General features: G+C 53.3%; 2 protein-coding genes across 2 annotated transcripts; both read right to left on the bottom strand.

Annotated features, from left to right (window-relative positions):
* Positions 1 to 15184: 15184 nt before the first annotated feature.
* On the bottom strand, positions 15185 to 16916 carry HOXC12 (homeobox C12). The gene is made up of 2 exons (XM_029074093.2): positions 16295 to 16916; positions 15185 to 15423 (listed from the first exon to the last, which is right to left on the bottom strand). The coding sequence occupies exons 1-2, from the start codon at positions 16914 to 16916 to the stop codon at positions 15185 to 15187; spliced, it is 861 nt and encodes a 286-aa protein (XP_028929926.1).
* Positions 16917 to 28613: 11697 nt separating this feature from the next.
* On the bottom strand, positions 28614 to 33871 carry HOXC13 (homeobox C13). Its single transcript, XM_029074303.1, has 2 exons — positions 33115 to 33871; positions 28614 to 28975 (listed from the first exon to the last, which is right to left on the bottom strand). Exons 1-2 carry the CDS (start codon positions 33869 to 33871, stop codon positions 28719 to 28721), a joined length of 1014 nt encoding a protein of 337 aa, XP_028930136.1. The 3' UTR covers positions 28614 to 28718.
* Positions 33872 to 70705: the final 36834 nt, after the last annotated feature.

Here is a 70705-nt window from a genome sequence, read left to right as displayed (position 1 = left end):
GACTCATTCACACACAGACCCACAAACCCACGGAGAAAAACTCGTACACACTGACATCTTCTCACACTCACACTAGCATCCACAAACATATAATCAGAGACACAGCCACATCCTTCAGAGATACCCAGAATCACAATTACAAACCCAGACATTGCCGGATCCATTCATTCAAAAGCACTCGAACAGTAACACACGTACACGGACACAGAAACACGTCCGCAAAGGCATTCGAACATACACTCACAGAGCCTCTCATAGTATCTATGGAAATATGTACAGCTTTATATAGATATATACAGATGAGCACCCACAGAAATGCAGTAACACACTCACACCCAGACACAGCCATCAGAAACAAATCAACATATTCACACACACACAGAGTTCTCTCACATAGCGATTTGTGGTTATAAAAGGAATATACACAGACGTAAATAAACACATACACAGACACGCTCCCACAGAAATTCACTCACGCGTTCGTAGACATACACACTCCTAGACACCCTCACGTAGATACCCTCACACACATATGAGCACCCACACATAGTTTATCGATCCCACCTTGGCTTCTTCTGAGATTTAAGAAGAAACATAGAGAGAGCAGGGAGGGAAACGAGGTGGCCAGGGATACTCGGACAGAGAGTGGACGGCTTCGAAGGGTCCCCAGCCAGATGCCCACTCTGAACCGAATCAATCAGCCAATCATTGGTATATACTGAGCTCTTACTGCGTGCAGAGCACTGTATTAAACCCTTGGAAGAGAACAATACAACAAAGTTAGCAGATATGTTCCCTGTCCACAATCCTGCTCGCCTTTCCCCGGATCCATCAGGATGGATGTTAGGGAAGTGCGACTCATTCCTCCCCTTCCCCGTCCCGAAAAGCCCCCTCTTTTCCACCCTCAAAGCGGGGGTTCACATGAGAAGGGGAGAATCCTCGATGGCGCTCAGTCACCTTCCCCAAATATGCCTCCTTTCAGGGCTCTGCTTTTTAGGGGAGCCGAGACCAGAGACTCGAAGCCGAAAATCAAAGCAATCCGTAGGGTCTCCACGAGGCTTAGCCTCGCCCCTGCTCCCCCCAACTCGGAATCGGGGTGTGTGTGTGTGTGTGCACCGTTGCTCTGCGGAAGATGGGGCGGGTCCCCCTACCGCTCTGGGGAGGGCGGGCTTGGGACCCCTGGCCTCCTCCATGAGAGCGAGAAAATCCGCATTCCTGGAACTGTTTCATTTTCTCCGTTTCTCCGCCCGCTCCGGGCCTCTGGGCCTTGCATGTTAGCAAAGAGGCATCCCCACCCCAATGTGCACCGTCTGCAGATAGCCCCTCTTCCCCTTTCATCAAGCCCCTCCATCCCCGCCCCAACCCCCTTTGGGGGGCAGGACCTGGTTGCGGCGGAGGTCTAGGGCACGATCTCACCTGATCAGCCTCAAATGAAGGAGACAAAGTTCCCGGGAGAAGAACCCGAAAAGACTACTCCGAAAACAATTGGAAGCCAGAAGAGTCACTTTAGATCTACCCTCATCTCCGGGTCACCAGAGTGGTTTCAAGAGAGGTGGAAACGGGGGGTGGGGGGGGGGGGGGCGAGCAGCGAATCGGACCGGACAGGCTCGGGAGCCTGGGAGCCAGGTTCAGCTCTAATCTACCGGGCCTGGCTCGACTCGGTTCTCTACGACTCGGCTTGGCCCGGCATGGCTTGGGGCGGGGGAATTTCCTTGCTAACAGTTTCATTTCTGTTCTCCTCCTAAGGCCCTTCTTTGTTCGATTTCACCTTCGTCCCGCTGTCTTTTCCTAGACCGGCCCTTGCCCGGACAAGGCCCAAAGCGGGATCCCTTGCCCTTGAACCCCTCCCAGGTCCTGGTTCCGGATTTCCCGACTCCCTCACTCCCAAATCCTCTTGGCCGGTTTGAGTCCATGAGGAGGAAGAACCCAAGAAACGGGTTATCCCACTCCCAGCTGGACAAACTCCTTCCCCCACCTTCTGTCTTCGGCCGTTCTCCCATCCCCATTTCCCTCCACCTTCAACGTTTCTTTTCCGGTAGGAGGAGGCGGACATCGTTCCCCGCCTTTAGAACTGTTTTCGGTCCGAACCCCATCCCCAACCCCCTCGTCCCTATCACACCTATGTACTCGCCAAGAGACTCTCGAAAATAAGGTATATTGTGTATCCCCTTTCTATTCCCGGCCCACGCGGAATGTCTGTAAAAGCATGGATGTAGGCTATACAGTTTGGGGTACCCCGAAATCGGGGGGACCCACTGAGCATTGCATTCCTCTCCTCCCAGAGAAGAACCAACAGACATGAGTAGGGAAATGTGTGCGGGTGGGCGCACACCACACACACACACACACACACACTCACACACTACCATCATCATCTGCTCCCAATTAGACGAATCTCCCTTTATTTCGCAAGCTTTTCTCCCACCCTGTTACTGTCTTGAATCCAGAAACTGCGCTGCAGAAAGAGGCAAAATTGTCTTCCCGTCTCTAAAGGCTTGGGGCTAATGTTTTTGGTTGCTTTTTTTTCTAAATCACTCCTCAGGATTTGGGCTCGGATGAGATAAGGTCAGACACTGACTGGGGCGAGAAGACTCAGAGAGAGAGAAAGAGAGAGAGACAGGCTGAGAGACAGAGAGAGGGAGAGCACGCGCTGTGTAGGCTCGGGAATCTATTAGAGATCTGAGTTTCCTAGGGAATTTGGCCCTAGGAGTGTATATAAGAAAGGTTTTGAGCTGTGTGTGTGTGTGTGTGTCTGTGTGTGTGCGCGCGCGTATAAGCTCCGGAATTTGTTGGAGGCTTGAATGGATTTGGACCTGAGAGTGAATTTATGAAATTAAATATATTTGTGTTTGTGTGAGAGAGAAAGCGCCCGCGCTCGCAATGGAGAGAATTCAATGTGCATCTGGGCACACGCGTTTACGTGCATTCTCAACGGGGTGGGTGTTCGTGTGTTTATCGGGTGTGTGCGTGAGAACGCTATGCCTGTGCTTCATCCGGGCAAAGAGCTTAGGGAACCCATTTTGGGGCCCCATTGACGGCACCCTTGTGTCGGTGAGTTTGTCCGGGGAAGGAGGACTTGGTGTCTGCATCTCTGGGTGAATTGGGTCTTTCCGGAGTTGTGAAATGGGGCGCATTCGTGTCTGGGCGGTGGTGTCAGTGTGCGTGCCTGCGTGCTATCTGTTGGTGTGAACGAGGGATTGTTTGTTCAAAGTGGTGTTTATTGTTCTTCTCCTCGCCTCTCCCCACCAGGTGCGTGAGGACAGCCTCGTAGGCTGCAGGGAGGTGGGAGACGGACCCCCAAATGGGCGGGAAGACAGAGGGATTCTAACTCTCCAAGCTGCCTTCCTCCACGAGGCGTCAAACCCGGAGGAGGAGTCTGAAGGTCTGGGAAGAGAGGGGCTTGGGAAGGGGCGGTGCCTTAGGGAAAAAGTAGGGGTCCCCGGGCCTGCTACACCCCTAGATCCCAGAGCCAGGGGTCAGGGAGAAATCGGTCTCCTCTCTCTTTCTGGAAAAAAAATGTATGGCACACGCAGTATCCGCCCCCACAGGATTCAAATATCGGAGAGGCCGAAGGTTGGTAAAATAAAACCACGTCTTCCCCGCTCTCTGTCCCCCTCCCCCATTATCCTGGGCTTCTGGATCCGCCGTTTACTCTCTTGAGCGTTGGATATGAGTGGGGGCGTGGGGGTCTGTTGGGGGAGATTTAAAAACTCAGGTTTCTGAGTGGGAGGGGGAGGCACAGATGTGCCAGATGTTGGCAGCTTCCTCTCTCTGTCCCCACCTTTCTGCTCCGGGAGCGCATTTCGGGGAGTCGTGGGGAGGGTGTCCTTTTTAACTACGTTTCGCTCTGTCCATCCTTCCCTCCCTTTAGAGAGGGACCCGCACACTCCCCCCTCCCACAAAAAAAGAGGGGCGAATGCCAGGAACCAGTTAGGGGGAAGATCGGGAAATCACCCCCTCCCCTCTCCCGCCCGGCTCTCCCCCTCCCGGAGCTACATCGGGGGCGGGACACGATTCGGCTCTCCCTCTTGTACCTTAAGGACGCGTCTCGGCTCGCCTATGCCCTCGCAGCCAGCCCCCGCGGAGCCGAATCCGGGTCTGACAATGGTGTCCGAGCCTCAGCGTCTCTGAGTCTCTGCGCCTGCGCCTCCGCGTCTGTCTCTGGGTCTCTGAGCCTCTCTCTGGGTCTCTGTTTCTGTCTGCGCCTCTGGGTCTCTGCCTGTCTCTCTCTCCCCCTTTGCTGCCCAGATTCAGTGTCTCTGGCTCCGTATCTCCAACTCTCGTTACCTTGAAGGCGACTGTCGGTCTGTCTGTCCGTTCCCCCTCCCCCGCCCCCCCCAACACACCCCCTTTGCTAACTGAACCCTCGGCTTCTTTCCCGTTTTTTTCACCTTCCCGAGGGAAAGATGAACAATTCTCTCCCTCCCTACCCTCCCGCCCATTCCACTTTCTTCTTCCTTCTCCTTACCGAATCCCATTGCAGTTTGCGGGGAGGGGACTCGGGGGAGGGGGACCCGGCCCTCGGCACTCTGAGTTGAAACCTGGCTTTTCTTTACGTTTAATTTCCTTGGTGTCTCGCCCAGTCTCCCCTCGTCGGCTCGGGGAGAGACGTGTTTGGCGTCAGCACAGAGGAGGCGGGAGGCGGGGGGAGTGGGGATGGGGGTAGGGGGACGCGGAGGGACAGAAACAGAGGGAGATGGAGAGAGACAGAAAGATGGAGAAGGGAGGGAGAGACAGAGGGCGAGACGGAGGGAGGGAGAGGGCAAGAGGGAGCAGAGAGAGCAAAGAGAGAAATTCCATCTTCATTAACTTCTCTGTTTTACGCTGGACATCAGTGACTGCAGGAGAGTAGTTCCTTTCCCCCTCCTCCCCCCGCCCAATAACGGGGGAGGTTAAGGGAGTTAAAAAAGGAAAAGCGCCCGTCGTCCAGGTTTTCAGAGATCCGAAACCACCGACATATCCCTGGCGACCGGGTAGAGAAATGGAGGACGGCTCTTTCCATATAAGGTACGATGCTAACTTGACCTTCACTTTGTAATGGCGCCCCCCGAGCCGGCCCCCGACCCAGCCCCGCCTCCCGGCCTCCGTCCCGCCTTCCGCCCTCCCAGACAGACAGACAAAAGTTACCGAACACAAAAACAAGAGACAAGAATCGGGAGGCGCCTTTAAGACCCTCAATTGTTCCTTTCCCTCGGGGTTCCCCCGGCTCCCCGTGCCCACTGTTCCCCCAACCCTCCCCTAAAGGCCGACCCTTCCCCCCACCTCACCGAGTCCACGAGAGCTCCCTCCTTGCCCTAGGCCAGAGCGACTCCTCCCTGAGAGTCCCTCGTCCTCTGTGCTACATCGGAGGAGGAGAAGCCATCGTGGTTGGGTTGGTGGTGGTGAGGGGGGCGAAGAGGGAGGGTCCCAGGGACGTCCGTGTTTCTCCGTTCCCCCGCCATCCTCACAAGACCTCTGAGGTCGGGGGCGGCCTTGAGATGACCGTATTTCTAAAGGAAAAACCATGCGGCCCGAAAGATGAAACGCAGCACGCGGGATAGGCCTCTCCTGGGGGTCCAGTCTACTTCTGAATTGTCTCAGAGCGCTTTCTTGGCCGCAGTCGGCGGGGTCCCGGGGGACCTCGTCGGTGGCTAGGATGTTTGGACGATCCTGCCCCTGGAACCATCGCCAGCCCCGACCCGGGTTTGGGTCCCGGCCTGGAGGTGACCCCGATCGTTCTTCAACTCTCGGCTAACTCTTCTCGATCTCCTCGCACCCCGCGGCGTGACACATGGTCCCCGAAGCTTGGCCACTGCGGGCGGGACATGCGGCCGAACCACGCGCGCGGGTCATTGTCTCACCCAGAGAATTCAACTTCCCCCTTCCAATTTTTGCCTCCCGAGAAGATCTCGGGGCCTGAACGATCAGGAAAATTACGTTATACTTCACTCTGCCCGCGTAGACACAGCCTTCGACCAGAGATCTAAATGTGTAAATCGAAATTTAAAGGCGACGTCGTCCTCCCCACAGGCCCGCTCCCTATCCATTCATCCTCTTTTCTCCCTCGTCCCTAACACCTCCTCACACACTTTCACAGTCATTCACTTGTCAAACATTCGGGTACTTACGAATCCTCAAAAACCTTCTGCTTAATAATTACCATCTCCCCCACTCGCCCACGGATGGTTATGTACTCTCAGGGCTACAAACACAAATGTACCCAAACACTGTTCTCTCATCCACCATTCCACTAGAAGAGAACCCACTCATACACAGGCAGATACAGCCAAAGACACACAAGAGACAAACACAAAGACTCACACACACACCGAGGTATAATCAGTCGCAAAGAAAGACACACAGAAACATCCATGTAAAAACACTGCACTCACAAACCCACATACGAACACGGATACAAATACACAAGAACACAAAACAGACACATACACCCATTTCCCCAGGAAGTGCAAGCGACACTGCTTCGACCTGGCCGGCGAAGAGTTTGGACAAGGTCGAACCGCTCAGACTATGCAGCCTCGTCTAGAGTTTCACAACTTCTCCAAACCGAGAGAGTTCAGGCCCTTTCCTCTCCCTCCCACCTCTCCTCCAACCGTTCGGCCCTCTTGCCTCCCTCCTTCTCTTCCTCCACGCGCCCAATCCCACCCTGGGCCGTTTCGCCCTCCCACTCCCTACTTCTTTTAGTCTATTTTCCAAATCTCCGATCATGTCTTAATCATACCAGAGTCTAGAAAAGCGAGCTGAGTCTCTCCCTCCACCCGCACTCAAAGTAATGTCTCCCCGCCAAGCAGGCCACCGGTGGCATAAACGGGAATTAACTCCTGTAACCAGACCCAAGTCTGACCCCTAGTTCGGCCTGGTTTCCCGGACCGGGAGAAGTTGGGCGTGAGAATCGGGGCCTAGTGGCGGCCCAGGCCAGCTTCTGCCTCCGAAAGAAACTGCAACATGTAACAGAGAAGGCTGAGGGGCGAGGGACAGAGACAGATGGAGATGGGGAGAGAAAGAGACAGGAGAAAAACAGAGAAAACAGAGAGAGAGATGAAGATGGAAATAGGGAGGGAGAGACAGGAGAGAAGCAGCGTGGCCTAGTGGATAGAACATGGACATAGGGGTCAGAAGGTTCTAAACCCGGCTCTGTCACTTGTCTGCTATGTGACCTTGGGCAAGTCACTTAACTTCTCTGGGCCTCAATTACTTCATGGGTAAAATGGGGATTAAGATTGGGAGCCCCATGTGGGACATGGACTGTGTCCAACTGATTAGCTTTGTATTTACTTTAGCGCTTAGCAGTGCCTGGCGCATAGTAAGCGCTTAATAAATATCATCAAAAGGAAGAGAGAGAGAGAGACGATGAAAGAGTTAGGGTAAGAGAGAGACAGGAAACAGGCAGAGACGGAGATAGAAGGAAAGTGGTCTACACATAGTAAGTGCTTAATAAATGCCCCTGATTAATTGAAAGGGAGACAGAAGGGAAACAAGAGATAGATTCAGAGATAGAGAGAGATTGACACTGAAACAGAGGGAGAATTGGGGATTATCTTTCAGGACAAAGTGATGGAAGCGAGACAGGGAAACCGAAATTTTATTCAGGATTGGGGAAGAGGGTTGAATCAGCTTCTCAAAACAATGGCGGGGTTGGGGGGGGGAAACATGCCGCCCCTTTAAATGCTTCCTCCCTCTCCCCTCCTGGCTTCCATTCCTCCCCCCCCCCCCTCCCCAGTAAGAGTTACCATCCATCAGAGTTCCCCCGCCCCTGCCCCCGCCGGCCATGTCGCCTCCCTTAGCCCACCCATCCTGTCCATCTTCACGATGTGGTTTGAAAAGCCGCCGCTCCGCGCCGAAAGCTGCCGGGAGCTTTCAGCCAGGGCCGAGCCGGCCGCGGGGACCCCCCGAAACCCTCACTCATACATTCCCAGCCACAGGAAATTATGGAGGGTCGACACGGGCCTGCCAACCCACAAAAAATACACCTCATCCTCTCTTCCCTCTCTCTCCCAAATCCCGTCCCTTTCTCTTCGCCTTCAGGTCTTGCATCTGACACTGAGAGGGAGAGCAGAGGATAATCGCCAGACCGAGCGAGAGGCAAGAGTCGAATCATTCAGGTTTTAAAATGAGGAAGCAGACAGACCGTTGAAGCTGTGAAAGCCGCGGAGGAGGAAAATAAGGGCTGAATTTTTTGAATAATTTCCCGCGTCGTTCTACTTGGGTGGACGAGATCTCGGCGTCAGGGGTGAGAGATGAGTTTCTCCTCACTGCAATTTCAAGGAGCAGAAAAGCGGAAGGCTCCTGGGGCTAGGGCGGGGGGGGGGGGGGAAATATCCGGATGTCTCGGAGCTTCCACGGCCTTCTGGTTGCCAGGCGCCGGGCTCTGGGGTTAGATCTCCAGCAGATGGGCGTTAGCTCTCAGTCTGCTGACAGGCCGTCAGTATGCCTGTCTCAGATTCCGTATAAGTCTCTGTCTCACTTTCTGTCTCTCTGCCTCTTTCTGTATCTGGGTCTCTCGGATGGAGGCCAGAGACGCAGTAGAGATGGAAAGACAGGGCCAGAAGCAGAGACCCAGAGAGAAAGATAGAGGGAGGAACACAAGGAGAAAGGGAGAGACAGGGACAGAGGAGGAGAGAGAAGAAAATCAATCCCAGGGAGACGGAGACCGGCAAACAGAAATAGAGCTACAGCTTCTACCAGAGGAGATAATGGAACGATACTGTCTTTCTCCGGCCGGGAGGGTCCTGGTGACGGCCCGGCAGCGGCGGGGAAAGCCCGGGGGTGAGGGCTGCCGGTTGCCAGTTACAGCCTCTCCCGGTTCCGGGAAGCCGGATTCCCGGCTCAGAGGCGCAGCTCGGAGAGGCACAGGAGCTGAGACTCAGGGTCAAGAGATCGGCAGAGTCAGGACCTGCCTCGCCGGTTGGCCGTCCCTTCCGCCCCGGCTACCTGGAGGTGAGGGCAACGAGGGAAGTAGGGAGAGCCAGTCCCCCCACCCCTCAACCCTCGACATCAACTCGTCCTTCTCCCGCCCAAGAGTAGGCTAGGAATCTCGCTCAACTCTCAAAATTCCTTGACAAAAGAAGCCATAGTCTCTTTCGCATCTTGTGTCTTGTATGTTAACTCACCCTACAGAACCTGGCGGGTTACTATCTTATACTGCATTATACTGTATTCTATCGTGTCATATTGTGTTTGGTGACACCTATTATACTGTATCTTATTATGCTATATTGCGTTACGTTGTATTTTATTATATTCGGGTTACTATCTTATACTGCATTATACTGTATTCTATCGTGTCATATTGTGTTTGGTGACACCTATTATACTGTATCTTATTATGCTATATTGCGTTACGTTGTATTTTATTATATTAAATTGTGTAGCTCCCAAGCCCTCAAAGACTCTTATGTTCCTGCACAGTGTTTGCTGTTACTATATTTTGCTGGAGGCATGTTATATAACATTAGAGAGTAGATCATATAGCATTACCCTATATAGAGTGGATTTTATTATATTCTATTGTATTTTATGGCAGCAGATTATTATTCTCAGCACCATCAACAACATTTATTGAGCTTTCACGGGCGCAGAGTGCTGTTTATTATGTGCTTGCTACTTTAGGCTGTTACTTATAACCTGCATTGTAGTGTACGGTATGATACTGTCATAGATTATATTTATATATAGCTGTCCATCACCATTAACAACATTTATTGAGCGCCCACGGGTGCAGAGCGCTGTTTATTATATGCTTGTTTCTTTATGCTGTTCTATTAGAGCATATTATATACGTAAAGCGGTATTTATGATATTGTGGCAGATTATATTATCATCATTAACACCGTTTATTGAGAGCCTACAGGGTGCGGAGCCCCGTTTATTGCAGTGGCCCGATGTTCCGTTTCATTGCGTCTAGCTCTGCTCTGGTGCGGGCACCCAACGGCGGTGTGCACTATACAGTGTGCGGTATGTTGGGTTACTTTGAATTGCGACATGTTCCACCAGTCACGCGCTGCTTTAATTATATTTCAGAGCCCGGCCCGGCCCGGGGGGAGGGGGGGGCGGGGGGATATATATGTGTGTGTGTGTGGGGGGGGATGTGTGTGGGGAAGAAGATATGTGAAGTCGACTGCATGCCCCTAACGAGGACGTAAAGAAATGCCAGCTCAATGGAATTTCCTCTCCATTTCGGAGGGCAACCGCTGGCTGAATTTACCTCCTCAGTGCCTTCGAACCGGGCGAGTTTTACAGTCCGAAACAACTCATCCCTACAATTTCGGGCATGGAAATTGTTTCTGGGAATACACATACACCCGTACACAGTTCTATATCCACTCCAAATACCCCCAGACACAGAGTACCCATTCATTCATTCATTCATTCATTCATCCATCCAATCGTATTTATTGAGCGCTTCCAATGTGCAGAGCACTGTACTAAACGCTTGGAATGTACACCTCAGCAACAGATAGAGACAATCCCTGCCCAACAACGGGCTCACAGTCTAAATGGGGAAGACAGACAACAAAAGGAAACAAGTAGTCACAATCCAGTGTGCCCGCAGTACGCACCAGGAAACATATACCTACTTCGTACTCGAAGATGCAAACTACGTACATACTACACAGCAAACCCACTTATTAAGAGTACGTGCACAAAGATCACCCTTCAAGTACATGTCACAGAGGAAATCTATCTGTACCTCGGAAGGGCGGGAGTTCCAAGCGGCTCCTGCGGTAGCCCCAATCCGTCTCCATCTCCGTCGGTTCCCGTTTGAGGCGGGCGCGTCCCAACTCCCGTTCCCAGCGAATCCCGGAGAGGCGGCGCTCCCGCAGCCTCCGGCTCTGCTCCCATCGGGAAGAGTTCAGCTCCGGGGCCGCGTCTACACAGGCGGAACCGAGCGCCGAGCTACGCTCCGAATTGCAGATGCACGGAGGCACCCTTTAAGTCACGGAATGCCCCCCTCCCCCCGCCCCCACTCCCAGATAATTGTCACCGCTCTCAAATCCCCATGTCGGGAAGCCCGTGAGTTGAGCCAAATATATTTTTTCAAGTTAGGATCTTGAAAGAACAAAATCCGGGAGGCCCGGCGGCCACGCCGCCAACAGCCGGAAAGATTAAAGGCCCCAAACCCGCTTGGATCTGGGAGAACGGCCCTGCCTCCATCTTCGCGGAGCCCTGGATCTGGAGCCGAAAAGGGAAACTGAGAGCCCGCTTCCTCCACCCCAAATTTGACACCTCCCTCGCCCCGGGGGAGTGTTTTAGGGGTGCCCTGCGTCCCTACAATTCTTGCGCTCCCCACGGCCTTCCGAAAATCTCGCTCCGGGGCCTGGGGGTGGTCGGGAAACAGGGACCCTAGATTCTCTCCATGTCCCCGCTGCCCCCCAGCACCGTCCTCTCCCTCTCCGTCCCCCCCACAAAGATCCGGGCGGCCATGAAGACGCCAGCGAGGCGGGATTGTCTCTCTTAGGGGTCTTTCCACTCCCGGATTCCCAGAAACAAAACCAGGAGGAGAATGAAGGCTCCGAAAAGACGGAGGAAAACGAAACTGACTGGAGACTGAACCTCGAAAAATTCACAAAGCAATTCTCCCCAGTAATATTTATCGGGGGGTAAGGAGACCCCCTTAAATAAAGCAAGGTAGACAGGGAAAGACCACGCTAATAAAATTTCTATTTAAACTGACCTCTTCTCCTTTCCCAATGCCTCTCCTTTCCTCTCCCTGTTCACTCAACCTCTACTGAAAATAAGTAGACTGCCTCTCGCCTCCCTCTTTCCTCCACGGCCCTTCTCTCTCTCCCTGCAAGGCGCGCGAATTCCCACCTCTGCCTCCTTAAAGAGAGGAGCCAGGCTCCCTTTGCCCAAACCGAACATTCGCTCCTTAGCCCAGAACTCTGAAAATAGTTTTGATAGTCTTGGAATGGTGGATAGGGGAAATACCGCCTCATCACTCACCGGACGCACACACATACATACACAAACACATCAGAAACACAGATTTTTCTCCCGACCTTCGAACGATTTCGGAGTTGCGTGCAACGCCGCGCGTACGCTCAAGGCTTTTAGTTTCCTTTCCGAAGGATTTGGGGCTGGTTCCCCAGGAAATCAAATCACAAAGGCGAATTTTTCGTCTTTCACTCTACCTACCCCGCCACAACCGAGGGCGGTGAGGGAGAAGGAAGGAAGGAAGCGGCGGTTTTTTATTCTTGTTATTGTCATTATTCTGGGTCTCAGAAAATCACATTGTCATACATTCCGTGTTTAATTATAATAATTATTATTAATATTAATAACATATGGCCAAGCGACTTTGTACAAGGACGATCTAAAGCGAAAACGTGCTAAAGACAGACATTGCATAGGAGTCTACGGGGAGGGACACGGAGTTCGGTTGGCGACAGGAAACACCCTAGACTAGGTACAAGCGAAACAGGGAAGACAAACATCGACTAACGCAGACAAGGACAGACAGCACCGGGCACCCAGGGTCAGGGGCAGGGCCAGGTAAAAGGACATTTCACAGCTGAGACTTGGCTTTCCTAGTTTTCTTTCTTTTAATTGGGGTCCGGCTCTCAGAGAGCTGGACAGTATGCCTGTGGGAGCAAGGCCGTGGGAATGAGCTAGGAGTGTGTGTGTGTGTCGGTGTGTTTGAGAGAGAGAGAGAGTGTGTGTGTGTGCGTATGTGAATGCGTGCGTGCTGTGACTATTGAGTTCTGGGTTTCATGGGTATCTCTGTGTCTAGTGCGTGTTGCGGCGGACGACAGTGAATATGGGGATACAAGAGTGTCCAGGTGAGGCGGGGTCAACAAAGAGCGAGGGAGCCCGAGCCAGGGTGTATGAGAAGGTGGGAGGGACTTGGGATGGAGCTCATTTTACCAGTGGTTATGAGCGCTCGCGGGTAACACAAAGGTCACGGGCTTCAGAGAGTTTACATCATGTGTCCACAGGGTTAAACTCATGAACGAAGGCGAGAATTTGGGGTGTGCGTGCGTGTAAGAGAGAGGGAGGGTGTGTGAGAGATGTGTATAAGTGAATTTTGTGTGCATGTGTATGAAAAGAAAAATGCGGGTGAATGATGTGTATATGCGTTTGTGAGGCCGCAAGAGTGTGTATTTGTGTGGCGGGGAGAGTATGCATGGGAATGTGTGCATGTGCATGTTTGGGAGCACCACCCCAGCTCCCTCTCCTGCCCTCGGCTCTCAGAACTGCTCACAGAGTCTTCCCCACCCCCGACCTCCCCCCTCCAGTCCTTTCCTCTTCCCCGCCGCCCCGGGAAACCGACTCAGCCTCCCCTGGGTTACAGCCTCGGGGTCCGAAGCGAGCAGTAAGCGGAAAGAGGTCGAGAGCGCCTTTTCCCTGCGAGTTCCATCCCCGTGTGCTAGGCGCCCGGCCCGCCTCAGCCCGCCCGGCCCCATGCACGAACCGGATCTGGGGGGCCGTTGGGATCGGGGTCCCGGGGGCTGGGCGGGGACATAGGCCCGTATCTGTCATGAATTCCCCTGGATTCCTGATCCTGCCGCTTTCCCCGCCGGAGCCTGCCTCCACCTCCCTCCCCCGCCCGGCTCGTCCTGCCCGGGGGAGGGGAAAGGAGGGAAGGAGGATGGGGAGAGGAGGAGGAGGAGGGGGGAAGGGAGGAGGAGGAGAAGAAGGGTGGAGAAAAGAAGGAGGAAAAGGAGGAGGAGGAGACAGCTTCAGACAAAGGAGGCCCGGAGGGGTTGGGGGGGGGGGGGAGAGATACCCTTAGAGACAAGGTTGGGGGGGGCTGGTGGGAGGAGAAGGAGGAGGCGCAGAAAGCCCAGCCCACCCCTCCCTCCAGTCATTATCACGGTCCTGGGAAAAGGGGTCTTCTGGTAGATTAGACTGGCCAGTTTCCCCATCCCCGGCCTCGGCCGTGACCGTGAACGCGAGGGGAGGCGGGGCGGGGAGTGGGGAGGGGGACGACTATCAACAACGGACTTGAAATTCGTCCTCGTCCCGCCCCGTCCCCGACCCTTTCCGACGGGGACTGGCTGCCTCTCGCCTTCCCACCCTTCGCAAATCGTGGCGGAGTTTGAGCAGGGTGGGTTGAGGGGCAATAAGTGTGGGAGCCTACTCTCCGCCTAATTTCACTCCTCTCCAGTGCCCTTTTCCTGCCTCCTCTTCTAGAGGGGCCCCATAAAGACTTTATGAGCAGCACACCTGTTATTGGGGGGTGGGGGCGCTGGACGTTTGGTGTGTTATATGGGTTGAGGCTGCTTCCTCCATATAACGCGTCTCGGTCCGAAGGAGAGGGAAGGAAGCTCCCTGCTGCCTTTTCCTTCTCTTCCAAAAGGCCCCCGAAGGTTAAAAAAAAAAATAAAAAGCACCCAACTGTTCCCTCAACTTGGACTGGTCGATCGCCTCCTCCGAAGTGACTTTCCCCTCTTCCGAGCCCTTCTTCCTCCCCAGTCCGCACGGCGCCACGGAGGGATCCGGCTCGGATCTCCGGCGTGAAAAGGAAAGGCCCCCTTATACGGGTTTGGCTGTGGGTCCGAGCTGACCCTCTCCACCGACTCGGGAAAACTAGCAAGTCTCGAGTCCTCAACTGTCCCTCTTCCGTCTGTTTCTTACCTTCGCCCTCTACTCCCCCGCCCGCCAACCTCCTTCTCCTCCCTCCTTGCACATGAGGACCGGCTTGGAAGCCCCTATACCTCTTGCCTTTCAATATCCCCCTCCCTCACCGCAGAAGAACTTCAAGGACTGAGGGTGGAGCGGGGTATGGGGAAGTGAGGTATCCGGGGAGGGGAAAAAGGAGAAAGGGGAGAAGGGAGAAAGAAAGGAAGGGGGGAAAGACACACCCTTACCCTCTAGCTGCCCGCGAAGGCAGCCCCGAAAGACCCCTCCCTTCCCTCTCCCGTCTCCATCCCAAATCCCACAGAAACCCAAAGGTGTTTTGTTTTACTTATCGTTCCCTAGCAGGTCCGGGTTCCATTTATCTCTCACTCTTTCTCTCTCTCTCTCTCTGTCTCTCTTGCAGCTGGAGTTGTGTTGGGGGTTGGTAGGATCCTAACTTTTTTTTTTAAGGGACCGATTACCAGAACAGACACAAACACCCCGTTGGAGTCGGGCCCGCCGTGTATGCGGGCGGCACTGTCTTACGCGGGCGGGGCGGCGGCAGATGGAGCCTTTTTCGATTATGATTATGATTATTATTTAGGGTCGTTACGGGTAGGGGTTGAGTCTAGAAGAAGGAGAGGGCTTGCTCTCGGAGGAGAAGTCTTTTCTTTTTCATCCTGCGGTTCTGAAACCAGATCTTCACTTGCTGATCACTAAGGTTCAATCGGTCCGAGAGCTCCCGTCTCCTCTGACGCGTTATAAACTCGTTCACCAGAAATTCGCCTTCCAGCTCGGCCAGCTGCAGCTTCGAGTAAGGTTTGCGCTTCTTCCTCGACCTCGTGTGAAGCGGGTACCAGGGAGTGCCTGAGGCGGGATAGGGGAGGCGGGGGGCAGAGGAGAGGGGGCGAGTTATCGATTAAAAGAAAAAGTGAGTAAAGTGAAAGAGAAGGCCCGATCCTGACGTTCTCTCTTCCGGATTTGTTCCCCACATCTTTCCTCCTGTTCCCCACCTCCTCTTTCCGCCTCCCTCCCCTCTCCCCACTCCCGTCTTCTTTCCCCCATCCCCTTCTCTCCTTCTCCTCCCCATTCTCTTCTTTTCCTAATCCCCCTCCTCTCATCCCCTGACGTTTGTCCTCTTCTTTCCCAGACGCCTCCAGTCCCAAGGAGGACCCCTACTCTGACCGGACCAGGCGGGGCAGCGATCTCGGACATGGACCAATGAGGAAATAAGTGTTGTTGGCGGTGATGGTGGCTTTAATTTCATTTATTATTATTATTATTATTATTGGAGGGAGGAGGTGTTATAAGGGCTTCCGAGAATGGAAAAAGGAGTCGACCCCTGAGGGAGAACGACAGGTTCTCGCCCACCCCCCCATATGCCCACCCCACCCTCCATCCTGAAGTTGCCCGCTCCCACTCACGACGTCCACACTCTCTTCTCTGCCCCCGGCCGGCGAGTCTCTCCCTCCCTTTTCCGGGAGGGGAGCGGGGGTGGGGAAGGGGAGATTTCCAGGTTTATAGGGGCTTCCCCCTCCGCCCCCACCCCTTTTCTTTGGGAAAGCGACGGTCCGTTCGCCCAACGCGCTGCTTCCCCTAGCGGTCCGGGCGCACATCACCGAGTGGCGGGACCGAAAGGGACCAGCGGTGGGTGGGAGGGGGATGGGGATGGGGGGGAGGTGCGGAGCCCCATGTCGCGACAGCCCCGGCCCCAGCCCCCCGAGAGGGGTGGGCTTACCGCTGGCCGAGAGACCGTGGCCCTGGTTGATGGGGGACCCGAGGGCCCCCGCGTCGCCGCCTCCTCCTCCTCCGCCGCCGCCTCCTTTGCCGCCTTCGTTGAGTAGAGACGAGCCGGAGTCGGACTCGAGGGACTGACAGGACGCGGGGTCGTGCGGGGCGGAACCGTCGACCCCCGGCCCCACCGCCGCCGCCGCCGCCGCGCTGTAATCGTACTTGCCGCCGGCGAAGGCCATGGCCGGGGCCGCGGCCCCCGACGGCTCCAGGGTCATCAGCCCCGTGTCCCGGCCCCGCTCCTCCCGCTTGAGCCCGGCCCCCGGCTCGGAGCACGCGTCGCGATAGTAGCACTTGGTGTCGTCGACTCGGGCCAGCTCGCACGTCCGGCCGAAAGGAGGGCTGAGCGACACGGGGCCGCCGAGGTAGGGCTGCGGGTAGGCATTGCAGGGCTCCCCTGACGCCCAGGGCAGCGAACACACATTGTCCCGCCGCGGGTAGGGCAGCGAAGGAAGCCCGGGCAACTGTGCCCCCGAGGCGCGGAAGTTGGGGAAATAGAAGGTGTCGCCCGTGTGGATATTGACCAGCGGCCCCACGAACCCAGGGTTCAGGAGATTGTGTTCGCCCATCTCCGCCGGGCCCGACCGACGCTTCTACTTTAGTGCTCGCTGACATTAAAGATAGTTAAACCTGCAGCTGCTTGCCATTGGCTGTGGGGAGGACACGTGCCCCCCCTCCTCCTGAGGAGGAGGAGGAGGAGGAGGAGCGCGAAGGACAAGACTTGGGGGGGGGGGGAGTGTCGAAAGCCCCCCCCAATCCACCGTGGACTATGAGAGACCCACCGTCGTCCCCAACCCCTCCCCCCAGGATTGAGAGACAAGGGGAGATGGTTTATGAATCTTTTTGGGGGACTAAAAAAAAATCATAAAACGTTTTATAACGCAAGGAGCGACGGGGTTTAAAAATACTAATAAAGGTCACACACGCACACACATACACACGCGAATCACGCACCCCAGCATCTCTCCCCCCGCCCCAGATGTGTGCGCCTCGATGCCGACAGCTGGGCGAGCGCTGTCTGCCGTTCTTTAATTAGCTCCTTTATTAACTAAAACCGTTGGAATTTACAATATCTCCCCAATAAATTACTATTAGATATCGTGTCATATAAAGTTTACTGGCTCTTTAAGGAGACGGATGAGCCCGCTGGCTACAGGGGTTTATTTACAGGAGGGGGGGCAGGGGGCGGGTGAGGTGGAAACCGGTTTGCGTGACTACTTTTGGATTCGGGACTCTCGAGCCACAGCGCTTTCTCCGGCTGCCTCTCCCTCCAGGTATCGCCAGTACCCCCTTTTTTTCCTGCGGGGGGTGAGGGCGGTTTGTGTGTGTGGGGGGGTCTGGCTTCTCTCTGGGCTCTCCCCCAAGGTCTTCATTCAGTTGAAAGAAAGTCCCACTGTCAGAAGGAAAGGAGCCGGGCCCGCTAGCTATCTTCTTCCTGGAATTTCTTCTCCAAAAAAACAAAACAAAAAAAAAACAAAACGGGGGCGCTCCCCCGGGCGGGAGGGAGAAAGTCGGGGGCCCGGCTCTGGGGAGGAACGCAAGGCCGAAGGGAGAGGGAGTGATCCGGGCAGAACAGATTCGCGGTCTGGAACGAGGAACCGAAGCTACATGCTTGGGACCCTCGGGGGAAGCCGCGACCCAGAAAAAAACCATCCAGTCCATCCCAGTGTTGGCGGAGGACTCCAGGTTGCGGGGCGGAGGCTGGAAGCAGGGCAGCGTGGGGGAGTGACGACGGTGGAAAACCTACCAGATCACTCCTTTCCGTTTGTTTAAAAGACCAGGAAACATTCCATCGAAATGTCTAAATTTAAATTTAAGCACCTTACAGCGGGAGAATCGCTAAATCTGCCGACACTGCTGAGAAAGGTAAATAATTTTCTGGGTAAATAGACAGCTAGGAAGGCCGACGGACGGAAGGAGAAACCGAGAGGGAGGGAGAGAGGAAGAGAGAGGGACAGGGAGAGACACAGAAACAGAGAGATAACTCCCAGCTTCCTAGTGCAGAGAAGCCGGTCAGTAAATCCTTAGGTCCTTAGGAGATGTTTTTAAACCCTTAAGAGATAGCTCAATCAGCTGAGCGATGCATCGCCCACAAAGATTCGATGGGTCTGCGGACAGACAGATATAGGAGGATGCCCGTGCAAAGCATGCGGACAGACATTTTCCCACCCTTTCTGGGCTAACCGGACGCCCCAGAGAGTTGACCAAAATTCCTCGGATTCCGTTTCTCCCTGGGAGAGTCGAGACTGCACACCCCTCCCAGCTACACACACATACCCTCACACACACGCACACAAACACACCCTCACACACTGTCACACACTCACACATCTGTTCACTTTTCTTCTACACTCCCTAAAAGCAAACAAAAAAAAATCCCCAAAGCTCCCCACCATCACAATTTTCCTTTCTTCCCTTTGACCCCTTTTCCGCTCCCTCCCCTTGGGCGCTCACCCCCCCCCCCCCAACCCCAAACCAGTTAGGGGAGGGAAAGTGAGAAGGGGAAGATGTTCTGGAGTCGGGAGATCCCCCACCCCTCAACCCCTTCAGGCAAATCCACAGCCGCGGGGACAGGGAGGCGAAACTGGATAATGTCGGTTTCTGGCAATGGGGGAAATAGTTTCGTCTCCCGGCCTGGGGAGGAGAGGGGTCGTCAGCCCCTGTGCCCTCCCCCGCCCCCCACAATGATCCAGATAAGAACCCACTAACGTTTTAATGAATACTCTCATTCGGTTCTTGGTGTTGACTCTATTGTGAAGGGATTTCGCCGCGCTATCCGGAGTATTTTTCTGATTTTTCTTTTTTTGGGGGGGGTGTCTCCTCCTTTATTTTCCTCTCCACCGCTTTTAGGGTTCCAACTCCATTCTTTCCGTCTTTCTTTCTTTCCGTCTCCCATCTCCTCCAGTCCACCTCTCGAGAAAATGTCCCGTGTGGACTGAGTTCATTTGAAGGGGAGAAAGAGGGAGCTTCAAAGGGAGTCGCTGTTTTTAGCAGAAACCGCTACCCCAACCCCAGTACATAATCACACACACACTTTCCTCTGCCTTTGGTCTTTCTGGGTTGAGTGCATGGGGACGGGGACTTGCCCAGAGGAGAGAGGTCGATGGATACGTGTGTGGGGGGGGGGTGTTAATATATCTAGGAGAGGCGATGGAGCGGGGATCTGGAAGGGAGGAGATGGAGGAGAAAATAGGATGGGGAGATGAGCGAGGAGACAGATGGAGGGGGTGGTGTGTGTCTCCTGCCTCCCCGAAGCTGCCGGAAAAAGCGGGCAAAGAGCAGGAGAGCGACAAAGGGACAAATTCTTCTTCCCCAAAGGGGCACCCCTTCACCCCAACTCCCTTCCGCCTTTCCCTTTTTTGAAGCAGGTTAGGGGGGAATATTAGGATTCTCTCCCTCTGCCCCTGGAGCCTAGCCCCCTTCCCTCTCTCGGCACCTCGCTGCTTGCCCTTTGGGTCCGCCGCCGCCCAGTTCCTCCGGGCTTTTAGCTTCGCTCCTGGCTGGGACCGCAACGGCCCCGCCGAAGGATTCCACCGAAATCTAAAACCAAAATTAACCTCACAACACGCGCCCAAACAACAGCGCGCGCGCACACACACACACACACACAATCCCCTCCGCTTGCAAAAGCGTCCACCGACCACGGGTGAGACATACCTCCAGCCGTCTCTGCCGCAGCCGCGATCCCCCCCTGCCCCCACGCCCGGAGAAACCCCGGTTAGAGCGCCGCGGTGGCTTCCAGCCTAGGATGGCGTGCCCAGGCCCGGGCAGGCCGGACGGGTCAGCGCATCGAGCGAAAACGCGGCACATTCCTCCCCACCAAAATCCGCCCCCAACCCTACCGCGCCTCGTCGCCGCCGTGGCCAACAGCTGGAAATCGCAGCCTCGTTAATTAACTTCTTGATTAATTAAAACCGATGGGTCGGAGCCAAAGAGATGCCGAAGTGGCCCCTTCCCAAGGTTCAGCTGCTCCGACAGGGCATATGTATCTATATCTATAGATATCTATAGATAGGTAGACGTTCTTGTATTCATATATGTGTGTGTGTGAAGGCGAGAGCAAGGGGGAGATAATATGTGTCAATAGCCAGTATTCACTGTAGTGTAACCTATACCACACCCTATTTGTTACACAACCAGATAGAATCACATAACAGTATAATCTAACTTTTGCTGTATCCTACAAGCTAGACCATTTTACATAACCTAGACTGAATATCGCAATCTATACCACCCTACATCACCTATATAGCCATAGTAATCATATGAAAATATAACCCCTACCATACATTGAAATCTAAACCATATGCCATAATCTATGTAATGTATTTAATAGCATAAAAATGTACTATAACTCAAACCATATAATACCATTTAAACTATGTAATATAATAAATGCCGTTTAATACAATCCAAGCCATATATAACAATTTAATAGCGTACTATAAAGTATACCATATAGCCATCTCTACCATATAATACGACGCATACCATGTAACATAGTCTCTAACTTATAATACAATCTACTCCAAAAAGTAGAGTCTAAACCGTAGAATCAGATCTACAGTGAAATGTCACCCCTACCGAAGAATACCATCTGCAAGAGAAATGCGAGTTGCATTGTGTAATGAAGCCTACAATATATCACAGCTACCTATACTCCACCGTGTCTCCTCTACCCGATTACCCAATCTACCCGGAAGGTGGGCTCGGAAGAGGCTAGGCTGAGAAAAGGAGCCTCAGTTCCACAGTGGAAACAGCCCGTCTCTCCGTACATATGGGTGCACCTCCCCTACACTCACACACACCACACAATAACACACACAGACCCTCGTATAGACATACATACGTTCAGGCACGTGCACATTCACCCACAAGCTCATGTACACACGGTCACCCACACATCCACTCGCGCGAGCGCGCGCACACACACACACAGTCTCACATGTACACACGAGCGGGATCAAACACACACATGCACACACACACACACTCACAGAGTCTCACCCCCTCATCAGACGGCGCGGATATTCCGGTGTCACTGAGCGGGAAGAGCGGAAGTACCGGAAGGGTGTTTGTGGGTGGGAAGTGGGACGGTCTGTACCTAGGTTCGGTCCGGGGGCCGCTCGGAGCACTTTCCCGGGTTGGCTTCCTGTAGTTGCGGCCGAGGCTTGACTGATCGTTGTTTTCTTTGTCGCGGGGGGAGGAGGGGAGAGTTGGCGAGGAGACGGTTCAAGGTCACTGTCTAGTTTGCAAAAACCCGATCGGGGCCGTATGCAAAGCGAGTCTGTCGCCGCGATTCCCGGGATTGGGAAAGGGGGTTGGCTGCGTGGAGAGATGGGGAGGGAGGTGGCTAGGGATCCCCGGAAGACCCTCCTAGCCACCCCCGCCCAGGCTTCACTCAAACTCCCTGACCTCGATCAAACTCGCTTTATCTTGGAGAGGAGGAGGGAGGAGGGAATTTAGCTCCGAGGGCGTGAAGCGGGGGCAGGCGTGGGGGAGAGGGGACCGGTTTGCTGGGTTCGTCCCCCTCCAGGGCCCCTTCACGACTCCCAGATGGAACTGGGAAACCACGATCGACCCCCTCCGTGTTTCCCCAGCCCCAGCCCACCCCAGAACCATGGAAACCCGGGTCCCACCCGGATCCCTGACGTCCGGGGACCGGAGTGGATGGAGGGAGAACTGCGGGCCAGAACGGTCCCCACCTTCGACCCGTTTCATTTTATTTCCTGCAATTCATCTGGGCCTGAAGGGAAACTAGTGGGGAGCGTGGCGAGGAGGGCCGAAGTGAGGAGGGGGAACCGAAATCTACCAGGGGCTTTAAAAAGGGGCCTGCATTTGGGCGCTTAGGCTCCCGCTGCAGCCTGTAATGTTATGCACACCCACCCGCCGGCGCCCCAAAGTTTTGCGGGGAAAGGAGGGGATCGAAATTGGGGTTCGGCAAAAGGAGGAGCCCCCTCCGGGCCGAGAAGCGTGGGCCTAGAGGGGAGCCCCCCGCTACAGCTGAGAGGCGAAGATCTTGGGCCGGTTCCGGGGTTCGGGGAGGAGGAATCCTCCAGCCCATGGCGCAGGCTCGGTACGATGCCCGCCCGCCCGTCCCGGGGCGCGCTCGGCTTCCACATTCCCCTCCGCCGCCAGCAGAGGCTATCCTCCGCCTACCGAACGCCCGGGAGTCGCCGCCCCAGACTCCAGGATCCCGGGGTGGGGGCGGTTGGGGGGGAAAGGGGAGGGCTCAGAGCCCCCACCCCCAACCCTCTTTCCACACCCTTACACCCGCCCGCAGCCATCATCAGACTCCCGCTGAGCTGGCCCAGAATATTTGGGGAGCCCCCCCCATTCCGCAGCCCCCTCAGATACCCATCCTGTCAAGAGAAAACACCCCTCAGCCCTCAACCCTCATTATTCTCAGGGAAATTGGGGGGGCCCTCAGCCCCCCCCCCCCCCCCAGACCACGAAGCCTGCTTCCTCACCGCCTCCCCCACCGATCAGACACCCCCTCAAGGTCACCAGACCCTCCCTAAAAAGGAGGGCTATCTCTCGGCTCGTTCATCCAAAGAAAAATCTACCTTCAGTTTCGGGGGAAGGGAGTGGAGTTGAAGAGGGGAACGAACTCGCCCTATCGCTGCTTTTGACTACTAAATATGGGGGTGCGGACCTCGTATATTACGCGCCGCGAACTTACCTGGTGTGAAGATCGGGTGTCTAGGGTTGGATGGGTTGGGAGCGAGGCCCGGAGGGGAGGAGATGGAACGGCTTCGGATTTTTTCTTCCTCTCCTCATCCCCTCCGCCCTCTACCCCTTAATTTGAAAACCGGGGTGGAAGCCGGAGAATAGCGAGCGAGGAGATGGGGGGCAGTTTCGCTGCCGCGTTTTATGAGGGTTAATAGCTATTCTGTCTAGACTTAGGCCAACACCTCTCTATCAGTAAACAGAGGCGGCCGCAGTAGGGGCAGAGGATGCGGGGGGGTGAATCGACCCTCCCGGCTCAATGGCAACCGGAAGATCAAGGCCTTCGCCCCCCCCCGCGCTTTTCCGCCCTCCCCCCTCCCCGCCCCCCGTGATGTCCAAGGTCACAAAGGGCCGAACTTGTCACGGTCAAGGCTACAGAGGAAACCGCGGTGGTTGGTCGTTTAGCTTATCGCTACTCCCGCCCCCCCTCCAATTCCTCACTCCAACCTCCCCCACCCCTTGCCCAGTCCCCGCCCTCCCCCCCTTTCAAAGACCCTCCATCCGCCCAGATGTTGTGGTCAACAGCTCCGGCCCCTAGCCACAACATCTGTCTGAACTTCGCTGCTTGATTTTCCTTTGGGTTGGGGTTGGTGGAGAGACGTTTTGAGGGGAGTCCGGATTTTTCCAGAGAGAGGGGGTTGTTTAGTGGGGAAGGGTCTCGGATTCCCTCTCCCTTTCTTACTCTCCTCCACAAATAGTGGGACAGCAGGAGCCCTTTCTCTGGGGAGAGCCCAGGCCCTCGTTTGGGGAGGGGCGCAGGGATCCGCTTGTCGGCTCGGCCTTCTGGTCCCTCGACACAGACACTCACACAAAACTTCACACACACACACACGCACACACAGTCCAGCCGTCCAATCCGACCTGAGCTGTAGCTGGAACCGGAATTCCAGAACTCCAGGGACCAGGTGGGGAAGCGGGGAGCCAGAAACGCTGGGGGTCTCGGTTCTCGGGTACTCGGGCCCCAAACTTCCAGTCCCGGAGAGACTGGTGTAGTTAGGAGGCAGAGAGGATGAGGAGGGGGTGAGAGAGGGAGGAAGAGGGCAGCGTTCTTCCTCTGTCCCCTTTGCCTCTCCCAGTCGACTCCTTGGTCAGCTCCTCTTGAGACAGAAACAGAAACCCAGAAGACCGACCAGCAAGGGGAATGAGAAGGTTTACTAGAAGTTTGGAGGGGTTGGGAGGCCGGGGGCAATCCGTACATTTGCCAGTGAACACCGACCGTTACCCCTAAATTCTCTCATCTCCAAACAACACGCATCGGAGACTCCCCTAAACCTACCCCATACACTGCCCCCCGCCCCCGCCCTCTCCCCGCACACCTCAGAGAAAGGGACCCTTATTAATCCAAGAGGAACTGAATTAATTCATACTTCGCATCAACACTCTCAATCCTAACAAACAGTTCACCTACATCGGAACATACATACTTCTCTCACACATGCACACACACATACACACACACAGAGGCACCCTCTCACTCTCCCATACATGATGCATGTATGTGTTTGTGTGTGTATGTGTGTTCACAAACATGGGTGAATTTCCGCATCCGAATGTCAAGTTCTTTTCAGTTGATTCTCCTAGATTCCAGCCCGGGTGTGCAGATTTCGTCGACTCCAGGGTGATTTATTTATGTGAGGCTTGGACGGAGAGGTGGGGACTGAGGAAGGGACAAGAGACCCCGTCCATAATCCTGCAAATTTTCCACGATACCTCCTCTCACTCCCCCAATCCTTCCCCTTAAGTCCTCCTGTCTGTCCATTCACGCCTTCCATAGGGAGATGGGATCACCTCAAAGCTAGCCGAAGGGGTCCAGGGAACTCCGCGAACCCCTCTTGAAAGGGACCGCCCCCCATTTCTACCTTCCCCCACCTTGCCGTGGAGGCCTTTCCCTTCTCCCTTCCCCCTCCGCCCCATCACGGACAACTCCTTAATGCAGACCAAGGCCAAGGGTAATGAGACAGAGCCGGGGACGCATCTACACAAGCAGCAGTTAGCTGGATAATTCACCCAAAGCATTTACCTTGACAACGAACGTTTGAAGGTGGGGAGAAGCCTCACCCACCCCCTTTCTGGGAGTTCTCCGGATCACTGAGGCCACTTAGACCCGGGTGGGGAGGAACAGACGGGACGAGGACGACGGCTAGCAGAAAAAAAGCCCGGTCAGAGGAGAGAATCCTTTGTTCCCGACGTGGAAAGGAGAGGCTGAGTCTAATCACGGGTTAGATCGACCCCTCAGTGGGACCCCTTCCCCGCCCCCTTTACTCCTGCACCCTGGATCAAAAATATTCTCTCTAAATAAAAATTGCTCCAATAAAGATGGGAGACGCGATAACATTGTTTCAGACTATATCTCTTCTGGAAGACTCTTCTTTGGCTGGTGCTGTAACGAGCTCATTAATTTCGGCGGAAATAGAGATAGCGCCGAGCGCGTCGAGAAGACAATTAGTGGGTCTGCCTAGGCCGCCACTCGCCAATCATCCGGGTATTAGGCCCCAGTGTCAGAATTCTGGATCGTTGTGCTGGGGAGAGATGGGTGTTTGCCTGTGTGCCTTGAGAGATGGAGGGGAGAGACTATTATCCGGCGAAATTGACTGAAAAACTGCGCTTAGCCTCCGGGGCCAGAGGCTAGTGGGGTGAGCCGGGGGTATGTGTAGGGGGGGATGCTCGGGAAACGAATGAGCAGGGTGATCGGCCTGCGACCCCCCACCACCTTTTACCCATATAGACGTGGCTGTGAGGGTGGCCAAAGGAAGAGTTTGTCCCGTCGAGGTGAGCGGTGGGGAGGGGCGGCGGGAGATCGCGGGGGGGGGACGGGTCATTGCCTCCGTCTGGTGGTCCACCCCCAGGTCCACTTCCCGTGCCGTAGCGGATAACGGGAAGGGACCGTTTCCTGGGGTCAACGGTGCGGGGTCCAAGGGAAGGGGCGAGAAGGGGACTTACTCCCTTTGTTCTTCCCCTCTCCCAGCCTCACAGCACTTATTTGCACATCTGTAATTTGTTTATTTATATTAATGTCTGTCTGCCCGCAGACTGTAAGCTCGTTGAGGGCAGGGAATATGTCTGTTTATTGTTGTATTGTACTTTCCCAAGCGCTTAGTACAGTGCTCTGCACACAGTAAGCGCTCAATGAATACGATTGAATGAGGGGAGGCGCTGGCTTCTCAGGCGACTGTTCGAGATAAACACACGGACCCCTGTCTCCCCACCCCTTCTCTTTCCCTCTCTCTGTCTCTCTGTTCATCTCTGTCTCTATACTCTCTGTATGTGTCTCTATCTGTGTTCCTCCCTGACTCTCACTTTCTTTCTTGGCCTCTCGGTGTGTGCATCTCGCTGGCTCTTTATTTTTCACTTTTTTCTCTTTTTGTGCTTCCCTTCCTCTCCGTCTCTCATATTTTCTCCGCCTTTCTCTCACTTTGAATTTTCTCTCAGTCTTTCGATCTCCGTCTCTCCTCCCCCGACCTTACTGGGCGAAGGACCCGAATGCGAAGACTCCCTGGTCCACGAGTGAACGAAGAGCATTTTCAAACCTGAAGAATCTGAGTCACTCGCCGGCGTAGGCTGGACCGAAGCAAGGCGCGGGACTATAACAGCGAAATAGCTGGACTGGTCCGAAATAAACTAGACCTTGGAGTAAACTACACCTTGGCTTCTTCGCTTTCTTGCTGGGGAAGCAGGGATTTCTGCCCAGGACATTTGTAGATCTGAAATCCCCGGATGATACTCTGGTGTAGACCCGGGGTGATCCCTTTAGAACACGATTGATGTCCAGTACGAAGGAAGGATTTGAGACTCTTCGACTTCCGTCACTAATCCCAATTTTCGCTCACCGACTGCCCCGTCCAGGGTCTGTTTCTTGGTCAGTAGGAACTGTCCGTGAAAGTTGGGATGTTGACGCCCAGAAATTCAAGAAGAGCGTTGACTGGCCCAGACAAACCCGGACACGACCACCCCGCCAACCCCCCCCCCCCCCGGTTTAGCCGGTGTAGACAAGTTGTTCTGATGTCTGAACCCCTTTGTGTACCGTCCGAGACATTTATATAATTTTTTTATGTTTAGCCCACAGCGCAGATACAGAGCCGAGGCTTACATTGACACAGCGTTTAATGTTTTCCAACAGCGTTGTCGAATAATCTAGATCTCTCGCTTCGAAGCCAAAAAAAATGATAGTTTATTTTAAAAACAGGTTCACGTTGGGTTGTGTGTGTTTGTGTGTGTGTGTGTGTATTTGTGTATTGCATTCAGAACATTGTCATTCGGACACCACAATACTATGTACAGATACGAGACATTAAAAAAGAAGAGAGAGAACACGGTTGGCGAGGGGGGTGGTGGTGGGAGCGGGGGGATGAGTAGCGTCCAGAGCAATATCGGGCTGCGTCTACATCAGCAAGATGATGATGGAGCTAGGAGTCAAATATCCATATTTTTCATGGCTCTCAAGGTTGGGGGGAGGAGAATCTTTGAGGTCAAAGCGCATTTGAGGAGAGGCTGACCTGAAGAATCTGGATCGAGGTCTTCATACTACGCTCCGCTCGGGTAAAAGTCCCGAAACCACAAAGTCCAAGAAACTCGGATGGTGAGGTGACTCCAGTCCCTTCCGAGATGAAATTCCCCCTTTTTTCTCAAGAAAAAAATTACTGACTGCTTCCATTTTCCCCGTCTTCCCCACCCCCCGCCCCAACAAAAAGTAAAATTACTTTAGCAGCTTTAAATATATTTTTTTCTTTCTTGGATTTCCACGTTGAGACAGGAGAAAAAGAGAGAGGGCGAGTGGAAGTTGGGAGCTTGGCAGAGTTAGTGGGTAGGATGAGTCGGGGCCGTGTAGGATTCGGGGGTTAAGGAAGGACGAGACGCGGATGGGATGGGGGTGGGAGAGGGTCGGGGGGAGGTGGGAGGGGGCCGCTTCGGAAAGAAGGTACAAAACCCCGATCCAGGCCCCGTGTCTCGACTCTGCCTACGTGGCTGGACCCGTCATTATTATTATTATTTATATCATTATGATTTTTTAAATACACACAGACCACTTTTTCAGATCCTTTCACAGGCCCGGGAGAAAGCAGGAGTCGAAAGGGAGAGATCCAGGCCATCTCCCCCGTTCCCCCCCGTCCAGTCTCTAGGTCAGGGCTCCACTGCCGCAAAGAAGCAGAAGGTAATCCGGATTATTTGGCCCAAAAAACCCGCTTTGGCTGGAATGATCCGGATCCTCATTTCCACCTCCCTTTCCTCTGGGGCTCGGATGAGGGAAGAAAGTGGAGACGGGACGTTAATCTGCCGAGCTTCCATTGCTTTTCAGGTAAAACTCCCCTCACCCCTCCTGAGGAGCCTCGGACCCGGGTCATTCCAACCCAAAAACCCGCTTCGGTTGGAATACTCCGAATCAACATCTGCCCCCTCCTTCTGACCAGTGAGAAGCAGCGGAAGGAAGGCAGTGGAGACCCTTCCTTCTCCCGGGCTCCCGCGAGTCCCTCTGTCCTCCTCGTTAACATTAATTATTATTATTAATTATTATTAATATTAAATAATCGGTTTCCTCGGTGAAGAGTCCAACGGTGGGGGTGAAGGGTGTCTTATGATACAAAGCGGCGAGATAAATAGGGCAGGGGGGAGGCCTGGGGGGCTCTGGGCAGTGGCGTCTGGTGACGTCAGGTGGCGTGCAGGTGAGGCGCTTTCGATTTACTGACCACTTTCTTCTCTTTGACGCGTCGGTTCTGGAACCAGATGGTGACCTGGCGCTCCGACAGGTTCGTGGTCGCCGAGATCCGCCGCCTCTTCTCTTTGGTGATGAACTTGCTGGCCGCGTATTCTTTCTCCAGCTCCTTCAGTTGGATCTTGGTGTAGGGGACACGCTTCTTCCGGCCCCGCCGGTAGCTGCTCCCCTCGGGCTGCAGAGGGACCACATCTGAAAGGAGTACCGGGGGTGGGGGAGAAAGAGAAAGAGAGAGCGGGAGAGAGAGAGACATGAGCGAGGAACCATCTGGGGGGAGGAAGAGACAACGGGCTTGGGGTCGAATCTCCACGGGCCCGGATATTAGGGGTGAGATGGGGAAACCTACTTTGGCCTGCATAATCCAGAGGAGATCCGTGGAGACGCGAGCCAGAGAACAGCCCCCCCCCCCCCGAAAGTCAACAGAGATCCGAAAGCGCGAAGTGGGGGTGGAGGAAAAAGGGCTCCTTGGTAAAAGGGGAGGGGTTTCTCTCTCTCCGAGGAGAGGGGGACCCCCGGATTTCTCTATGCCCTTAAACCCGGTCTTCACAGAGCCGCCCTCCCTCCCTGCAACCGGACTGCTTTGTCTTCCCCTCCCTCCCCCAACCCCCAACCTTTCTGACGGAGTTTCAAGTCTTTGTTTCGCAGCAAGCCCGCCCACGAAAACAGCTTCGAGCGGGGAGACGGCTGAGGGCTGGGCTGGAGATAGGACCCAGGCAGGCCCATTCCCTCTCATTTCCTTCTCGCGTACTTCTTTCCCCTTTCCCGCTTCCCTAACCCAGGAGAGGATCCCACGCTCCCAGGCTAGGTAGGCCGAGTTGATCCCAACTAAGCAGGTCAAAAATTCGCTCTAATTTTTTTTTGGGGGGGGGGAGGGGAGAGGCTCATCTACATTGTCCCGGGCAGAGTCCAGCTCCCAGACCCTCTCCCGGCAATCTCGGGATGGCGTCGGAGAGCAGGGCCAGGGTTTGGGGGGTGGACTTTGAACAGATTTTCCAGGCCAGCTTCAACGCCCAGCCAAGGTGCGGTGAGGGCCTCGTGGATTTGGAGTTGATTTTCCAGAAAGGTCCGGGTCACCGTCTCAACTCCGCTGTACTAGCACTCTCGCTCCCAGCCTCAGTCACAGGCGGTGTCTACACGGGCAAGCCGAAGTGGGGGCTGGAAAATCGCTCCCTGAATTAGGTCACTCGCCGAATGCCTGAGGGGCCAAACACCTCAGGGTTTTCCCGAATTATCTGGATAATTCCTCCCCCTCCTTACTCCTCCTTACCTAAGCAGATACAACTCCCTCCTCCGAGATCCTAAGCCCAAACCCCACAGGCACGCGCACACCCGCAACCACCCGCATCTACACTTTGTCCCTTTAAGAATCCGCCGTGGTGTATGAAGCAAGTTGAATTCTCTACAGCGCGCTGTTCGACAGAGGAGGCGGTCGTGCCGCCGTAGCTCGCTTCTTCTCTCTTAGCACCCTTTCTAGTGGACTTTTTTTCGGTCGAAAATCCGGATTCAGCCCCCGGCACCGGGGACCCTCTACCTACTCCAGGCGGACTACACGGCCAGAGATTCCATTTCATAGCCTCGCATTATGTGATCTTAATAGATTGAATTTTCGATTCTATCAGATTCTATTAATAGAGTGCATATTGCACTGTGGACCTCGGCTGCGCTCTCTGAAATCAAATGGATTCTGCAAAAACACATTCACACGCACACACAACACGAGTTAGCACACAGACTGTGTAAATGTCCCCGCCACTTTCTCACCATTCACCCACAGACACGCACAACCAGACACACACACAGACACTCAGACAGACACACCCACATAGAAACACAGATATAAAGACATCCGTGTATACGCATGTAGCGCTGCACTATAAATAGCAACTTGCTGATGCTTATCTCCTGATATATATCTCAATTTATATTATAATCACTATTTACGCGGGTATTAAAATCTCGGAATAATTATTTCAAGGCACAAAGAAGGAAACCTCAGAGTAGTTCAAACCTACGAAGGCGAGTGTGTTCAGATAAACAAATCTACCTCTTTTCACTTGGAAGTTACACAAACACATATGTTCAGAGTAAGAGATATTCGTGAATGGACAATATTCTTATAAATAAACAGCACTCTGCACACACACAAACACAGCACTCACTCACACGGACATCACGTTCTCATTACACATCGCACACACTCACACTCACTCTGCACCGGGGAGCTCTCTATCTGCTCCTGGCAGACCACCCTCACCATACACAACTCACAAACATGCCATACATTCACACATACACCACCCAATCCGAAACAATCCTCACACACAACATACTCACACACTCCTCTCCACCTACACGCTCACTCACATAGCAGGTAGAGTAACATCTCAGAGGAACGATGTTTTAGAAAGTCACCTCCCCCCGCCATACACCAACACCCTAAATAAATGAAAATACCATTTTCAAGGGATAGTATAGCCTGATTAAATAGATAATAGTTTCAGAGGCTAAGTGAAATCCTTTCGCCAGACTCTTCAGACCCAGTTAGACCCCGATCCAGATCTCGCCCAGCCCCAACCCTAGCAGAGCCCCAGATCCATCGTCTACCCTATGCAGTCACACCCCTATTCTCCTGTCCTGCCTAAGCCCGGTCTCAACCCAGCCCCCAGCCCCAACCAAGTCCCCCTACTCGCGAAAAGCTTGCAGCTCCGTAGCTTCACAGTGAGCAGGGAGATAAAACTGGGTTAGTCGCATCCTGTCTCCGTCCCGGCTGTAACCCTGCCCTGCCCCATCTCCGTTCCCGGCTCTGTCCCCACTCTGTCCCCAAATCTCTCTCCGACTCTGTTCTGACCAGAACGCGATTCCTCGAGTGAGAGGTTAGAACCCAGTCTGGGGAGAGAATTCTCTCTCGGCTCCTGCCCAGAACCTGCCAAACACTCGGCCCACCTCGGCCATTTTTATTTTATTTTATTTTATTTTATCTTTAAAACACAACGTCCTTTCTCGCTACTCCAGTCCGGGAGAAACCAGGCAGAGGGTCCCCACTGCAGGGGGTTCTCTTCTTCTGTCTGGGACTCCCCTCACCCTTGAGCGGTTGGGGGGAGACGGGAGACTATCGGAGCCCCGGATCCCCTTTTTCTTCAGGTCGGGCCCTGCTCTCTCATTCAGGGGGCTGCCGTTTCCCTCCCCCCGCATCGTCGGACCTCTCTCTAACCGGATGGAGTGGCGTTGTCACGGAGGGAGCGGGGGGCTTCCAGAAAGTAGCCCCGGGTCAGACGGACAGCGCCGCTCGGCTCAAGGGTCGCCCCTCCTCAGCCGCCACCTGCGGTAGACACCCACATCCTCCAATCATTTCTATCCTAGCCCCTCTCCCTGGACTCCCCTGTTGGAGGTGGGGGCGTCAAATTGGATCTTTCCGCCGTTTGGGGTGCGTGTGCGGGGGGTGGGGGCGCAGGGCAGAAATTCCCAGTTACCTCCAGAGAGACCCGATCGGGCATCACGACCCGGATCGTTTCCCTTGCTCCCACAATTTTTCGCGCTCCCCAGGCAGATAATAATAATAATAATAAGGATGGTATTTGTTAAGCCCTTACTATGTGCCAAGCACCGTTCTAAGCAGATGCTTTCCGGATATTCAGGCCTCGCGACGATCCGCTTTATGCCCTAAATGCCCCGACGATTGGGACGAACGGAGCGGCTCTCCCTCCAATAACAGTCCCCCGCCCCGACCTCATCCCCCGCTCCCCCCACACCCCCGTCGCCCCGCAACAATTGGTTGCGGACCCAGAGCACTTTTATCCCCGGTTTAGACTGTGAGCCCGTTATCGGGCAGGGATGGTCTCTATCTGTTGCCGAGCTGTCCATTCCAAGCGCTTGGTACAGTGCTCCGCACATAGTAAGCGCTCACTGAATGAACCTCCAACCCCCGGGATCCCAAGCGAGGGTGTTTTGGGACCCGAGTCCCCTCCCCGGGCCTGGCGGCGATGTGGGGGGGGGGCCGGGGCAGGGGTGGGGGGCTGGAGCCGAGCAGCCGGGCGGCGGCGATTGCTTCACCCTCGGCGGCTCGGCTCGGCTCGGCTCGGCTCGGCCCGAGACGTGTCGGAGCAGATTCGCCGGCGCATTCCTGAGCTCAGCTCACCGGGCCGGCTCCCGGCGCCGGGCGAGACCGCGGGGGTGGCAACGGCGGCCGCCAGAGACGGAGCGAGGCGGGCGGGTCGGGTTGGTGGAGGTGGGGCCCGGGGAGGGGGGCGAGGTGGGGGGGAGAGAGCACCGGGTCGGGAGGAGGGAGGAGGGGGCGAGCGGTCCGGCGGGCGGGGGGACACGAGCCCCCTTACCTGGGAACGGCGATTTCCAGAGGTGAGCCGACTGACTCTGCTCCTTGGAGCAGTACACCTGACTATCCCAGCTGTTGGAAAGAGCCCAGTGTTGATAGCCCTCCACCGGGATCAGGGCGTCGTGGCGCGGCTCGGGGTGCCCGCTGATGCCGGGCACCACAGACACGTCCAAGTAGCCGGGCACGGCCTGGTAGGAGCTGGCAAAGCTCGGGTAGAAGGCGAACTCCTTCGCCCGGCAGGACAGCTCCTCGCCCGCCAGGGATCCCGTCGGCTCCTGGAATTTGTCTCCCGGGTGATAGGCGCACGGCTTCTGCTGCAGGTTCACGTTGTGCGACAAGCGGCAGCCGTAGTAGCTGCCCCCGAAGGGGTAGCCGTAGCCCAGGCCGGCGCTGGAAGACGTGGGGGGCGCCGCCGGGGGCGGGCACTGGCGGGCCGCCTCCGGGGCCGTGATGTCCGTGTAGACGGGGCCCTGGTGGCCGCCCAGCGGGGCCGGGGGGCGGCCCAGCACCGGGTGGGAGAGCAGGTCCCGGCAGTGGCCGGAGGAGCAGCTGCCGCCCAGCCCGTCCATGATGGGGGTTTTGCTGGGGCTGATTCCGCCGCCGCCACCTCCTCCTCCTCCTCCTCCTCCTCCTCCTCCTCCTCCTCCTCCACCGCCGCCGCCGCCACCCGGTCCGGCGCTGCTCTCCGCCGAGTTGTCCTCATAGACGTACATGAGGCTCTCCGGCCAGCGCGGGTGGAGGAGCAGCGAAGTCGTCATGGCATTGCCTGCCCCGAGCTTTTGAAAAACTCCACTTGCCAAAGGCTGAGAGCGAGGAAGACACCTCGAACCCCCTTTCCCCTCCCCCCCCTCCTCCTCCTCTTCTTCCCTCCCTCCCTCCTTGCAGCTCTCCTCCCTCCCTCCTCCCCGCGCATGCGCCCCGCCTCGCTCCCCGGTTCATTAAGAAATCCTCCGACACACATACACATTCACACACGCAACGCCCCCCCCAACACACACACACACACATATACACACACTGACACACATACGCTCGCTCCCACCACGTGACCTCATCCACTCAGCGAGAGCCGGCCGTCCCCACGTGATGCCCGGGCTCTGGTCTCCTGGGTTCCCCTCCCCTGAAGGATGAGAAAGGCGGGGGGCAAGAGGAGGAGGGGGTGGGGGGGTGGGGGGGAGAGGGCGGAGGGAAGAAGAGAGGGAGGAAGGGAGAGGGGGAGGGGTGGGGAGCCCGGTGCTCATTGGCTCGGGGAAGCTAGGGAGGGGTAATAGGGGGTAGGGGGATTTAAAGGGGCAGGGCAACGCCCCCTGGATGGCAGGGAAAACGCGTGGTGGGGGGGCGCTAGGGGAGGGAAAACGGAGAGGAGAGGAGGGGGCTCGGGCACCGTTTGGCCGACCCAAAGGGGCATGGTGGGTGGTTTCGGGGAGGTTGAGGAATTGGGGGTAAGGGGATGGGGCGTGCCGCCCCCACCCGAAAAGAAGAGCCGGGAGAACGGGACTTGGTGCGGGGGGGCTCCAGCATAGAATCACATCTTTGAACGCGGAGCCAACCGGCAAACAAGCGGGAAGGTGTAGGGAGAGGCGGAGGTCTCTGTCCCCCTCCACCCCCCACACCACTTTCGGCCGGAAAGCCCGAGTCTATCTCCGTCTCAGACTGTCCCCGTTCCTCACCTCCAGCTCTCCCTTGTGAGTAATTTGAATAGGGAAAAAAGAATTCGGGTTCTCCCCCTCCTTCCGAACCCCGAAATCACCTGTCCTCAATCTTGGCTTCTCTCTCAGCCGAGAAAAGAAAGCTCCCCCGATTCAGAAAGAAGCAGAAGGGACCCCGAGAAGCAGAGGGGACCCCCGCGAACTCATATTCCCAGCCGGGAGAAGCGAGAAACCCAGACCCAAACCCATTCATCTCAGCGGAGTCTCCGTTGGTTGTTGGTGGTGGGTGAAAGGACGGTGTCTCTCGCTCCCGGAGGACCGTCCTAGGGGTGATCTCTTCCCTCTCACGCTTTTTGGGCCCACCCACTCCCCAAAGAACCACCCCAGGGTGTCTCCTTGTCCCCTGGATGCGCTCCCAATCTCCCCGCGTTCCCAGATCCGGACGCTTCCCCGGAGCGGAAAATCTACCGGCTTCCAGGGCACGCAGCCCCAGAACAGGGACCACTGAGGCTCAGAAAGAATCTCAGGGCAGAGAGACCCGGGAGGACCCGAGGGGCCGAGTATCCTTCCTCATGTATTCGGGGAGCGGTGGGAAATGATCAAAAATCGATCCTTGCCACTCGGAGGGAAGGGGGACAGAAAATATATATTTTTAGACATGTTCTTTCTCCTTCAGTTTCTCGCAGCATTTTGCGACTCCATCCTAGGTTGGAACTGGGTTTGGGTGCACAGTCTGCACCTCCGGGGAGGAAGAGAAGAGAAAGTCCAAGATGGGGTAACCGGCGGAAGACCCTTCCCCCACCCTTCCCCTCCAGCGATCCCCGTTGCCCGCCAGTTTCGGAGTTTCGACCGATGGAGACCGAGTTCACTTGGTTTCTGAAATCTGGTTGTGTGTATTCGGGATAAAGGTCAACTTCTCTATGAGGAAAAAAAAACTCCTCTAATCACCGCTAATCATCATATTATATGCATCTTTCTCGGATTTATTTGGGGTTCTTAATTGTGTGACTCATCGGGTGATTATTTGGGAAATAAAAAGAAAAGAAAGTGGCCGGTGAGTCTTGGTCTGTGCGATCCGGAGGGCAGTTAGATCTGAAGGGAGAACGAGGGAGAGAGCCAGACAGAGAGGCAGACAGAGAGAGACTCCGGGTGGCGAGTTAACCGAGAAAAAAACTGGGGGGAAGAGAAGGGGGAGAGGAAGAGGCAATTTTATGTCTAAACGACTCCCGGTCCAAGGTCAAGGTAAAATCCTAAAACAAAGCTTGTCTCCCCTCCCCCATTCGCGTCTAGACAGGGGCTTCAGTCTCGGTGTCTGAACGAGGACGGGGTTCTAACCCAAAACCCCGCCGCTGCCCAGACCCGAGTTCGAACCCCGCTCGGGGGTCGCCGGCTTTCCCCCCACCTCGCCCCGCCTCGCCCCGTTCCTCAACAGAGAATCCCACAAAAGACCTTTCGCTGTCACCTCGTCTACGCCCCTCAAAATGGTGGTCGAAGCTTTGGGGTGGTTGAGGGGAGGGCAAAGACTTGGACTTCTGGGGTCCCTGGGACCCGCAATCCCCCCCCCCCCACCCCCGAAGAGGAGACTTAAGGGGCCCTGGAAGTTAGACTCTTAAAAGAGAGCTGCCCGTCCATAAATGAAATTAATAGTATGTGCTTTTCCCTGGGTTTATGTAAGGACAGCCACTCTCCCTAGTGCAATGAGATATAGATTTAATTAAGCTCGGCACTTTACAATTCCATTTATTGAGGCCAGTTGCCGGGCGAAAATTAACACAGAAAGTAGGAGTGAGAAAGGGATGGGGGGGCAGGAAATGGGGTTCCAGGAGCCCCACACCGACACTTTTGCCTTCCACTTTCCCCCCACTTCTAATCTAGACTCTCCAAGGTCTCCGCTCTGATTCGCGTTCCCCGCTCGTCCTTCAACTGGCCGTCGGATTAGGGGCCGCGAGCGAAGCAAAATGAACCATAACAATGTGGGTTCGGACACCTCCTCCTCTCCAGAAGTGGGGAGCGGCGGTTAAGGGGGCCGGGACGCTAATAGAATAAAATTGTACCAAGCTCCTGGAAGAAAAGGAGCTCTGGTGGGTGGGGATGGTAGAGGTTGCGGGATTTGGTGGGGGGGGATGGGAGTGGGGAAGAGGCATCATTGTATCCCGGGGCCGCCTCTGTCTGTGCTTGGCCCTTCCCGCTTCGGCTCTTTCTCGGTCTCCATCCACGAGAAATTTCCCGTATTTCCGTCTCTCTAGACCACCACTACCCCTCCGCCCCCACCCCACCCACAAAACGCGGATCAGCTGCCGTTCGGGTGCCTAGATAAACTCCCACCCACCTCCTTCATCAGCCTTCTAAACGGTCCGTCTCTTTACCGATCGATTTCCCGAACTTCGGTGCCCAATTCTGCTCTCTGTATTTCCCACGGGCGTGGGCAACCGCTCTGTGAATCTGCACCCTCAACCCACGCGGACATTTGGGTGTGGAGCCCGTTCTCTTCGAGCCTCCTTTCCTCACCCCCAATCCCATCCTAGGTCCAATTCGGGGTCCCGATCCCAGGCAGTGCCCCCTTTTCAAATCGGCAATACTCGGGCGGGCCTAACTTTTCACACCGACAAGGGCAGCATTTTTACAAAATCGAACCTCTTCGAAATTATCATAACAATAATAACAATAATTTAAAATAAAACAAAACTCTGAGCTTCCCTTAGGCTTCTGCCGCAGCCCCGACTCTTTTCAGAATACCTCGTGGAAGATGCCAGAAGTTCCGAGCCCCCGAATCCCCCTGACTGCGGCTCTCACCCCCCCTGAAAATGGAGTTTGTCAAGGGAAACCGAGACCCAAGCAGAAACCCTCTCCGCAATTCCCCAGACCAATGAATCCGGCGGGTTCAAAATAGCTTCAATTTGCTTTCTGCGTGTGTGTATGTGCGTGCGCGCGCGCGCGTGTGTGTGTGTGTGTGTGTGGCCCTGAGGGTGTCCACAAACCCAACCCGACCCCCGTACCCGGCTCCCCCCCAGGCGCTCACATCCTCGGAATGATCGTGTCCAGTGGACATATTTGCGGATGGAAATACCAACCCCGACCCAATCCGCGAGTTTAGGCCCAGAAGGCAAAGAAGTCCAAGTTCATTTCTAAGTTAAACAAGGGAGTCAAAGGGAATAGGGGAGAGGGGTCTTTTGGGAGTGTGTGTAAGTGCGTGTGTGTGTTTTGGGGGGCGCGGGTTATGTGGAGCGGTCCGTCTTCCTCACCCAGTAGAGATATATGTGTGTTTATGTGTTCAGTTACACACACACGGACAGGCACTTACACACATACACGCTCAACACGGGAGCTCACACCCGCCAACCCCAACCTTTCAGGCCTTTCCCTGCCGGTGAACTCAACTCCGAGACTTAAGTGATCATTATTTCCCCTCCCTCCCCGTCTCCTCCCCTCCCCGACTCTCTCTGCAGTCTCGGGGTACCCCCCCCAAGGGCCCCCACCCCCTTCCAGCGCCCAGGGTTTTGGGAAAATAGAAGGGGGCGGCAGAGTCGAGGACTGCAGCAAGGGGACGGGGCCTCCTCGGAGTGGCTGTCAGAGGCACTCAAATTCGGGGGACCCACCCTCTCTCCCCTCTTTTCTCCGCCCCCGTTCCTAGGACTCCTGCCGCCCCCAGGGCGTGGCTCTGGGGTTCGAGGAGCGAAAGGAAACGGACAAAGCCACCAGAGCCTCAGCCCGGCGGAGGGGGTGGAGGGTGGGGGTCTTTGCCCCCAGGGACCCCGGAGCAGGAGCGGGGAGCTGGGGGGCCCTGGCAAAGGAGGGGAACCGGAGGCGCCTGCGGCTTCGTCCCTCCGGTCCCCGAGGCCGGGAGCGTGTGGACGAGGCCGGGAGCGTGTGGACGCCGTTCGTCTGGTTCCCCCGTGGGCCCCGGACCTGCGTCGCTTTTGACGTCTCCACCCCCGCAGCGCGGCCCCAGCACGGCCTGGGAACCGAGCGTCTCCCTGTTCCCTCCTCCGCACCCCGAACCCCCAGACTGGGGAGCGGCCTAGTCCGGGGGCGGGGGAGGAGGGGCTTTGGGGGGAAGGGACAGACGTCTGCCCCTCTCCCCTCGACTCATCCCCCCCCTCCAGTCCCTCCTCCACGATGATGACGAATCCCCACGGAGGGGGAGATCCGAACCCCCAAATTTAGGGTGGGGAAGGGAAGGGTGTTTACCTCTCACGGTCCCCCGCCGCCACCTCCAACTCCTCTTAGCCCCTCACCATCGCGGGCCGCCGGGCCCCGGGGGAACCTGGGATAAACAGGGGTGGTCTCCAGAAAACCCCCGCCCCCAGCTTCCCCTAACTCTCTGTCCCCAGTCCCCTCCTCATCCTCCCCGCCCCCAGCCTCCTCTCCCCCTCCTCAGCCCCAGATCCTAATTCTGCTTTTTCTTGCTCCCCAGTTCCTGTGCCCCATTCATCTCCCTCCTTCTTTCTTCTCTCCACTCAGGACCCTCCAGGGAACCCCCAAACCACCTTCCGAAATGGACAAAACAACGCGAATAAAGAAAATCGAGTCCAGAAATCAATAAAATAACCCACTCCCCCCCCCCCGCACCCCTGCCACGCTGCTACTTTTATCCTAGATTTGGTGTGTGAGCGCCCCCTCCCCCACCCACACAATCCTTTTCCTCTTCGGCAGGTACCCCTCCCCCTTCCCCTTAACCCCTCTTCCCTTCCCCTTCCTCCCAGGAAGCCCTTCAAAGGCAGACGACCCCCCGCCCTCGATTTAGGCCGACACCGCCAGAGAAGTCCAAGTTCATTTCCAAGTTAGACAAGAGAACCGAGGTGGGTGGGGGGAGGTTTTTTTTGTGGGGGGGCGGCCCGTCTTCCTCGCCAGAAATATCACAGTCTGTCCCTTTTGGTCAGGACAGGGCAACAAGCCGAGTAGCCGGACGAGGTATTTATCCCTTTTTCCATCTTCTTTCCCTCCGTCTGCGTTGGTCAGGGATCTAGTCGGGGGCGGGGCGGGAGGGGGAGGCGAAGACTCGTTATCTCCCCTCTCCCCAAACCCCACACCCATTTCTGAGTTGTCAAGTTGCTTTTTAAAAAGACCATGACAATTTATTGAGTAAGGGCGCGGGGTTTTTCCCCCAAACACCGTAACCCGGCGCCCCTGGACGAATCGGAGTTTGGGATTCTCCGACCGGGTAGGGCTGTAGGACGGCGCGGGCCTCGACCCCGTAGTACCCGGCCCGCATCTCAGGCGGGGTCGGTGAGGCAGGCGAGGCGGGACCCTTATATCTTTGTGGGGGCTGAGGGAGGCGGAAAGGAAGAAATGCGGGGAGAGTAAAAGGAAAAGAGTTGGGGATTGCGGGGAGAGGGAAAGGAAGGGGTGTTGGAAGGGAAAGGCTGGGTATGAGGGGAACTGAAATCATTGGAAAAGGCAGTACACTACGCACACATACACACACACAAACAACCCAACCCCAAACCAAACCCAGCCCTCTTCAGCTGCCCGCTCTCCTCTATCTCCCGCCAAAGACGAAAATTCCACTAGACAACCCAATTCTCATCCCGAAACAGGGAAGGCGCGGGCGCAGCGATAGAAACCCAAACAGCCGATTAGAAGGGATTAAGAAATTCACTCGAAGGGGCAGAGAAGACCAGGAGACGAGCAGAGGACGGGGGCGGAGGGGAGTGCGAGGGGAGGAAAACCCAGAAGGAAAACCCAAATGGAGATTTAAGAGAGGAAAACGGACTGCGACCGATAGTCTGGGGAGGGGAAGCAGGGTCTCAGGCTGGGCCTGAGGCTGGGGCCGGGACAGGGGCTAGGGAGGCGGCTGGGGCAGGGGCTGGGATGGAAATACGACGGGACTTCCTCCTCATTATTCTTTCTTTTATTATTATTATTGTATTACTACTTTTTCAAGAACCCGAACTTGGTGTTGACAAAACAAAAAGGATGTCAGAGGAAAGGGTTTTGACTTGATTTCGAGGGACTGAGCAAGGGTCTGAGGTGGATAGGGCCAGAGGTGTGTATGTGGGTGGTCACCTAGAAGTACCCTGTCCCCATCCCCACTCCAAGGAAAGAAGAAATGCTCAGCTCCTCAAGCTCAGAGACTGAGACCCCCATGCTTGAAGAGGTCGTGTGTTCGTTTGGACATGCGTGTTGGGACATGTTCCCTGGAACAAGCATATTGGGAGGAGGCTTACCACAATTGTTGGGATGTGGGCTGGCCCATGGGTGGCCCATAGGGTCTGGAAGTAGAGGACCGGAGTGACAAAGAAATGAGGAATGTCCGTCGGGCTCAGGTGTGGTCGCGGCCAGGAGAAAAAGGAGGGGGGGATGTCTGGTGGGCGATTCAACCCCCTCCTGGGGTCCCCTGAGCCGAAATCAGCACACCGCATCCGTGTCACCGGGTCTCGGAGCCCCTCGCTGGGGAGCGGCTGGGAAAGGTTCAATCCCTGCTCACGTAATCCTGTGTCTCTCCCACCTTACTTCGAGAGTTACGGACACAAACTCCCTTTCTCTCTCTCTCTCTCCTCTTTCTCTCTCTCTTCTTCTGTCTCTTCTCTTTCTGTCTCTTACACACACACTTTCCTGTAACTGTCCCACGGAACGCCTTGTGTGCATACACAATGTATTGTGGGTATATATTTGTAACGTGAAAAATGTTCTGCGTCTATAAATGCATAGGCAGAATATACTATGTAAAATGTGCAGAATGTACTGGGTGGACGCCTAGCTGTAATAGCAGCAGCGGCGGCGGCAGTAACAGTTATCTTAGAAATAGTAATGTCTACAGAACATCCATTTGGTCCAGTAGATAGTATGAAAGAGGGACGTTTTCCTTGACTACAAGAGCCTTGTATTCTAACAGGGGGTTGGACATAAAAGTCTTTAGAACTAGTGTAGTCAAAATAAATAATTGAATGGGAAGTTGAATGTTGGGTGGCTGAGAAATTGTTTGTGTGTGTATATCTAAAATGTACAGCATAGACCTTGTATATGAAGTCAAGCAGCATATCATTATCATCAGTGGTAATTACTGAGCCCTTACTATGTGCACAGTACTGTACTATGCGCTTGGGAAAGGACAATACAAGAGTTGGTTGTCTACAGTTGGTAGACACGTTCCCTGCTCACAACGAGCTTACAGTTTAAACGGCGTATACACAGAATGTACTGAGTGTGGGTCTGCGGGTGTGTTTGCTTATATACCTAATGAACAAAATATACTATTTGTGTGCCTACAGTACATACTATGTATGAGTAGTGAGGTATAGACCTGTCTTTTACTTCTGTTGTACTCTAGCAAACTCTTCGGACAGTGATATGGTTCCGGGGAGGTTGCGGGGGTGAGGGGGGAAAGAGGAGAGTGCGTGTGAAAGAGAATACACTATATATAAATAGTGGAAGGTTCAGTGTGTGAGGACATATATAATATGTATATGTGCTATGTAATGCACGAGGTGTACACAGCATCCACAGATTAGTATATTCTGTGATCATGTAAGCCAACATGTACATGAGATCCTACAGATGTACCTCTGTTGACCAAGATTTTCAGAGAAGTGGGGGACCTACATTAGAAATTGCACGTGTACCAACATATGTACTCATATGTGGCCCACGTATATATGCATCCCTGTTTTCTGCTCCTCTAAAATCAAAGCGAGGAGGCGGACCTCGGGGTCTGGGCAGGACGTGGAAATCCAGTTTAGCGACGTGGGAATCTGAAAAATCAGATGTGGAAAGAAGAATTTTATATGGTGGGTCCCAAGGAGCCCCCATGTACACGCACGCTCATGGCACACACATATATATACACACACACGTACACGCACATACACACTCCCTCTAGATTTCTGTCTTTTTATCTCCAATTTTGGGGTGTTTCAAGGGCGTGGAATTCTTCTCTTTCCAATCAGCCCAGCCCGGCCAGAGCAGCGGGATATGTCTTCCGGGAAGACTGCTGGGGGATTCGGACTTTTGGGTTTGGAGGAGACTCCCGGGTCATAGGACGGGAACCGGAGCAACTCTGGGGCTGGTGCCTTTGGAGCCGAGGTAGCGGCGGCTCTGAATAGCTGCAGCCGATCCGAAACTGACCCCCTCTCTGGCCGCTAAACGAGACCCTCAGTCGCCTACAGGAATTGAGACTGCTGGGGGGTCGGGTTTCGCGGGCGGGCGGGCGAGCGAGAGAGCGTTGTGTTTAATGTGTCCATTCGGGATCATTATTATTAGTATTATTATTATTATTATTATTTGAGGGAGAAATGCGCTCGCCGGGGTGCAATCTGGGCAGAAGTGTGCACTTATGCCCGGGTCTGCATTTGTGCATCTATGTGTGTGCGCACATGAGCATCTGTGTATATTTATTTATGTGGGTGTTTCTGTACTTATTTGGAAATATATGCGCGTGGGAATCTAGGTATATTTGGGCATATATGTGCATTGGGAGATATGTGTTGTTAACGGTTGTGTGAGGTCTGGATTCACGCTAGCCAGGCTATTAGAAATCAAGCTTTGATTTTGCCCTTTCTGCTTCGGTTGAAGCCCGAGATGGCTCCCACCTCTTCCGTCTCCTCAAGACCTCCCCAAGATCTTTGGAACCTGCAGTTCCGGACGGCGATATCTTCAATGTACCCTGACCTCCAGATTCGGAAGAAACCGGGGTAGGGATGGGTGGGTGGGGGCCTTCTCGGGCCTGACCGGAAAATTCCAACTCGGTAAACGTCATCCCCAGGCTGAGAAGATCTCTCTCGGATACAGAACCCTGGGAGCTAACGGACCGTTCCTCACTCGCTACCCAACACGAATTATTTATAGCATCAGTGTAATCGGTGGGTGAGCGGATATTTCGGGCATAGAATACGTTGTCTGGAACAAACAATCCCTCTGATGAAGAGGGATCATGGCTGAGAATGCTCATGCACTGAAAGCGTTACGTTAGGTACACGGCACAGACTACACTCTTTACAATAGTAATAACAATTATAATAATTGTGGAATTTGTTAAAACCCTTACTATGTGTCAAGCACTGTACTAAGTGCTGGGGTAGAGCCAATATGATCTGGTCGGCATAGTTCCTGTCCCACATGGGACTCACAGTCTTAAGAAGGAGGGAGAAAAGGTATTGAGTGCCCATTTTGCAGAATACTGTATAATCAATCCATCAAACGTATTTATTGAGCGCTTACTCTGTGCAGAGCACTGTAATAAGCACTTGGGAGAATACAAAATAACAAAATTGGTAGGCATCTTCCTCGTTCACAGTCTAGAGCATCATTATCAAAGATGTGCTTTACTCTACATATTTTATGTGCACTGCGTGAGCTACGGATAACACAGATGTGTCTCCCCCGATTAGACTGTAAGCCCGTCCAAGGGCAGGGACTGTCTCTATCTGTTACCGATTTGTACATTCCAAGCGCTTAGTCCAGTGCTCTGCACATAGTAAGCGCTCAATAAATACTATTGAATGAATGAATGAATTACTATCCATCCAAATACAAGGTCGATGAAGATGTCTCCAAGAGCATAAATCGTCTGACACACGTATTCCGTCTACTGTCATCTACACTGGAAATCCTTTCCCAGTTTCTCTTTAGGAGTTTGGAGAAAACTTTCATAATTTCTGAGGGGTGGCATCTGGTGCCGGGTTTTTTTGCTAGCCCTTCCCAAACTCCCCGGATCTCGGAGATGCGAGACCGGATCCTCCACCTGGCCCTTGCACAATAATTCGGATGATTTATCCACTGTGGACAGCCCCCACCTCGCAGCTCCCCAATCTTTCCTTTTTTATGGTATCTGTCAAGCGCTTACTATGTGCCAAGCACTGTTCTAAACGCTGGGGTAGGTACAATTCATTCATTTATTCAATAGTATTTATTAAGCGCTTACTATGTGCAGAGCACTGTACTAAGCTCTTGGAATGTACAATTCGGCAACAGAGACAATCCCTGCCCAATGACGGGTTCACAGTCTAAACGGGGGGCTCAAATTAATCAGGCTGGATCAGGCCCCTGTCCTTCTTGGGGCTCCCTGTCTAATTAGGAGGATTTTTGCCCCAAGAATCTGGATCCCAGCTATCAGGTGCAGTTAAGATCCTCCTATCGGGCTTTCCATTTTCCCCCAGAAGGAAGGACACAGGTTAGGGGGAGATGGAATGGGGAGCCAGGTCCGGCAAGGACGGAGGCCAATTCTTCCCGGCAAAGAAAAAAAAAGGTGTGGCATGAAATATCCTGGTTAATCGGTGCGGTGGAGTGAAGATAGGCAATTGAGGGTCCGGAATATCCGGGCAATTCTGGCTGCGTAGATCTAGACTAAAATCAAAACTCCTCTTTTTCCTTCTCAGGGAAAAAATAATCAATCGGTCAATCAATCAATGGTATGTATTGAGCGCTTACTGTGAACAGAGCGCTATACTAAGCGCTTGGGAAGATACAATCCAACAGAGCTGGGAGACGAGATCCCAGCCATGACAGTGGACCAGGTTTCTTGAGGTGGAGTCCAGGGACAAAGCGGTGAAACTGGGGGAGAAAATCCATTTCAGACTCAGTGGTCAGACAACCCGGAAGGCTGTTTGTAGGAGAGGGACGTTTGCAGCGGATCAACCGTTAATTATTCCCGGGTTCCCTCTGTCCTTGTAGACGAAGACAGCCTTTCCACCCCAGAGCAAGATGGGGGTGGACTTTTATCCGGGGGGAACGCTTTCCGCTCAAGCCTCGGGCTGCGACGCATCCGAAATCAGGCAGAGCAGGAAATTCCGCCCCGTCGCTCGCCTCTTCCCGCAGTCCTGCACTGCTCGGACGCTTCTGCTCCGCAATTTGTCCTGCAGACCCGGTTTTTCGGGGTTTGACGGGGGGCGCCTCGGCTCAGGACTCCCCTCCGTAAGAGAGGTCCGCTCTCTTGGTTTTGGATTCTTTATTTTATTATATTTTTTTCTGCCCGGACAGGCCCGGGAGACGCCTACAGTCCGGCGCCTCGTTTCCTTTCCGGACCAAAACGGAACGACTCGAAATCGTTCAGGCCTGAATTGTCCGGCTCCGTGGCCGCGAACGGACGCCGACTGGCAACGAAAACACAGGGGAAACGTTTCTGAAAAAACTCTGGCGGTTTTTTTCGTTTTAAAAACAAAGCAAAACAACACAAAAAAACCCTAAAATTGAGTCATTTGTCCCCGGCTCTGTTTTAACCTTTAAAAAGGCTCCGAATCGTTGCGCTCGAAGCTGGAAATCGCTGTTGGGGGGCGGGGGAGAAAGGGAAACAGAAATATGCTCCCTTAACCCTAGTCTATGGCGCTGAGTTTCGAGAGGGCAGCTTTTGAGGGCTTGAGGCTCAGAAATCGGGGATCCCAGAAGAAGAAACGGTTTTCAGGGTGCGGCTGCGGGGCAGACGTTGGGTTCGCGGCGATTCGACCCAGGGCGCGACCCTTTTCGATCCCATTCGTTCCACGGCGCGGACCCGGGATCAGCTGGGGATGGAGCGGCAGAATGGAAAGCTCGACCCCCACGGAGAATTGCAGAAGAAACCAGCTCGATTCCTCGAGCTAAATGGTCTAGTGGAAAGAGCATGGGCCTGGGAGTCAGATAACTTGGGTTCTAATTCTGGTTCCGCCTCTTGTCTGTTGCGTGGCAAGTTGCTTAACTTCTCTGTGCCTCAGTTACTTCATCAGTAAAATGGGGATTAGGACTGTGAGCTCCACGTGGGCTTCTTATCTCGTATCTACCCCAGCGCTTAGTACAGCGCCTGGCGCTAGGTAAGAGCTTAACCATTAAAAAAAAAAGTCATCACAAGCATCCCTCAGCTTCTTCCTCTCCCTGGAGGAAAGCGCATTCCAACCCTTCTTGGTCTCCACTGCAGGGGGGTCTAGAGTGGAACCATCTCTCCTGGAGGCGCTCTTTCCAGCACCCCATCGCGTCCGTCTATACGGCAGAGCGCCCGGTGGTAGTTCTTTCCACCACAGGCAGGCACGTCTACACAGACGCCCGTTTTCAAGGCTCTACATTCACGCACAAAAGGAAACGAAACACTTGTCCCACCTCGCATTCCGAGCCCTCACAGCCGGTAAAGTTTGTTCTCAGAAACCACCGTGCGATGCGGGGGTCGCCCTAGGTCACTATTTCTGTTCTGAGAGGCTGGCAATCGTTGAGTCCCCCGTCCTCCCCCGCCAGAAAGGGGGTCTCTCCCCGTACGAGTTTCCCTCAGAGAAAAGGAAAACTGATTTTTCTGCTTGCGTCTAGGTCTACATTAGCAAACTATATGGATAATTCACATGCCCTGAGATGGTTCCTTGCAAATCCCATTCCACGTCATTCCCATTCCAGAGAATGGGGTCAGTGCCAGCCCCTTTCGGGAGCCTGAATACGGCTGCGGTATGTCAGGGGGCGGTGTCAGTGAATGGGAAGGGTCTCCACCCAGTGTACAGCCCCCCTCCCCGCTCCTTTCCCCAGGGGGCCTAGGGAGACAGATTTCGGAGGCGAATTTCTGCGGGGATTGAGCGCCTTCCCTTCACTTCAACTGGGTCTATACCGGGAAAAGCAGACCTATTGGCCTCCATGACCCGAATAATCCAGTCCCTATCAAAAAGAGATTTCCCCCAAGGGGCATGGAGCAGGGGTCGTGTAACTCCGGGGTGGGGGTGGGGGCGGTCTTTGACTAAAACAGGCCACTTGGACAGTCTTTTTTTTAATGGTTTTAAAATGGTATTTCTTAAGCGCTTGCTACATGCCAGGCACTGTACTTAGCGCTGGGGTAGAAGTTAATCAGGTTGGACACAATCCCTGTTCCACATAGGACTCACAGTCTAAAACCCCATTTTACAGATGAGGGAACCGAGGCACAGGTATTTGTTAAGCGCTTACTCTGCGCCAAGCACTGTACTAAGAACCGGGATAGTTAATAGTCAAGATAATTGGGGTGGACCTAATCCCCTTCACACAGAGAAGTTGTGGGTCAGCGTGAGTCGGTGCGCGTGTGTGACTGTTGTTGGCTGACTTTGGTCGACTGTGAGAGTCTGTGTGAGGGTGAATGTGTGGCTGACGGTCTCTCTAGGTGCGTGTGTAGTTTTGTGTGGCTATGTAGGTTATTCACTGGGGCTAGAACATTCCTGTGCTGTGTGGCTGCAATGGCGTGTATTTGTAAGTGGGACCAGATGTAGGTGGCTGTTAGTGGATGAAGTATCTGCTGGAGGGTGAGAACATGTATGTATGTGGATGTCTGTGTGTGTATGTGTGCGTATGTGTGTGCCTGTGTCTCTGGGGACGGGACCATTCCTGTTCTGTGTGAGTACAATGGTGGATATTTGCTGTGTGTTGTGATTCTGGTGGGATCTGCTTGATGTGAGGGAGTGGGAGTGGGTGAAGTATCTGCTGGAGGGTGAGAACGTGTGTGTGTGTGTGTGTGTGTGTGTGTGTGTGTGTGTGTGTGGTCTGCTGAGGGATTCCTAGCCTCAGAGTGTCCCCTGCTTTCGTGGAGATGCCTGACAGGTGGAGGATGAATGACCAGACTTGGGTTGCTTGTGCCCAAAAAGTCAGGTGTACCCAATCATTCACACATGTAAACATGTACATACACATACACATATACGCATCACATGCACACTCACATCCACACCATCATTCCTGCCAGTTGAGTAAGTCCTCAGACCCAGATCATCCGCAGCGCCAACCCACAATCTCATAAATTTAACCAGAATTTAGTCTTTGTGTGTGTTTGCGTCTGTATGAGAGTGGCAGATCTCAATAAAATGCCACAGTCTCCCCCCGTGGCAGTCTAGCAACACAGAGTTTGGCAGACATCCTCACTTTCTGAAGAGGACTAGGATTTGCACCCTTTATTCAGCCCTCCTTTAATAATAATGATAATGTTGGTATTTGTTAAGCGCTTACTATGTGCCAAGCACTGTTCTAAGCGCTGGGGTAGACACAGGGGAATCAGGATGTCCCACGTGGGGCTCACAGTCTTAATCCCCATTTTACAGATGAGGTAACTGAGGCACAGAGAAGTTAAGTGACTTGCTCACAGTCACACAGCTGACAAGTGGCAGAGCTGGGATTCGAACTCATGACCTCTGACTCCAAAGCCCGTGCTCTTTCCACTGAGCCACGCCTTTAATCCCCATAGCCCTCGTATGAGAGAAGCAGCGTGGCTTAGGAGAAAGAGCCCGGCCTTGGGAGTCAGAGGACGTGGGTTCTAATTCTGGCTCCGTCACTTGTCAGCAGTGTGACTTTGGGCAAGTCACTTAACTTCTCTTTGCCTCTGTTCTCTCATCTGTAAAATGGGGATTAAGACTGTGAGCTCCACGAGGGGCAACATGATTACCTTGTATCTACCCCAGGGCTTAGAACATTGCTTGGCACATAGTAAGCGCTTAACAATACCATTATCATTATTATTATTATTATTGTTGAACATATCTGCAATTTATTTATTTATATTGATTTCTGTCTTCCCCTCTAGATTCTAAGCTCTTTATTGACATGAAACGTTTCTACCCACTCTGTTGCATTTTGCTCTCCGAAGCTCTTATTACAATGCTTGTACAAAGTAAGCACTCGGTAAATATGATTGATTGATTGATTGATTGAAGGGGGAGTTAGCCAGAGCTGCAGCCGGAGGCATCTGACAGTAGGAAGAACTCCGGGATGAAAATAAACCAGCCAGTGTGTAAGAAAGGATGAGGAGGCCTTCCCAGATTAAGCCTCCCTTTTCCTCCGCTCCCCCCTCTCCATCACCCCGACTTCCTTCCTCTGCTCCACCCCCATCCCTGCCCCACAGCACTTGTATATATATGTACATATTTATTATTCTATTTATTTTATTAGTGATGTGTACATATCTATAATTCTATTTATTTATATTGATGCTATGGATGCCTGTCTCCTTGTTTTTGTTTTGTTGTCTGTCTCCCCGCTTCTAATATTACTACTACTAATGGTATTACTAAAGAGTACTAATACTCTTTCCAGTAAGTCACGCTTTAGATTGTAAGCCCGTTGTTGGATAGGGATTGTCTCTATTTGTTGCCAAATTGTACTTTCCAAGCACTTAGTACAGTGCTTTGCGCACAGTAAGTGCTCAATAAATACGAACGAATAAATGAATGAATGAATGAGGAGGCCTGGGTTCCAGTGGGTTTTATCCATAAGAGGGAAGGGCTGAAGGCAGGAGAATGGATGAGATGGCCTCTTGAAGTCCCTTTTAGCCCTGAGGTTTGAGATTCTCAGTCCCCACCACAGTGGTGAAGCCAAAATTCATTTGGAGAGTGTGCTGGGGTAGCACTTTGGGTTGGTTCTCATTAGCCGGTCAGGTGGGGATATACGAATTTGGCTGTGGTGTCGGTTTGGATTGGCCCACGGTAGCCAGTGGAGAGTCACAGGGACAACAATTCCTATAGCTCCTGAGCCAGATTAGAGGGATGGGGTGGGGCATCCACTGCAGCAGGCAGGATTCAGGGTAGATTTGAAGAAGCACTTGCTGAATGTCAGAGAAGGAATGGAGGTGGGGAGAGAGAATGATGTGCCTCCTTTATTCATCCCCGCTCCCAGCCCCACAGCACTTATGTATATATCTGTAATTTATTTATTTATATTAATGTCTGTCTACCCTGTAGACTGTAAGCTCATTGTGGGCAGGGAATGTGCCTGTTTACTGTTATATGGTACTCTCCCAAGCGTTTAGTACAGTGGTCTGCATACAGTAAGTGCTCAGTTAATATGATTGAATGAATGAATGAAGGGAACCCATGATGAGGGAGAATCTTAGGTGGAAGATGTATGAGAGACAGAAGGACCTGAAGGTCTAGGGGTTGTCTAGGATGACCTTCCCCTCTGCTCATTCCCTCCCACCCACTGTCCCTTGATGTGGTCACTGTCCTGGCCTGTCTGGGTAGGTTGGAGAAGCAGTGTGGCCTAGTGGAAATAGTCCAGGCCTGGGAGCCAGAGGACCTGAGTTCTACTCCCGGCTCGGTCACTTGCCCGCTGCGTGACCTTGGTGCAAATCACTTGACTTCTCTGTGCCTCAGTTACCTCATCTGGAAAATGGGAATTGAGATTGTGAGCTCCACAAGGCACAGGGACTCTGTCCAACTCCATTTGCTTGTTTCCACTCCAGTGTTTAGTGCAGTGCCTGGCACATAGTATGCGCTTAACAAATACCATCATTATCATCATTATTAAAGAGCCCCAGCCTGGGAGTCAAAGGATCTGGATTCTAATCCCAGCTTTGCCACTTGCCTGCTGTGTGATTTTTGAGGCAAATCACTTAATTTCTCTTCACCTCAGTTTCCCTCTCATCTGCTTAATTGGGATTCAATCCCTGTTCTCCCTCCTCCTAAATTGTGAGGCCCATGTGGGACCTGATAATCTTATATCTAACCCCAGTGCCTGGCACAGAGTAAGTGCTTAACAAAAACCATTATTATTACTATTATTATTATTATTACTGGGTCAGTGCGGCTGGGCCCCAGCCTGGCTCCAGAGTCCCTGCCTGGGTGGTGCAATGGGAACTCCACCAGGAATTCAGACAGGGAGGGCTGTTCTCATTAAGGCTCCCTGCAGGCATAAGATCAAAGGGGGCTCCTGACTCCCCCGGGGCTCCCAGGCAGAGGGGAAGAGAAGGGGGGCAAACGCCCACTCCCCCAAATCCCGCCCTGTCTGTGGGACGGGACCTGTACGTCATCTCCCCATTGCCAACTGGGGGTCTCGCTTGTGCCTGGGCTAGGTGGGCCTGGATTGTGTAGCTCAGTGCATAGAGGCGGAGCCTGAGAGTCAGAAGGTCCTGAGTTCTAATCCCAGCTCCTCCACATGTCTGCTGTGTGACCCTGGGCAAGTTACTTCACTTCTCTGGGCCTCAGTTACCTCAACTGTAAAATGGGGATAAAGAGTGTGAGCCCCATGTGGGACAGGGACTATGTCTAACCTGATGAACTTGTATCTGCCCCAGCACATAGAATAATGCTTGGCAAACAGTAAGTGCTTAACCCCCATTATTATCATTATTATTATTATTAGGGCATCCGGGGTCATCCAGGCAGGCACTTACCAAAGCCTGGCCAGGGGAGGAAGTGTTTGCTGAAGGAGACATGTGCAGCTCTCACAACCAGTTTGGGTGGCTGTGAGTAAAGTGTACAAGGTAGCATGGATGTGCACTCAAGTGTACAGGGCAGGTATGGAAGAGTTTACATGAGTTGGTGTACACATGCTTGCGTTCAATATGCAAGAGTGTACAAATGAAGCAGCATGGCTTAATGGATAGAGCACGGGCTTCGGAGTCAGAGGTCATGGGTTTTAATCCCAGCTCCGCCACTTGTCTGCTGTGTGACCTCAGGCAAGCCACTTAACTTCTTTGGACCTCAGTTGCCTCATTCGTAAAATAGGGAGTAAGACTGTGAACCCCATATGGGACAACTTGCTTACCTTGTATCTACCCCAGGGCTTAGAACAGTGCTTGGCACATAGTAAGCACTAAATAAATGCCATAATAATAATAACTATATGTTTGTGTGTGTACACGTGGAGAGTATGCAAGGGTGTACACATGCTTACTGGTGGATATGTAGTGAATATGCGAATATGCAACCATGCCTTCCCGACTAACCCCTCATTTCCTCTCCTCTTGCACTCCCTTCTGTGTCACCCTTGCACATGAATTTGCACCCTTTATTCACTCCTCCCTCAGTCCCACAACACTTATTTACATATCTGTAATTTATTTATTTATTGTCATGTCTGGATCCTCCCTTTAGACTGTAAAATCATTGTGAGCAGGAAATATGTTTACCAACCCCGTTAGACTGTACTCTCCCCAGTGCTTAGTACAGTGCTCTGAACATAGTAAGCACTCAATAAATATGATTAATTGGTTGATTCAAGGGTGTTAGGTATTTGTATGTGCATGGATGTGTTGAATATGCAAAAATAGAAGAGTAGAGAAGGAGCGTAGCCTAGTTTATGGGCCTGGGAATCAGAAGGACCTGGACTCTAATTCCAGCTCTGACACTTTTCTGCTGTGTGACCTTGGGCAAGTCATTTCATTTCTCTGTGCCTCAGTTACCTCGTCTGCAAAATGATGAAGACTGTGAACCCCATGCGGGACAGGGACTGTGTCCAACCTGATTATCTTGTATCTACCCTAGTGTTTAGAACAGTGCCCGGCAAGTAGTAAGCACTTAACAAATACCATAAAAAAAAATTTGTGTATGATGTATGGGTGCTATAGTATGAGTGTGTGTCCCTACGGGGTTTGTGGGTGGGTCAGGTCTGCATATTATCCAGATCATTCGAGCCCCAAAACCTCATGAGCCCCACTGGTCTAGATATTTCAGGGGACCCTTCTCTGGGGCCTGAACGACTCAATCAACCAATCAATCAGTACACTTACTGTGTACTGACCTCTGTACTAAGCGCTTGGGAGACTACAATATAGTTGGTAGATAATCAGTAAGTTCTGAATATATGAAAATTATCCAAGCAGTTTGCTAGCGGAGACCCACCTAAGCCTTCACACTCCTCTGAAATTGCTGCCTCTCTCTCTCTCTCACTCTAAAGTGGGGGGACCCTTGGTTGCCCACCTTTGGCAATGTGTGACTCCCCCACATTCCATTCCTCTGCTTCACACGGTGGTCCTGAGAAGCTGAAAGCTTCCTAGAAAAGGTGAGATGAGATGGGGCCGACAGGTGACTGGCTGAACCAGAGTGAAAAGATTCAGGGTTGGGGGGTGGTGATAAAGGAGAGTGGGGCCGGGGGGGAGGGGTCCAAGGATTTGAGATGACCAGGCCATCGCAGCCTCCCAGAAAAGGCTTCGCTTTCTGAATGGGTGCAGAGGTAAGGAAAATAATAAGGATAATAATAATAATTGTGGTATTTGTTAAGTGCTTACTATGTGCCAAGTCCTGTACTAAGCGCTGGGGTGGAGACAAGCAAATCGGGTTGGACACAATCCCTGTCCCATGTGGGGTTCCCACTCTCAATCCCCATTTTCCAGATGAGGGAACTGAGGAACAGAGAAGTGAAGTGACTTGCCCAAGGTTTCACAGCAGACATGTAGGAGGGCACAGTGGGAGGGCAGGAGGGGAGGAGGCTGCAGGGGGATCTCTCAGCTCTAAACCCTCTGAGAGCAACGGGGGCGAGAGATTTATAGGCGGGTGTCAGAGCCCAGTTGGATCATTAAGGAACCTGAAAATATACACTCTCACCCTGACACCCACACCCACACACATACACACTCATCCCCCACCCTCAGCCCCTCCTCCAGTCTCTCGCCCAGGCACTTTGTGCAAAGAAGTGTATGCGCAGGGGAGGGGTGGGGGGGAGTGTCTCCGTGACTCTGTGTGCGTGTGTGTGTGTTTCTGTGTGTTTGGAGTGGAAGCTGGGCATGGGTTGTGTGGTTGTCTTTGGGTCTGTGCACATAATAGAGTGTCTGTGTATGTGTAAGCTTGTGTGAGCCTTTTCCTGACTCACCTGTCTCCCTGACTGTGCAGTCTCGTTCTGTTTCTAAGACAGAAGAATTCACACACACAGGCACAAGCACACACTCACGCACTCACCCAGAGACCGTGAAATGGATTCCACACTTCCATCTTTCCTCTTCCTGCCAGGGAGTTCTTCCCACCATCTTCCCTCCCTACCTCCCTACTTTCATTTATTTCATTTAATAGTATTTAGTGAGCGCTTACTACGTGCAGAGCACTGTACTAAGCGCTTGGAATGTACAACGGCAACAGATAGAGACAATCCCTGCCCAATGACGGGCTCACCTTAGGCCTTCGATTCTTCTTTTTTCCGACCTGCAGCCGCAAAGGGAGATTAAACCCCAACGATCAGGCCACCCTGCCGGGACCCGGGCTGGGAACTGGGAGAAGGGGGCACACCTGGGTCCGGTGGGCGGCCTTACTTCCCACCCCAGGCCTTGTCTCCCTCCCAGCGAGAACTCTCACCTCCCTCAGCGTTTCTGCCCAGGCCCCAACCCCCAGCCCCATCTCCAGCCCACTCCTGCGGCCTGTCTCCCAGGAATTGAGGGTTGGGAGGAGAGGCAGAGAACTGCCTTTAATAACACAGTCTCCTGTAAGGAAGCCTGGACCCTGTCATCCCCAGGGTTTTATAGGCATCCACACCGACACCCTCACTAAGTAGGTTAGTAGGCTGGGGGGAGCCTGGAGTCCCAGGAGCCTTAATCCAGGACTTCACATCCCGGACTGTGCTGTGTAGCCTGGGGGTGGGGGACTTTCTCAGCCTCACCGGGTCCCCAAGCCCTCCGTAACCCAGTGGGAGCAGAGCATTGTCTGCTTCCCCTGGGTAATTAAGGTGCTTGGAGATCACGTGGGCTGGGGGCTCAGCCAAAGCCGTTTTACAGGTGGGAATGTTGAGGCAGGTAGGTTGTCCCGAGCCCGGAGTTTTGGACCTGCCCCCTTCCCGGCCCTCAAGATCCCAAAGGACGTTTTAGCCTTTGGCAGTCAGTCAGTCAGTGGGTCTTATTCATCGAGTGCTTACTGTGTGCAGAGCACTTGGGAGAGTACAATAGAACAGTGTAACAGATACATTCCCTGTCCACAGTAAGCTTGCAGTCTAGTGGGGGAGACAGCCATGACTCTAAATAAATGACAGATACGGACCTAAGTGCTATGGGGCCGCGAGGGGGACGAATAAAGGGAGCAAGTCAGGACGAATAAAGGGAATGGGAGAAGACGAAAAGAGGGCTTAGCCAGGGAAGGCCTCTTGGCCTGTCCTTCTTCAAGCCGGCGGGTTGCCCGCTCCTCTCTGCTGGGACTAGCGTTCGAGGGTGGGGAACCCTTTTAGGATGAAGACAGTAATGGGTCCCCAGGGTTTCACAGCTGGGCTGAGGAGCACGTCCGGAGAAGGGCAGGCCGGCCCCATGGAAAAGCTTGTATTGGCTGGGCTCCATTTCCCTCGGGACCGAACCAGAGGACAAAGCTGGAATTGCAGTAGGAGGGAGCGGGGTTAGACTTGAGGAAGACTCCCTGACCACGTGTTGGAAAAAGTCCCTGAGGCCCAACAGGGCTCGGTATCCCCCAAGGAACCGGGATGGCCGAGAGTGAAAGGGGTGGAGGGTGGGAGTGGCTGTATTACACCAGACCCCCCCCCCCCGCCAGACTCTGTCCAATTTCTCCCACAGACTGCCTGTTGCTTGGGGCTTGAAGGGGAGAGACAGAGAAAGATGGGGAGAGATGCAGAGAATCAGACAGAGACTGAAAAAGAGAGAGAGAGAGAAGGGGATGGAGAGCCCTCAAGAGATTCAGATCCAGTTCTGGGCAGCTCAGTAGAATGATGGTAGGACTTGGCGGAGGACTCCGACTCAACCATGTCGATCCTTTCGGACACCAGCCGTGGACTGGTGGCTAGTTGCAAGCCTGCCTTATCTGCTGTGTGAAGTCGCTGTGGGCAGGGATTGTCTCTCTTTATAGCTGTATTGTACTTTCCCAACGCTTAGTACAGTGCTCTGCATACAGTTAAGCGCTCAATAAATATAAAATGAATGAATGAATGCTGGGGCTCCTCTCGGATCTAGTTTTTCACTTTTGCCTCCAGGACTTCTTGGCTGGAGAAGACTAATAGGCAGGAGGGGGTGCTGGGGCCAACTCAGCCATTCCCCTGCAGCCGTATTTCATTCTCAGTTGGGCTGCAGATTTAGAGGAGATGGATTAAATCTGTAGTGGGGCGGATTAAGGTTAGCTAGCACAAGGGCAGCCCCTACTGTACATATCTATAAACTATATATTATAATTTTTTATTTATATTAATGTCTGTCTCCCTCAGTAGACTGTAAGCTAGTCGTGGGCAGGGAATGTGTCTCCCAACTTTGTTGTATTGTACTCTCCCAAGCACTTAGTACAGTGCTCTGCACACAGTAAGCATTAAATAAATACCATCGATGGTATTGATGATGATGATGACTGCAAGAAACCTCTCACTCTCTCTCTGGAGAGAATTAATCTCCACTTTCCAGATCCGACCCTCTTACAGCCAACCAGGGCACTTGAATTTCTCTACCTTGGCACTCAATCACTCTGTCATATTACATTAACTTACATTTACTTCTTTATGTATGGATAAATTATCTTTCCACACTCTTGCTCTCAATGGCTGCTGCATTTATGAATAGTTTGTCCATCAGACTGTAAGCTCCTTGAAGGCAGTGACTCTCTCTTGCTCCACTATACTCCTCGACTGTTTAGTACAGTACTTTGTACATTGCAGACTGCAAACTCCTCCTCTAGACTGTAATCTCCTTTTGGGCAGGGATCGATTCTATCAGCTCTTCCAAACATCTAGTTCAGTGCTCTGCACACAGTAAGCATTCAGTAAATATCATTGATTGATTGATGGATTGATTTCGGGAGCTCAACAAATGGCAAATCATGAGCTGATTGAATCCCGGGACTGATTCTCAGCTCTCTGTAAACTCTAGACTGTAAACATATCGTGGGGAGGGAACTTGTCTACTAACTCTGTTGTATTATATTCTTCAAAGCACTTAGTACAGTCCTCAGCACATGGTTAGCACTTAATATATATCATTAATGATGATGATGATGATGATGAGAAGTGGACTTGAGTGGAGGCAGGGGGATGTCTGATTACCCCGATCTCTGCAAACAGGGCCGGGGTTCTAATTCTGCCTCTACCACTGGCTCAATCTGTGAGTCCTTCTTTCCAAATCCAGGGGTCTCTGCCCCATCCTAATCCTCCTCAACCTCTCAGATGCCTTCAATGCTGCGGGCCACCACTTTCTCCTGCAAACATTATCTAACCTTGGTTCCACTGACACACTCCTTTCCTGGTTCTCCTTTTCAATCTCTTTCGTGGGTTCCTTCTCTGCCTCCTACCCTCTAACTGTGGGAGTCCCTCAAGGCTCAATTCTGGGTCCCCTTCTATTCTCCATCTACACCCACTCCCATAGCTTCAGCTACCAACTCCATGTGGATGATTTCCAAATCTATCTCTCTGGCCCTGATCTCTCTCTTTCCCTGCAGTCTCTCATTTCCTCCTGCCTGGAATGTCCCACCAATACTTCAAACTTCACACGTCTAAAAGGAACTCTTCATCTTCTCACCCAAATCCTGTTTGCCCCCTGTCTTTTCCATCACTGAAGACAACACCACTATCCACCCTATCTCACAAGCCCATATCCTCGGCTTTTTCCTCGACTCGTCTCTCTCATTCAACTCACATATTCAGTCTGTCACCAAATTCCATCAGTTCTACCTTCTCAACATTGCTAAAATCCACCCTATCTCCCCATCCATGCTGCTATCATCTTGATCCAAGCCCCTCACATATCCTGCATTGACTACTGTGTCAGCCTACTCGCTGACCTCCCTGCCTCCTGTCTCTCCCTACTCCAGTCCATACTTCACTCTGTTTCCTGGGGCATTTTTCTAAAAAACTGTTGAGTTCATCTCCCCACTCCTCAAGAACCTCCAATGGCTGTCCACCCACCTCTGCATTAAAAAGAAACTCCTTACCACTAGCTTTCAAGCACTCAATCACCTTGCCCCCACCTATCTTATCTCACTGATTTCTTACTTCATCCCAGCCCGTACATTTTGCTTCTCCAATGCCAACCTACTAACTGTATCTCAATCTCGTCTACCTTGCCATCAACCCCTTGTCCTCATCCTGGAATTCCCTCCCCCTTTATAGACAACAGAAGACCACTCTCCATACCTTCAAAGACTTTTAAAAATCACAGTTCTTCCAAGTGGTCTTCCCTGACTAAGCCCTCATCTCCACTCCTCCCTCTCCCTTCTGCATTACCTCTGCATTTGGATCTGCAATGGTATTTACTGAGTGCTTACTGTGTGCTTACTAGGCATCGTGAGCACTGGGGTAGATACAAAGTAATAGAGTTGGACCCTGCAAGCCCTTGATATTCACCCCCTCCTTAGTTCCAAAGCACTTATGTACATATCTAATTTATTTTTATGTGTGTCTTCCCAACTAGACAGATGATGGTAAGCTCCTGGTGGGCAGGGAATGTGTTTACCAACTCTGCTGTATTTCACACTCCCAAGTACTTAGTAGACGGCCTTGCACACGATAAGTGCTCAGTAAATACAACTGATTGAACTTGCTCCAATTACTTAACTTCTCTGTAGCTCAGTTTCCTCCCTTTTCCTCTGTGAGCCTCATGTGGGACTGTGCCTGACCTGACTGACTGACTGGTATTTGTTAAAAGCTTACTACGTGCCAGGCACTGTACTAAGCTCAGGGGTGGAGACAAATAAGTTGGGTTGGACACAGTCCCACAAGGGGCTCACAGTCTTAATCACCATTTTACAAACGAGGTACCTGAGGCCCAGAGAAGTAAAGTGACTTGACCAAAGTCACACAGCAGCTACGTGACAGAGCCTTCTGATACCCAGGACCATGAAGAAGCTACGCTGCTTCACACCTGATTATCTTGTATCGATTGCAGTGCTTAGTTTAGTGATTGGCATGTAATAAGTGCTTAACAAATACTGGAATTATATTATTATTAATAATATCATCATTATTAAACACTCTGAAAACTCACTGCCTGGGCTAAGTGTCTCATTGCTTCCTGTGAAAGGGGGCCACAGAGACCACGGCTAGGAGCCTCAGAAGAGGGAACCAGGGGCTGGGCCAGCAGGCCCGTGAGCCAGCTAAATCCCAGGCCTGACTCACCCCCAGCTCTCAGCTCAGCTGCCGCTGTGGCGCGTGGTTCAGGGAGGACACGGACGGCGTGTTCCATTCCCAGGATCCAGGGCCAACCATGCACGCCCGGCTTCCTCATGCGTGTGCCCCCACCCAGAGATCCCCAGCCAGGTCTGCACGGGCGTCCCGAAGCGGCATCCTCTCTGGTTCCAGCCCCCACCCATCATCCTCGACTCGTGAAGATCTGCTGCAGGGGGCCAGTGGGAGTCAGAAGGACCCGGGTTCTAATCCCAGCCCTGCCACTTGCCTCCTGGGTGATCTTGGGGAAGTAACTTCACTTCTCTGTGCCTCAGTTACCTCATCTGTACGATGTGGATTGAGACTGTGAGCCCCAAGTGGGATAGGGACTATGTCTAACCCGATTTGCTTGTATACACTCCAGCATTTAGTACAGTGCCTGGCATATAGTGCTCAAAAAATACCACAATCATCATAATAAATGGTTAACAAATACTACAATTATTACTATTATTACAACCCAAAGAGTATAGAGGTTCCCCTGGTAGGCCAGACGTAAGTTTCTCCCTATCCCTATCCTTTGGGGGCAGCTGGAGTCTAGGAAATGAAAGAAAAAGAGAAACACTGTATCCTGGTACAAACTGCACAGGCCTGGGAGCCATGAGACCTGGGTTCTAAACCAAGCTCCTCCGCTTTTCTCCTTCGTGACCTTGGGCAAGTTACTTGTCTGGGCCTCAGCTTCCTCATCTGTAAAAAGGGGATTCAACGCCTGCTCTCACTTCCCTGAGAGTGTGAGTCTTTTGTGGGGCAGGGTCTGTGTCTGATTATCTTATCTTCCCCAGTGCTTGGCACATAGTAGATGCTTAACAAATATTATTAATAGTAGTAATTCTTCAGTGGTAAAGGGTAGTGGAGAGACAGAAGAGTTGAATCCTCTGCTCCTGTTCAGCACCCTCACCCCAACTCCATTGCCTCCTCAGGGCTGGAATCTGGGCTGGGGTTGTGGGAGCAGCAGGAGCTGGGAGCGAGCCTCGTCTACACCGCCTGGGTAATGTTCCGACAGGGGCTTGGGCATGAGGCAGGCAGGCCTTATCTCATCAAGTTCTGGCAAGGTTCTTCTTCTAATCAGGGCCTTTAGAGGTGGGGTAGGAGGGAGGGGAGAGGCCCTGGAGAGAGAAGGTTGGCACGAAGAGACAGGCAGCCCTGTTTCTGTGGCTCATGGACACATGTCCCGTCAGGGTGCTGGTGGCCTCTCTCTCTTTTTCTCTCTTAGAGGATTGAGAGAATGAAGGCAATTAACCAGGTAACTCCAAGCTTTTCAATAAAAGTCACTTTCCTCTGCAACTCCACCCCGTCTCAATTATTCAAATAATTACCACTCCTCCATGCATTGGCTCAGCTGCCATTAACCAGTCCTCCCAGAGAAAGGGGGCTGCAGGGGAGAGGGCCAGGACCCCCAGATCCAATCTGGACCCTTCTGGGCCATCCACAACTATGAGGGCTGGTGAGGGGGAGACATGGATCCCTAGGGGAGGGGAGTGGGAGGTGAGAAATCATTAGCTGAGAGCAGCCAACACTACAGGGGTCAAGCTGGGGCACGTGGCTGGGGAAGAGAAAGCTGAGGTGACTGGACTGTGGCTCCTGGTCCCTAAGGGGATTTCCATGGGAGGATGCTGAGACCAAACCAGGGACCTATGAGGGATTGCAGCAGGAGGGAGCTTAGTTAGACCTTTGGAAGGACTTCCTGACCATTCAGGGTTCTCAACACTGGAGATTGGCATCATCAATAATAATAATTAATGATAGTATTTGTTAAATGCCCACTGTGTGTCGAGCACTGTTCTGGGCGCTGGGGTAGATACAAGCTAATCAGGTTGGACACAGTCCCTGTCCCTCATGGAGCTCACAGTCTTATTCCCCTTTTTACAGATGGGAGAGCTGAGGCCCAGAGAAGTTGAGTGGCTTGCCCAAGGTCATCCAGCAGACAAGTGGTGGAGCTGGGATTAGAACCCAGGTCTTTCTGACTCCCAGGCCCGCTCTCTATCCACTAGGCCATGCTGCTTCTCAGCAGGGGGCAGGGGTCTGGATCCAATGACCCCTTGAGGTCCCTACCTTCAGTTTCCCGGATCCATCGCATTTGAAGAGAGAGAGAAACAGGAGAAGGAGAGAGGAAGAGAATCCATGAAGATTCTTCCTCCAGCCCTCATCTACTCTTCCTGGTTTCTTTTCCTCCCTGCCTTTTTCTCCTCCTCTCCCCTTGCTCATCTGTAGTGTCTGAGCATTGCAGAGATGTTGATTCCCAAGGGGCTGCTAGGCAGAAGGCAGAGCCAAATTAGCTTCCACTGTAACAGGAGAGAATTAAGTGAGACCAAAGGAAGAACTTCTCAACAGGGAGAAGTTAGCTTTCCCTGTCCCTCTGTCCCTTCCTGCTTCACTCTGTCTCACCACTTCTCCCTCTGCCTGGGACTCTATCTCTGCCCGTGTTTCTGTCTCTGTCTCCGTCTCCCTCTCCTTCTCCTTCACCAGATCAACTGTCAGGTAGGATTTAAGTTCCCAGAGCAGGGGGATGAACAAAATGATCTTCCTGTGTCACCCCATCAATTGCACCATCACCCCACAAGCATCTATACACACTTCATTCATTAAGTCATATTTACTGAGCACTTACTGTGTGCAGAGCACCGTTCTAAGCTCTTGAGTGCATACAGTATAACAATAAACAGACAGATTCCCTTCACACTTAGACGTACAGATGTGCCCTTGCATGCCAAGGCCCATTCTCACACATGTGCATACGTGCATAATGATTGTGACGGTATGTAATAAGTGCTTAATTTGTGCCAAGCCCTATGTTAAGCACTGGGCTAGAAAAAGATCATTAGATGGGGCCCAGGCCACACGGGGCTCACAGTCTGAGGGAAGGAAAGCAGGGATCTTTTACAGAGGAGGAAACTGAGGCCCAGAGAAATTAAATGACTTGCCCAAGGCCACATAGCGGACTAGTGGCAGAGCTGGGACTAGCAAACATGTCTCCTAACTCCCAATTCTGTGCTTTTTTTCTCCGTACACATACACATATGTGCACACCCACGTGCACACTTTTATATACACAAATATTATACTGATGTCTGTTTATTTGTATTGATGTCTGTCTCCCCCCACCCCCAGACTGTGAGCTCACTGTGGGCAGGGATTGCTATATTGTGCTTTCCCAACTGCTTAGTACAGTGCTCTGCACAGAGTAAGCACTCAATAAATACAACTGAATGAATGAATGAATATATAGCCCTCTCCCTGCTCCTCCCGAGGTCCAGATTTGTTGAATTTCCACTCCCTGGGTTGGAAACTGTGGACTTGACCATTCTGGTTACAGCTTCTTGGCCCAGGTTGGTCACAGGTAGACCCGGAGCCCCTCCTGGGGCACAGAATTCAACTCCAGCCACACCAGACCGGGGGCTCTTGACTGACCCCCATTTCCATCAGCGAATTGAGCACCCATCAGAGGGGAGTGGATCCTCTCACCTCTGACCGCAGTCCCGACCCTCGCCCCGGAGGGAGGAGCTTGGATCTGTGGGTTGAAGAAGGGAAAGCAGAGGGGCCCAGCTAAGAGGAATCACAGCAGGAAAGACTGAGGTTAGACACCAGGAAGAACTTCCTGAACTGGGAACCTTGTGGAGACTGGGGGGAATCTGGGAAACTCAGAGGCCAGGAAAGGCCACTGGGGTGGGATGAGTTAAGGCTGGGGCGGCCTGAAGACAGGGGGAGGACCGAGATGACCTCTGCCGGCGCCTCATTGTCTCGACCAGGCTGGGTGAAGGTTCCCTGGCACAAAGGTGCCATTGTGGGTGAAAGAGAGGTGGAGCTGAGCAGGAAGAAAATACTTGCAGAGAGCCCTGCTCCCAGTGCCCAAGGCGGGAGGCCACCACAGCTGCTTAGGCCCCCACCTTCAGCGGGAGGGTTTTAGGTTGGACTACAGCAGGAGGGCTTTAGGTTAGATGGCAGAAGGAGGGGTGTAGTTTAGACTGCAGTGGGGAAGATTTAGATTAGACTGCAGCAGGAGGACTTTAGGTTAGATGGCAGAAGGAGGGGTGTAGGTTAGACTGCAGTGGGGAAGATTTAGATTAGACTGCAGCAGGAGGACTTTAGGTTAGATGGCAGAAGAAGGGGTGTAGGTTAGACTGCAGTGGGGAGGATTTAGATTAGACTGCAGCGGGAGAGATCTAGATCAGATTGCAGCAGGAGGGATTTAGATCAGATTATAGAGTGAGGAATTTGGATAAAACTGCAGCAGAAGGGATTGAGATTACCAAGTAAGCAGGCTGTTGTGGCCCCCTGACTCTAATGGGACCCTCTGCCCAAGAGAGGCTCATCTCCCCCCGTCCCCCGCCTCAGCCCTCCATCTATTTGGCTGTAGCGGGGAGGGTAGCAAGCCCAGGAGCAGGGGGGATGGATGTGATCCCGCCTCCCAGGGGGCCGCGGGGGCCCAGGGCCAGGCGGGGTTCTGGGGAGAGAGAGCTGGTGCTGGGAAGAGTGCGAGAAAGCCGTGGGTGTGGTGCCGCTGCCTCCGCCGGATTCCAGGCCCCAATTACAAGCCGCCGAGGCGGCGAGGGCTCCGCGGGCGGCTGCCCCTGTCATCGTCTTTATGAGAGACTGACTCCGGGGCCTCCGCAACATGAGGGAGTCGGCTCAGATCTGGGGAAGGACTTCCCGCTCGGGGGTGGACAACTGGCTCTATCCATCCCCAGGCTGGGCGTCCTCGGGATAGGACCCGGAGGGGTAGGGCCCAAACCACCCAGGGTGCTGCCTGCAGCGGGAGGGATTCAGAGGAGACTCAAGGTGGGACTCTTGCCCACTAGGGAAGGTGGGGAAATGGAGAATCTCTGTCTCTGGTGGACCTCAGACCCAGGCAAGAGTCTTTTTCACCCATGCCGGGGTATGCGGGGTGCTGCCCGGGGGCAGGCGGTTGGATGAGATGACCTCTCAAAGTCCCTTCCTCATCCTGCGCCTGAACCTGAGAAGCAGCATGGCCTAATGGATACAGCACGGGCCTGGGAGTCCGAAGGACCTGGGTTCTAATCCCGGCTCTGCCGTTTGCCTGCTGTGTGACCTCGGACAAGTCACTTCTCTTCTCAGTTCCCTCATCTGCAAAATGGGGATTAATACTGGGAGCCTTATGTGGGACAGGGACTGTGTCCAACCTGATTAGCTTGTATCTTCCCCAGCGCTTAATACAGTGCCTGGCACAGAGTAAGCACTTAACAAATACCATAAAAAAACAAACCTGGGAATTTGAAGGGGCAACTGACTGGGTCTTCCCAGTCCAGCAGAGGGTCTCTGGGGTAGGGGTCCAGAGGCAACCCCGCCTTGACGCCAGGCCCGGTTCCGAGATGACGTCCGCATGAACTTGAATTGTACTCTCCCAAGCGTTTAGTACAGTGCTCTGCACACAGTATGCGCTCAATAAAAACGATTGAATGACAGAATTTAAGGACCTGGTTTGTTTTAATCCATGGGAGTTCTTAGACTGTGGGCAGGGAATGTGCCTACCAACTCCGTGGCATTGTACTACTCCAAATGCTTAATACGGGGCCTTACACACAGTAAGTGCTCAATAGATACCACTGATAATGATGACTGTGAGCCTCCTGGGGGGCCAGTGACCCTGTATTAAATCCCACTTGGGATTTCTTTCCCAGCACTTAGTACAGTGCTCTGGACACAGTAAGGGCTTAATAACTACTATTACTATTATAACTACTATTGCTATGTTGCAGCTGTCCCTACTGAGCTTCATGGTAATCTGGGGGACAGAGATGCTGCAGTAAGAGGGAGCAGGAGTGGATTGGGCAGAGGGTCAGAAAACCGTGATGGGCCCTGTGGTCCCACCCCCATGCCTCCAAGGCCCCAGTGGTGAGGAGGGGTCCACAAAGTAGGACACAATTCTTGAGTGCCAGATTCTCTGGTTACTGTTCACACTTCCTCTTCCCACTTCCTGCACCACTGATTTCCATCTAGAGGGACTGTCCTCACTTCTCCAGCAGGATTTGCTCCCTTAGGGAGGTAAAGGAAGGGCTGGGTAGGGGGCAAGGGTTCTGAGGGGGCCAGAGGGGATTTGTTTGGGGTAGTGGGAGATGGAGGGTGGTCCCTGAAACCAGAGAATTCACCTTGGGCCGGTCTCCAACCCAGTCATTCTCCAATTTGGCCAAAGCCTCTGGAGGATAGTGGCCGTATAGATCCCCCATTCGAAGGACCTCACTCCAAGTCCCCACCAGCAAAGCAGAAATGGGATGAAACCATCCAGATCACTCTTGGCCGAAAAGCCACTTTCCCCCAGATCTCCAGGGGCTCTGCTTCAGGAGGAGTTCAAGGGCAACAGCAGGTTCAGAGCTCAAGAGATCCAGGTCATTGCTGCCCCGTGAAGACATAGCCTGTCTCAGCCCAGGCCTGTCGCCTCCAACCGGTATTTAGCCAAGAGCCAGGTGTGTGTGTGTGTGTGTGTGTTTGTACACGCATGTGAGCCCTGCCTCCCACATCAGACGGGCATCCCTCAAGACCAGAGACCATGACCCCTTCCCCCCAACCTCCAATGGTCAGCAGGGTCCTCAGCACCCCTCCAGGGTTTCAGGACAGAATGATGCCCGGAGGGAGGGGGCTGGCTGTGCTCATGTCCGGAGGGGTGCCAGCCCCTGTCAATGCCCCGGGGTTGCCCGTCTCCAAAGGGCCCGGGGGCCCCACGGTCTCCCCCACCCAAGCGAAACTCCCCACGTCTGCCCCGCATTCCTCCCTGGCTCCCCAAAGTGCTGACTCAGTCTCACTCCCTCTCCCCGTGCCCTGCAGGTCAGCAGGCTGGGCCCTCTGCCCGGGGGTGGGGGGCGGCTTCTCCTCCTCCCCCTCCTCCCCTTCCTGACCGCATCTGCATCAGCCACAGTAGGAGGCAGCTTGCCCCCCCTCAAAACTGGGAGGTGCTCTCACCCCGCCCTAGCAGGCTGGCTCGGTCTCGAGCCCTGGCTCTCATCTTTCCAACTGGAGGGTGGCACCAGGCTTGGGATGGCGGTATCCCTCACCAGGCTTGGGGGGGGGGGGCAGTCTCCCTCGGGCCCATCTGATCTCCAAGCCTGTGGTCTGTGCCACTCAGGGTAGAGATCTGCTTGGCTACACACTCCCCCAGCCTCCAATGGGGATTACACCGCAGCAGGAGGGATCAAGAATAGACATCAGGAGGCACTTCCTGACCCCGAGATAGGGGAGTTGTGGAGTCTGCCTCCCGGGGAGATGTTCCTCTGCTTGGTTTGGGCTGCCTGGAGGCTGGGGGTCCGATACAATGGCCCCCTCCACCCTTTCACTTCTGGCAGCCCCGGTTTGCCGGGCAGGCCTCATTTTGCCCCTCCGACAAGTGGGCGTGCGGGAGTGGGGGACGTGGGAGAAGGAAGGCGGCGGCTTGCCCAGCTCTGTGGGAGAGATTCCCATGGGAGGGGAGGGATTAGGAGTTTAAACCCCATTTGTCCATGAGCGCAGTCAGAAATTCTGGCTCGGCGGGTTAAGATCGTTCCGGCTTGGGAGATGGAATCCCACAGCTGGGAACACTGGGAACGCTGAGCCCGCCCTGCCCAGGATCCAGGGAAAAGCTTCCATTTGGGATCATCCCCATGAGGGGCTGTGAGGGTTGGGGGAGGGGCAGGCAGGCTTCATCCTGAAGAATACGGATGGAAATGAAGTAAGATTCTCCCAGGGCTGGGTCTACATTCTCAGATTATCCAGATATTTTGCATGGGTAGACTCTCCCTGTGAAAACATTGTTCCCAGTGGACCCCGGTCCCTAGTATTTGGGCCACCAGACTCCCCAGAGTTGAAACCAGCAAGCCCACAGTGTGAGGGCCATTTTATCCATCTCCCTGCAGCAGAAACTCCCTCATCCACTTCAGACAATGGAGCAGCTCTCCTGGGTGAAAAGAATTCCCACTTCTTGGAGGAAGAGAGTCCAGGGAGAAAGGGAATCCCTTAGCCACCTGCTTCTGACAGATCAGGAAGCTCTCCCTTAGCTCTACCCTCAATCCTTCTCGCTGCAGTGAAGGCTCCCGAGTAGTTCTACCTGGAGAGGTGGTGGTCCCGAAGAGAAAGCCATTGAGAGGGAGTTTGGGCCAAGTTAGGTGGGAAAAAGGGCAGGGGAGTGCGAGGTGCAGAGGTGAAGAAAGGGTTTCTTGCCCAGAGCCTGGGGGATAGCTGTGATGATCTCTCAAATCTCTTCAGATTTGGGAAAAGCAAAGGAGGGAATCACGGCCACCAGGGAGATCCCCAATACCTAGGGCTCGGAAGGGACAGCTCAAGGTCATCTCATCCATCCTCCTGCCTCTGGACAGGCATGGAAGACAACCTTCTCTGAAAGAGCCCTTACTTTTTTTTTTTTTTTTTGGTATTGGGGCAGTTTAATAGCTACTTCCCAGTCTTCCCTAGAAACAGACTCCCAATCCCCATCCTGTAAATCATCAATCAATCAATCATATTTATTGAGCACTTACTATGTGCAGAGCACTGTACTAAACACTTGGGAGAGTACAATACAATAGAGTTAGCACATACGTTCCCTGCCCTCAATGAGCTTACTGTCTAGAGGGGGAGAGAGACAGTAATAGAAATTACTACGTTGTCCTGGACTAATGTTGGCTGTTGCCACATTGGGAAAACCGGGAAACTCCCAGGAGTCTGGGCAGGGGAGGGAGGGGTAGGGAAAAGCCAGGAGAAATGATGGCATTTGTTAAACACTTAGTATGTGTCAAGCACGGTGCTAAATGTTGGAGTAGGTACAAGATGGTCAAGTCGGACATAGTCCCCGTCTCTCGTGGCATTCACCATCTAAAAGGGAGAACAGGTACTGGATATCTATTTTATAGTTGAGGAAACTGAGGCACAGATAAATTAAGGGACTTGCTCAAGGTCACACAGCAGGCAGAATTAGAATCCAGGTCTTCTGACTCCCAGGTCTGTGTTCTTTCCATTCGACCATGCCGCTTCTCTAAAGAAAGTCCTCAAACCTCTCCCCTCTGTCTTGTGTGCACAACCCCCCAACAGCTCACTTGGAGGGGGGGGTAGGAGACGGGGGGACCTGGGAGAGCTGAATTATGAGGGTGCAGGTGGCCACAGGCAAGCTCCTGAAAGCAACCCCCCGCCACCCTTCAGATCGCTGTGGCCAGAATGCTGAGGAGTGATCAGGCTAGAGCAACGCCCACCGCACCATCAGTGAAATCGGCTCGTTTCAGCAAATTAGTTTCCTTCATCTGCTGATGCCAAACAGCAGAAGTAGGTCCAGTGCCCGGCGCCCGGTGGCTGACCCGGCCCTCTCCTCGCATCCCAACCAGCCCCACCTTCCCCACTCATACTCAGTCCTCCACTCACCCTGGACCCTGAGAGAACCCTACCGCAGGTCATTATGGCCTCCTCCTAGCCTTGGGGCAGATTGGAACCGGATCCCATCTAAGGAAGGGCAGGAGGAGGAAGAGATGTGGTCCTTGTCCTCAGGGGTCTGCCTATCTGATGGGGAGACAGGATTCCCCCTATCCCCCCTCGGTCCCCCAAACATACACACACATACACTACTGGGTGTTGGGGGAGGGGTAGAGGCTGAAGGAGGAGGAGATTGGGGGGGGTCTCTGCCCTGGAGGGGCTGCCATTTTGCTGGGAGACACACACACAAACACACACCCACATAATAATAATAATAATGATGACATTTGTTAAGTGCTTACTATGGGCCAAGCACTGTTCTGCTGGGGTAGACACAGGGTAGTTAGGTTATCCCACGTGAGGATCACAGTCTTAATCTCCATCTTACAGATGAGGTAACTGAGGCCCAGAGAAGTGAAGTGACTTGCCCACAGTCACACACCTGACAAGTGGAGGAGCCGGGATTAGAACTCATGACCTCTGACTCCCAAGCCCATGCTCTTTCCACTAAGCCACGTTGCTTCTATGCACAAATGCACTATGCACGCCCAAGAACATGGGGACAGACGTAAAGACCATCCCAAAGAGAAGTGTAGTTGAGTAGAAAGAGCACAGGCCTGGGACACAAGGGACCTGGGTTCATAGCCCAGCTCTGCCACTTGTTTGCTGGGCAATCCAGGGAAGGTCAGTGAACTTCTCTGTACCTCAATTTTCTCATCTGAAAAAGGGGATTCAAGACCCGTGCTCCCTCCGACTTAGACTGTGAGCCTCATGAGGGGCAGGGATTGGGTCTGAGCTGCTTTATAATAATGTTGGTATTTGTTAAGCGCTTACTATGTGCCGAGCACTGTTCTAAGCGCTGGGGTAGATACAGGGTAATCAGGTTGTCCCACATGAGGCTCACAATCTTAATCCCCATTTTACAGATGAGGTAACTGACGAACAGAGAAGTGAAGTGACTTGCCCACAGTCACACAGCTGACAAGTGGCAGAGCCGGGACTCGAACCCATGACCTCTGACTCCCCAGCCCAGGCTCTTTCCACTGAGCCATGCTGCTTCTCTGCTTTATCTTGCATCTACCTCAGTGCTTGGTAGTACGGTGCTTGGCACCCAATAAGCACTTAAAAAATATTATTATTATTATTCCAGTTTCCTATAAGCCCAGCCACCAGACTCTCAATCAGTCAGTCAATCATATTTATTGAGCCCTTACTGGGTGCAGAGCACTGTACTAAGTGCACTTGTGAGAGTATGACATAACAATAAACAGATTCCCTGTCCCCAGTGAGCTTACAATCTAGAGACAAACAACAGCATTATGGTCAAGGGGAGCGGAAGAGTTAGGAGAAACCAAGACTGTCTCTCTGTGCCAAGCCAACGGGCTTCAAGGAGGGAACGGTGAGACTCGGCCTGCAGTCCTGACACCCTGATTCTGTGAATCAACCAATAATATTTACTGAGCACTTACTGTGTGCCGAGCACTGTACTAAACACTTGGGAGAGACAGAGTTGGTAGACGCATTCCCTGCCCAGAAGAAACTTGCCGTCTGATTGACAGGCCTTTTCTACCTCAGCCTTGACACCTCTACCCAACTGTGCATCAGGGAACTTAGGATCAGCCCCAGAATCCATCCTGAAGACAGAAGGAGGAAGAGAGAGTAATTTTTTCATTTTAAAATTATTATTATGAATAATAATAGTATTAATAATAGTTGCTAAGCACTTACTATGTGTCAAGCACTGTTCTAAATGCTGAAGTAGATACAAGTTAATCGGGTTGGACACAGTCCCTGTCCTACCTGGGGCTCACACTCACAATCCCCATTTTCCAGATGAGGTACCTGAGGCCCCGAGAAGCAAAGTGACTCGCCCAAGATCACACAGACGATAAG

This window comes from Ornithorhynchus anatinus, chromosome 10 (assembly GCF_004115215.2).
Source record: "Ornithorhynchus anatinus isolate Pmale09 chromosome 10, mOrnAna1.pri.v4, whole genome shotgun sequence".
NCBI lineage: Eukaryota > Metazoa > Chordata > Mammalia > Monotremata > Ornithorhynchidae > Ornithorhynchus > Ornithorhynchus anatinus.
This window is presented reverse-complemented; position numbering and strand designations above follow the sequence as displayed.

What these genes read in the sequence shown, in the direction of transcription:
- HOXC12 (XM_029074093.2), bottom strand. Translation starts at nt 16,916, where the DNA reads ATGGGCGAACACAATCTCCTGAACCCTGGGTTCGTGGGGCCGCTGGTC. An exon ending in CCACGGTCTCTCGGCCAGCG is followed by an intron (nt 15,424 to 16,294) that starts GTAAGCCCACCC and finishes ATCCCGCCTCAG; the next exon opens with GCACTCCCTGGTACCCGCTT.
- HOXC13 (XM_029074303.1), bottom strand. Translation starts at nt 33,871, where the DNA reads ATGACGACTTCGCTGCTCCTCCACCCGCGCTGGCCGGAGAGCCTCATG. An exon ending in CTGGAAATCGCCGTTCCCAG is followed by an intron (nt 28,976 to 33,114) that starts GTAAGGGGGCTC and finishes TACTCCTTTCAG; the next exon opens with ATGTGGTCCCTCTGCAGCCC.